We start from the raw sequence: 71,943 nt of genomic DNA, 5'->3' as shown, positions 1-71,943 counted from the left end.
ACCATAAAAAAAACCTCAGAACCCAAACTCACAAATATTGAACATATACTGCTGCTACAAACGATGGCTACATACAGCCTTCCTTATTATTGTTCATCTATCAAGCCCCAGCTTCAGGATAGGTTTCATCTTGATATAATAAAGCAATTTTTTACACTGAGAATAATAATTCACTGGAACAACCTCCCCAGGGATGTGGTGATGTCCCCATCACTAGAGGTTTATAAGATGTACCTGGACAGGGTGCTAGATAATGTCATCTAGGTTCCCTTTCCCACAGAAGTTTGGGCCAGATAATCTTTTGAGGTCTTTTCCAACCTGGGCTGTTTATCATTCTATGAAATTCTCACTCACATGCTTTTAATTAAATTGACTCTAGCACAGGTATGGTGTTGTCTGCTTAAAATTGTAATTATTCCCCAACTGTTCCTGACATTTCAAAGTTATATATTTATTTATATTTATATTTTAAAATAATATAAAATATAAAAAATAATATATTATATATAAAAAATATAAATAACAGCAACTTAAGAACACCCTACTTTTGAAACAGACACAAACTGACTATAGCATATTTAACCTCAACACCTGCCTTGTTATTAATTTCTCTCTCAGTCTGATTATACAGTTATAGTGTGCAGGAAATAGTCCAGAGACTCTCTATTCAAATGTGGTTGCTACCTCATTGAAAAGTAATTTCTTCAGAGGAATGTTGATAATGACTTCTGCTAGCCATGTGAGAACAAACTGACCTCAGAAAATGAGCAGGGCTTGCTTCTGATAGCTTGACAGTTGCCTTGGCCAACACATCAGCAAGACCACCCTCCCCATCCACTCCCTCCCTCCTTTCCCATCATTCGTAGTTCAGTCCAGAGCCAGGACAGGAGGTTGCCATACAGTAAGGGCAGAAACGGGCTGCCACTGCACTGAACACTGCAAACCCCCGTGGCCTCAGTGCTTGGCCATCTGCAGCAGTGCCAGGTGGTGGTGGTGGTTTCATAACTCCCCAGCTCTGCTGAGTGCTGCTGTTGCCTGGGTCCCAGCAGCAGGGCTGGGGGATGTCCTCAGTCCCAATAGGAGCATAAGTCCCCTATTTAGTGTGTGCAGGCACGCCTGTGGTGGAGAAAGCACATTGATAAGGAGTGAATTCAGTGTTAGCTTTACATCTGGGATGTCTTCCAAGAAAAATTACACAAGTACGAACATTGCTAATGGTTGTGTAAGATTTACTGAGGTTTTCTGAGTTACCTTTTCTCCCTGCTTGTCCCCCACTTCTCCAGGTGATTTGTCTTTAGGAGTACAGTGGTGTCCTATAGATTTGCCTGCTAATATCTGCATCTAAAGTCTTCTTCCAGTTACTGGTAGAGAATTGGAATGTTTTAACAGAGGATGTCCAGGAGCTTTTATAGCTACTAAGATTCTCTGTCTGCAAAATAAACGTTTAGACAGCATAATATAATCTGATCTGAGCCTTCCAGTTTCTACATGCAGGTAAACAAGATGCCATAATTGTTGTCATGTGAAATGTGACTTTCATCTTATACATGGGTGCAGTAGAAGCCAAGAGACTTGTCCTTTACCAACAGCTGGGCACACAATAAAAAAAAAGGCAAGGAAGCATTCCCTCCCCTTTACACCTAGACTTTCCCTTTCAGCTTCCTTAGCTGCACAGGGACCATCAAGACTGAGAAGGGATTCTGTTCAGATGCATTGATGACAACATTTCCTAGGTCCATGAGGAATGCTTGAGTAATTCTGCACTGAGGACATTATAATAGGAGAAGTGCCACCACAAGCATTACAAAGACGTTTTAATGCCATGATTTTAGAAACAAGATAATGTCTTTTTTTTTTTCTCAGAAACATTTGACTCTCTTTAGTCATATCCTCCTTCTGCAGCCTTGCAAAGTCACAGTATACAAGGTCTTGTAACATTTCTCCTCGTGGATTTTTAATGGAGCAATGGAAAGTATAGTATTGAGAACAATATTAAGGCAAGTTTGCAAAAGGTATATTTGACCTCTTTTTTATTGGTATTAAATCAGGTTCAGTGTTTAGGGCACAACTACAGAATTAGATAGTGCGATATCCTTTGCCCATTTCCTCAGTAATGCCACCCTCAAAACCGCACTATATAATTTAAAATTGCAGCTACGTTTGGAAGGTGGTGATTACACCATTGTCGTGGTTTAACCCCAGCCATCAACCAAGCAGCATGCAGCTGCTCGCTCACTCCCCCCAGAGTGGGATGGGGGAGAGGACTGGAAGAGTAAAAGTTAGAAAAGCTGTGGATTGTGATAAAGACAGTTTAATAGGTAAAGCAAAAGCCACGCACACAAGCAAAGCAAAGCAAGGAATTCATTCACCACTTCCCATCGGCAGGCAGGTGCTCAGCCGATCCAGGGATCCAGGGAAGCAGGGCTCCATCATGCATAACAGCTACTTGGGAAGACAAACACCATGATGCCAGATGTCCCCCAACTTCCTTCTTCATCCCCCAGCTTATATACCCAGCATGACATCATATGGTATGGAATATCCCTTTGGCTAGTTCGGGTCACCTGTCCTGGCTGTGTCCCCTCCCAATTTCCCATGCCCCTCCAGCCCTTTCACGGGCAGGGCTCAAGAAACTGCAAAGTCCTTGACTTAGAATAAACATTACCCAGCAACAACTAAAATCATCAGTGTGCTGTCAACATTGTTCTTATACCAAATCCAAAACACAGCACTGCACCAGCTACTAAGAAGAAAATTAACTCTATCCCAGCTGAAAGCAGGACAACCATCTTTTTCAAATTTGCTGACATCAGCCTCCCTGACACATGGCTGTCTGTGGCCATATGGAGAGAAGATGATGGATAGACTGTATTTCAAAAAGCGGCGATCAGTCCGGCAACAAGCTCCATGCATCATCCAAGTTATGCAAAAATGGCATAAATCTTTTTCTTCTCATTGTAATCAGACTGATTACTGTGTAATTACATTGTAATCTGACTGTGTCACAGCTCAAAGAAGGGGTACATCCAGGTAGTTTCACACTTCACAGTTTCCTGGAACATTTTGTTAATAATTTGGAACTGATAACTTCTGAAAGAAGAAAGAAGCAGGTTGGCATTTAAGCTTATTGTCTGATGATGCATTTCCATATGCTGCAAACTCTTGCCATAAAGAGAGGATCAGAACATCTGTCTAGCTGGTCTTCTCAGAAGCATCAGCATTTTCAGATCAGCATTTCAGAATTCTTGTTTCTTTTGATCAGTGTTGGCAACACTAAGACCAAAAGTGCTCTTCAGACTGAAGTTGGCAATTCCTTTCCAGGAAAACCCACATTTTTATCAAGTGTCCATTTGGCTCCTCCAGAACATTTTCCATCTCTGAGAACAAGTATGACTGTGCAGTTAATTCTGCAGTCCTAAAAGAGAGATGTCAGCATTTTGAGATGTCCGTGGCTGCAGAAAAGTTCTCAAGGAGTTGAGGTATGTTATAAACTCTTAAACAAACAAGGCTGTTCTGTCTTCCAGACACTGACCTGTCTTTCATAATCTGAACTGTGCCCTTGCCTACAGATTTCTGCGTTACCCTTAGAGCTGGTTGAGTGGGGATTGCTTAGTTTTTCTCTAACTTTTTCTGTAGACATGAGTTAGCAGTGCCATCATTATGTGTGGTTGTTCCTTTTTTTTCTTTTTTTTTAATCTGTTTGTGAGCAGACAATTATGATGCAGAAAGCTCGTCCCAACTAGTCAGTAGCAAGGTTCTGCATGTCCAAATCATCTTCTGAGAGCATACTGCAGCCTATCTTTTCAAGGGCAGAGCTACATTATCCACATTACCTCCATTACAGCACATACTCGGGAGAGGTCATAACAGTTTTCCCTGTTGGATGTGGCTGTGAGAGGGACTTGTGAATGCTCTGCCCTTGACAGAACAATTAAGGGCACACCCACGTGCAATAAAATGAGGTTAGGATGACCCTGAGCTGACATGTTTCCAATTCTTCAGCAGCCATCCTGCAAAGCTGAGGCATTTGGATTTACAAGCTCAGCTGCAATACAAGTTTAAAAATATTTAAGCACCAGCCTTAATGACAAAAGACATTTTCTGTTGGGTTTTCAGTGTATAAAAATATTCTAACAAGACTGGGTACAGAAATGTTGCCACCTTACCTCAAGGGTGCTGGTTTGGACTGAAATCCCAGCAGGGGCTATAAGGATCTTGCCTTCCCCAAGATCCCGGTATTACATACACTCTGTTTATCCCTCCCTTTGTCCAGATTGTTTGTTCTTTTACACTGGAAGGCTAGATAAGGAGCCTAGGACTGAGAGGCTCACACTTGAGCCCAGAAACGGCTGAAACAAAGACAGATAAATACCAGTACATCTGTGTCATTCCATGGTAATTCCTATATGGGTCTTCTAACACTCATGGTCTTGGACAAACTGCCCCTTTATAGTCCCAGAGAAAGGTCACAGAAAGCTGTAACTTTTGATTTTATCTAAATCATGTAATTATTCATGTCAAAACGTGAGCTTTGGGGTCTGGCTTTTTTTGTGGGTGGTTTTTGTTTGTTTGTTTGTTTGTTGGTTTGGTGAGGTTTTTTGTCTGCTTGTTTTTAAATAATATTAACAAGGTCATTCAAACAAATTTCAACTTATGTACCAAAGTGGAATATAGAAAGAACACTGGTACCAAGCTGTCCATTATTTTCATCTGTGATTTAGGAAAAACAGCAGATCCTACCTCATTTCAAATGTAATGCTTCCAACCACAGGAAGAGTATGAGACCTTTTGCAATGGTTTGTCTTGAGAATTTAGCAATCTGAATACATCTTAATAGGATCAGCTTTAGTGAAAATAAATCTCCTTCCACTCCTTCACCCATCTCTTTTTTGTTGTATGGAAAGGCTAAATTATTTGCTGTAGCAAGCTTTTTTAAAGTCTGCAGTAATTTGATAGCAGGGATAAGCTCCAGGCCCTCTTGCTCTACAGAGACCAAGTTCTTACAATCCGTTATCTGTCAAACAATTTCTAAGTGCTGCTAACCGACTGCTGTCTCCTTTTGTCTAGCCTACAGTCAGAAGTAGGCACCATGCACATCTGTTCCAAGCACTGCATAGAAGACATCATCAGCTTTTGTTTAGTTGTTACCATTACTAGGTGAATCATGCTATGTCACGTAATTTATTCAGGCCTTCAACATAAAAAATGGTATTTTATAGTTCTGTCTCGATAAATCAAATCTGTTGCATTGAAAATCCAGTAAGTGAATCGGTGGCATTGAAACCTAATGTCTTCCAAATGAAATGCTTCATTTTTCAAAGCCTCTAATGGGTCTAGTAATTTCTTATTTCACAGGCCGTAGCAGATTTATCACCTAAATTAAAAACACACATTGCTGGACTTTGAATGACAATAAAAATACTGGCACTGAAAGACTGAGGAAAGACATACTGCCTTCTAGACAGAGTCTGAACTTCACCTCTAAACAACTGAACTGATATTCTGGATTGTTCATGTATAACTGATCTGTGCAGGGGTGTAGGTCTAGTATGAACTTAAGAAAAAAAAGAAAGTAGCTTTGCATTAAAAATGAGAAGTCATTAAAGGGTATCCATTTGTTAAAGTATTTCTTTGTGGTGAACAATAAGAAAATGAGCATTCACATGCTTACCAAGGCTAGAGAAAGCACATGCAGTCTTCAGAGACAGCAGTTACAGATGGCCAGGGCTAGCCAGTACCATTAAGGACACTCTACAGATATACATACAGATTGCTTAGTTGAGTACATTCTAAAACTGAAATAAAAGAGCATTAACCAATGCTCAGAATCAACAGTGTAAATTAGTGATTGATTCTCAGTGATTTTGAAGGTGGCACAGCGCAGGACAGCATGCTCCTGCCCCCTCCTACAGCTTTCTTGCCCCAGTGGCAAAGGTTGGATTCCCATTGTTCAAATCAGCTCCAAATTCTCAAAAGTGCCTGTTCATGCTCATCTGTCAAGGTGTTGACCCAGGTTTTATGACTTTTTAGTTACTTCTGCCTTCACAGATGTGGCATGATTTTTGTAAGTGATCTGATCTCTTCCCTGTCAACCTGAAGTGGGTTCAGGCCCTCCTTAACAGCGTGCCTGCTCAGCTTTAAAAGATACATATCACTGAAAAAAAAAAGAAAGCTAAAAGCAGGATTAAAGCCATCTACGGTATCAGTAGTTGTATCAAAAAATGAAGGTAATACAATTAGAAACAAGTCATTGTTTTGCACATATATACATACATAGAAACATTGTAAAACTATTTATTCTTAACTTTATCAACACATACATTATCAGGCCTTGAAAGTTTATGTCGATAATTTCTCAATAGTAATGATTACATTGCTTAATAAATCAGATCTTTCACTTTCCCTTTGCACTCGCATGTAGAATTTATTTCAGTCTTGAATTGCAATCTAGAGGGATGTGAACTATCTAATTTTCCCAACTGGAGTTCAGATACAAGTGTCTGGCTCTGCTTTGGAGGTGTTTACTTGAATGGACAGCATAGTGCTGTTACAAGACTCACTCAAGCCCATAATGGGTACAGCACATACTGGAATCTTCTGCTTCAGCTAACACAAAAACTATACATTTACCCCCTGTGCATTGGTCAGGAGTCAGCAGCTTTCTATTTTCTAACAAAGCACTTAAAATGACTGTCTATTTTTTGTTGCTATACCTCACATTTTAACGCTGATGCTATCAGAAGATTATGTAAACAAATTTAAGCTTGCATGGGGAGAAATCAACCCCTGCTTGCCTCGTCTAGAAACAGAATTATTGAGCTGTACCACTATTTTTAGAAGTCTAGAGAACTAAAAAAAACCCCACACTTCAATACTGTGAATAAGAAAACCTCGTGTGTCACATAATACATGTGACAGAGAAACCAGGCCCATACATGTGTGATTGTCAAAATACTGGTATGGGACAGGACCATTTTTAGGATTTCACTCAAGCAGTATATGGGAGATTTTAACTTTCCATTTATACTGAAGCTATTCAGCAGCCATAGTGGGGGAAGGAAACCCATACAAGTAACCCTGGCAGTGTGATTTGGGACCCATTTGTTGCAGCTGTTTCCAAAATGAGTGAGCGGGGTACTGGAGAAGGCATCATAGCAGGCAGGGGCAATGCTGTCTCTCCAGCTGCTGATTCTCTGGCTGTTAAAACTAGAGCAGTGTGTGCCAGGTTAATTAGTCATTTTCTGATCACAATCCCTAAATAAGTTTGTGGGCGTTCATACCATGTAGCCCTGTCTGTGGATCCCACGAGGGTTTCAGCAGGAGCTAGAGGCCTACAGACTCAGGACAGCCCCAGCCTAATGCATTTTTAGGCCTACATTGAAGAAGCCTAGCACATTTAGGATTAGCCAGTTCCTGTGGATTGTTTGACTGACAGAAATTTTGAACATAGGGGGGAAAAAAAATCTCTTCTAGGTGCCACATCACATCACTATGTAAAGTACCAGGCAATAACAACTTTGCTGGTCTTTCCTAAGACAAAGATTTCTCTTTACATGTTTATTAAACAGTGACACACCTGTATGACAAATTTATTAAACTGTGTGACACACCATCCCCCTCGAATGATTCCTAATTAAAAGATAAATGCTTCAAATCCTATGGTTTGCCATTTGTTTTACATAGTCATTATGCCCTGATCTGTCACCTCTAATAAGACTTCTAGGCAGGTACTGTGAAGACAACTGAACCGATTTGTCCCTGACCATGAGTTTGTTAAGAGTGCTCTTCTCCTCCTCACATTTGTTGTTTTCTCTGGTTTATCCCTCTCATTTATCTCCCCACTGCCACCTTCACAGCCTCTTCGATTTCTATAAGCTCTGTAGTAGCAGCTTCTCTTTGGGTGACTAGGATGTGCATGCACATGTTTTAAAATAATCTGAGCCTGGCAGAAGAGGATACTGGACCAGAGCTCTGAATCACCCTCTGGGCTGTGTATCCACCCTCGTGCAAGCAGGTGCTGTCCTTCAGCCACAGCTGCTGCCAAGTCCCCTCTCCACCCCCCCACCCCCCCACCCCCCCACCCCCCCCCCCGCCCCTGTCACAGGCAGACAGGAGGTGGAAGAAGATGGGCAAAGAGCTGCTGCCCAAAGACTGACCCCAGGAGATAAGGCAGGGAGGCTCCATATCAGCCCTGCTCTTCTCAGCAGTAGGGAGGACAGCATCAGGATCACCACACTGTAGCTGCTCCTAGCAAACCGTCAGGCCTGGGCTCATGTCTATGTCCATGCATCACACCCTTATACCAGGATGTTGTGGTGAAAATTTATTAAATTGATTACTGCTTATTAAAAAGCCCTTGTCTTTAATTAGGGACTGCTTAACTTGGACAGTGAGCTCAAGGACAGCTTTAATGAGCAGGTGGTGTTTGTCTTGAGCCCCCGGAACAGGCAAGATATGAGCAGGAACATCCAGACAATGAATATTGTGCGCAGCTGTGTCATGATGGTAACTCACTCCACCCCGCCCAGGCGTCTGGCCAGTGTCCCTGGCTTGTGTGAACCTTACAAATCATGAAATAGCCCACGCCTGCACTTAGCCTAAACTTAAAAGTTTGTATACACTAGGTGCGTAAACTATTTTTGTTTTTCACTGAGTATAAAGGCGGGCAAGCTCCAGGACTGGGACAGAAGCCTCATCTATGGGTGGATGCACCGCATAGTAATTTTCGCAGTTACCGAGAGACTCCTGGCACAGGCTGCAACTGGGCTTCCCAGCTAAAGTGTGAGCCTGGATGATATTAAGGTGGTAATTGGTGATGTATCCTTTTCTTAGTCTCTGTAACATTTTGCAGTAACGATCTGATGCTTTGCTCCTATTGCTTTTTTATCATATTGTGCATAATAACTAGTACTGCTTCCTTTTATCATATTGCATGCTATTTTTCCTTTACAGTGTAATATAATAAACTGCATTTATTCTTATATTTGATTTGGAATTAATTTTTGCTTGGTATCCAGTCAGTCAGCAAAACAGATGTCACCACAGTTACCATGCCAGCCACACACATGAGGAGAAAAAGACCTATATACATTTCTCTGTTACTTCCTCAAGGCTGTTCCTTGCTCAGCAAAGTAGTGTGCGCCCTTCTTTGCTCAGAAGCATGTGAAAAATTTTATGGCATTTGTGATTTTCTTCCAAATCTGTCGTTCTTTTCTAAGGCCACCCCACAAAGTATAAGAGACTGGAAATGTCAAATTACTTCCTAAAACTACTATTGCAAGGACTTAGGGTGTCATCCCTATGGGAGCAGTGGGAGAAGCAAGACTGAGTAACCTGTCATTCTGAAAGTCATGAGAGGGAAACTGGATTGCTAGACAGCAAAGCAAGAGAGCATGCTGCAGTTCCCATGGGAAATGGGAGACTGAAAAAAAAGACATCTGTTTTCCAGTTTGTTCAGTGAGGCAAATTACATTGCACTAGAACATGCACAGGAAGAGATATGTGTTCAATGTTACACAGTACATAGATTTATCAGGTTTGCACGAGCAGCAAGCATACAGCTTCTTTTAAGTCTTCCTTATGCACCAGGACAAAAGCAGAACCTATCTCCCAATCACTGAAAACAGTACTGCCTCCTGTGAGAGATGGCCTGCAGCGGGGGTTATAAAGCAAGCTGTGTGACACCTAGCAGGTCGGAGTAGTGTTTCTGGCTTTGGGTGTCTGTGTATCTCTTTGGCACAATTTGTTGGGTTACACTACTTTCTCTAGACTCATTTCAAACTGTCCTAGTCCCACCTGTCTTAATCTAGCTCCAGACAATGTTATTCGGGGCTCTAGTTTCAAACCAGCACAGAATACTACAAGCAAATCCAGCTACTTCATGCCTACCTTTCCTTGGAGCTCCTTCCCATCAACCTAGTTACTTTACAAAGAACTAAAACTTTCCATCAGTATTTCCTCAAGGCAGATTCTCTTTTCATCACCAATACCTGTGGTTGTAGGATAATCTATTATTACAGTGCCTTTAGCCTCTTTTTCTCCCGCTTCTATAGAATTCAGATACATTTTGTTTGGGTTTTGTAGTTTGTTGGTTTTCTGCAGGACTGACACTTAGACACTTCCTATCAATTTGCAAATATCATTACTGGGGAGGAAAATCTGGTATACTTCTATAGTGAATCAAGAAAGTCTTAAGAAGCCTCTCTCCCAGTGTCATCCCTAAATCAGGGGTCTTCACTGAGTGCACAACAGCCGATCAATACACAGAGTCTGCACAGAGGTGGGTGCTAGGTGGTAAATCCACAAAATTAGCATATCTTTTCCTGGGTTTAGGAGTTTTATATACAGTTCAACAAACAGAGAAGTTAGTTGTCGTAAAACGTGATTGACTACAACTCTTTACATAACATTGTATACAATACACATGTTCCAGAGGGTGAGGGTGGGGGGTGCTACCTTTTCAAAGTTTCTGCTTCAATGGGAGTTACTTGTAATATTATAATTATATTGTAAGGAGGATGGGTTAGTTTTAAGTAGTTTCTCTCAGCAATTAGTGGGTCTGCAAATGTTTTCCTTACCCTGTTCCACATTGACTTTTCAGGGTCACTGTGTCTGAATTCTGTTAGCCTTATCAGGGTCAGTATGTCTGTGTTCTGCCTGTGTTCCATTAGCAGTAATAATCAATTCCTTGGATTATTTCACATTCTTCCTTCAGCCATTTGTCATCACCAGGACATGGTTACTTTCTTTTTATTTACATCTTTAACTGTGGTAAGCAAAGAATGCTTTTAAACTTTGCTGCATAAGTGAAGAGGCCATTTTAATGATTCAGTTTTTGATATTCTACTACAGTATGTACATTAAGCTACTGCACTGTTAAAAGCATAGTCTTGTGTCTTCGATGTATTAACTTTAAGAATTACTTCAAAATTTAGTCTAGGTAGAGAAAATGAAAATTCAATATTCAATGTTAAAAATTAATACAAAATGATAAAATGAAGACATTTATTTCAGGCAGTGTAATCCTGGGCATTTGCTGTCCCATACCCTTTGGCTGCACTTTATAAATGAATGCCCACAAGAACATCGTTATTTCAAAAGATGTAAAAAAGATAGAGCTGTTTTTCCTCCAGCACATGCTGTGTATTTTCCTCCTGCAGTCTTTCTCAATTGTCTGAGGAACTGAATGTCCGTACACACATAGAGTTGCTTCCCCTCTGCTTAGGAAATTTCAAGGGGCAGGTGCTTTAAACTAGTTTGGCTTGCAATGAAGAACAGCTATAATAACTCGAGTAACTTGTTAAAGTGTGAGAGCAATGGGCAAGTTTACCACAAATTAGTCTTTTAAGTACCTTGTTGACATGCCTTAAAACTGGAAATACAGGCTTTCCTTTAAACCATAGGTATTAAGAGTCAGGATGACTGCTCAATTTGAAAACTGCAACTGTAGGTCAAACAGCCTTTAGTAACTCAGGAACCTTGAAAAAGGAGGAGATAAGGCTGACCACAACCCAGTATTTCTCTCGAGGGTAATGCCTACACTAACACCTGCGCTTTTTTCTTTTTTTTTTTCCCTTTAATAATTCAAACTCCAAGAAAGAACAGACATCCCCTCCTTATACACCAAAGTGCTCCCCTATTGTTTTTTGAAGATACTTCTGTAAATGTCATTTCTGTCAGCTTAATGACATTCAGTTGATCTTTCTACAAACTGCCTTAAAAATAACTATCCATGCCTCTGTCTGTTTTACAGGCTTGGTGTCCCATCTTAGTGACCAAGTGGTACCACAATCAATTACCATTGGACCTTGTTTTAGAGAGAACTGGGATATGGACCACTGACACCTCCCCAGAGATAGTTTACCGTACCAAAGGAGGGAAGGACAGTAGATGAAGGGGCCCTGATGTGCGCTACTTTACAGAAGTTATTCCATCAGTGGAGCTTCCAGGTGTACCAACATGAGAGAAACCGCTGGGAAGTGGAGAAGGTGAGTATAGATCTCCTGAATAAATTTGGGAAGTGGGTGATGCAATTAAGCCCGGGAACAGGGAGCAGAAAAATAGGGATAGCAGGTGAAAGCAATGTGATATAATCCTGTCTGCCTTTAAAGTGTGGAGGACTGCAACAAGCTCAAGGCTCTTAACAGTATGAATTTGCAAGGTGAATTTGCTGGATGTCCAGTTCCTTTAGGAAAAGGGTGTTGCACTATTTCTACTGCTGGATTAGTGTAAAAGTGCTGATAAAAGGCACATTTCTCAGATCCAGAGATAACAGGAAAAGGTGTAGGAGCTTTCTGTAGCAACCATTTCTCTCTAGACCTGGTTTATCTCGATGCTTAACATATTCAAGGAGTTTAAATCATAGTGCAACTACACTGTATTTTTAGTGCAATAGTATCTACTTACTAAGTCTATCCAAATTATAACTGGTGGTTTCCGTGAAAGAGGTCTCTTATTGCCTGCACACAAGCCCATATTCCTCTCAGTTCTAAAAGACTGCAAGTGTGGCGTGATCAACCTGTCTTTCCTTGACAAGAAGTTACATTTCCAGTGACCCTCTTAGAATTACCTATTTTCAAGTATTGAAAGTTCGCTGTCTTGCTGATTTAAGACCCATCTCTGCAACATAACAGAACTGTTTTCTGAAGTAAAGACCTAACAAACATTTGTCTGAAGTCTTGCTTTTTAAGCACAATTTCCACACCAAAACTCAAGTGCCATGTTACTATTTTCTCAGCAGTAGACCCAGGGTAAGATCTTTCATCTCTATCACTCGTTCCTGATTTTGGTAGAAGATTTAGCATTTTTTACGGGAATGGTTCTGTGGCAGTACTGCTAATGAAATCTGTTTAAAGAGCCAGATAAAAGAAGTTGTGTGAGCCAGTAAGGAGTTCTGGGGTTTGGGTTTTCTTTTCTTTTTAAACTAATCATTTAGCAAACTGAGTACACCCAAACTGTTGAGACAGCCCCACTGAGGAGATTGATAACATCTCAAAAGTGAAAATGGAAAAGGTTTTGGAACTTCTTAAAGTTGGTCACCAAAAGAGTTGTAACATGGATCTACAGTTTCTTTCATGCTTTTGTAATACAGAAAGAAACTGTGCCTCAGACAAAAAACACGGATAAAACTGTAATTTATATTCATAGGTTTTTATTATGTCTCTGTAGATGTGTGTCAGTCATTCACTGATCCCTATAAATTACATTTCAAAAAGCAGTTGGGCATGTAAATAGGATCTCTAAGGGGCACTAGTAGCACACCTTACGGATGGTATTAGGTGAAGCAAGTAAGAAAGATATTACCAAGAAAATAATTACTTTTTAACTGTAATATTACCCCCCTTGACACACAAAGATAGTATGGTAGGTTTCTGTGCCTGAGAGCTGCACAGAATTAAAAAAGAAACTTCAATACTTGGTATTTTGAGATTTAAATCTATATATTCATGTAGCAGAATGATGGCTTTTTCCAAAAGTCTGTGAATATCTTCTATTTATTGTGCTGTGTATATCATGAGATTAACCTGAACTATCCCATAAAAAACACTAAAACACACTTATTTCCTGCTAAAGGTCAGCGTTAGCAACATATATTGGTGCAGAATTCCCACTTTGCACATCCCTTAATATAGGCAGCTACAGCTGGCTTGAAAATTCATCCCCTTACATCACTGCTACCCTGTTAGAACCTTCACCTAGCAGTGCTGGTTCTATCCAGTCATATATCACAATTCTGTCCTTCACCCATCATGTTGTGTTAACAGTTCCCATCCATCTTCATCCCTGACATCATTGTTTACAGGCCATTATCTCCAAGTGAGCCCAGATGACAGTTTGGCTACCAAAAGAGCTCAGAAAGCCAAGTTCTGGATGTGGCACAGCACTGCTCACCCTGTATTGTAAAAGCGTGAGCTTCACACAGCAAAAAACTTAAAAGATCTCAATGCATAGCAAGCTGCTCTGAAAAGGTCTTTCATAATGCAAAATATTTGTACGCAGTACTCTTCATCAGAATGTGATGAAACAACAGAGAAATACCTAACTGTGAGCTGAACTCAGGTGTCTGGCTTAGAAATGTACTTTGTACAAGTGCCAGAAGGTCCATGAAGTCTACAGAGGAAGAATCCCAGTAATTGTATGAATCATTTTGTACCGAAGCCTCAAACTAATATGCAATGGGATCTACAGTATGCTCTCTCCAGCAGGTGAGTCAGTTATAGAGGCCTGAGGTAAAGATTTAAATTGAATGACTGTGGGGAGAGGGATGAGTGTGTACAGTGCTTCTCAGCGCTAACTGAATTATAAATTAGTAAAAAGCATAGCTGAAGAGCAGGATGGGAAGGCATAACAGCAGCTATCCAACATTTTTCCTAGCATCTCACTTGTATGCAGTCCCCATAAGTAAAAAAAAAAATCATCAGATTTATCTCCTGACTTGATCACTTCATTCTCTTTCTCTGAAACTTTCTGAGGTCTTATCTTGCTACCCTTTCAATCCTTCTAAAATGCTGCTGTTATGTAGGTGCTGCACTGGGGCCTGACTTTCAAAGCTGTCCTAGTCCCATTTGTTTCTTTATATTCCTCCCGGGTTTTTTTCAAACCACCTTCCACATTATGTATTATTCCATTCTTCGGTTTTGCTCTCTCCCTGATGGGATACCTTCATCCTGCATGTTTCTAAATAACTAATATTTTGGTACAGGTAGTGATTTATAATATGTTTTTCATTCCTGCACCATTCGAGGAACTTCATGGTAGTATAGATGCATACTGAACCAGAATTTCATTTAGTGCAGTGCTCTCAGTTCCTATTGTAAGGTCACAATTGGATTTCATTAGAGACGAAGAGTAAAGCTGCTGGCATACACAGTCATTGTTTGGTTCTTATTTAAGCTTTTGAAAACAAAAATTAGTATTTAAAATGCTGAGAAAAGTAAATTACTAAGCCTCTAGGCACCAGAGATGTTCACCTAGCAGGAACAAAGGTAGGTCAAGTCCCTCACCTATACTGCTTTGCCATGGATTAGCTTGGTACCATGCAGTGGGATTCTTCCCACACACAACTTTTCGACAGCAGCAGCCAACTGGTGTGTGCTTTTGCACTAAATGGTGTGCTGATTGGATTGCCTCCAGCCAGAACCAGGGCTAGCACTGAATCACTACCACAGAGCGGCAGTTCAATCCTAAAGCCGTTCCTGAAGAAATCTCTGTTCAACACATCAGCACAACCTCATATCTGGAGGTGGTGCCGCACCAGTGCTGAATATTCCCCGGCCTCAGGAGCTTTGGATTTACTTTGGTTTTGTTTGTTTCTTTCAGGGCACTATTTCTATCTTGGTTGAAATACAATAAAAATAGTGCCCAAATAAAGATTTCTGGTTGTTAATTCAGATCACAGAATTAGGCTTTAACGTTGTTCAGTTACTTATCTAGTGCCATTGACTTATGGCAAGGTGACTGATAAAACTTCTCAACAGACTATAAGATGATGATGATGCTAGGTCATGATCAGGGAGTAACTCATTGACCTTTTAAACCGAAACAGGGATACAACTATTTTAAAGAAGTCCCCAACATGTTAGTGAATCTGGTTTTAGCCTTGGAACAACCCTGCAGCAGTGGGATGGTGGCACAAGAGTGAAGCCTTTCCTTCCTCTTCTGAGAAACTTCTGCTTCATGCCACATACTGCTAGACCCCAATGGGAACCACAACTGAGCTGTAGCTGTTGGATGAACGTACAGCCCCTGAAAAAGATGCCAGTGCCCCAGCCTACCTCAGTTCTTTCACTGGTTTCTTTATACAGACACGAGAGGCTCAAAAATGCACTTTTGGTGTGGGCATCTCATTGATCTTCAGGTAGCTCCACCTTGCTGATATGCCAAGTGCATGCTTCACCTTGCAGCACCATGATGAAAAGACAGTGTCAAATTGTTGTCAACAGTCTGCCACTGTCCAGCTATAGCCTCATTATCCACCATGGAAGTGGATATGCAGCTTCTGCCATGATACAGACTATCATGATGGCAACATGTATTGTCCTCTCATTCTGAATTCCAGAGCCAGTGCTCCCAACCCCCTGCACAGGCTAGCAGGTCTTGCCCACACTTTGCTGTTCACGTGAGACAAAGCAAGCTGTATGGCCTTACGTTCAAAACACAAGGAACTCTTGCTCCGAGACATATTTGCATGAAGTCATAGACTTACTCACAACATTTGATTGAAAACTCTTGTTAGTCTTCCAAAAACAGAATACTGAGTCTCAGGTATTAGGATCAGTCAGATCATCAATCTCTGTAACCAGAGAACCGTCCTGAGCACATGATGGCAATTAAATGTCTGCATAGTAAGATCAAAGAGGGGAAGACAAGCAAAGGGTGAGTTTTCCTAATTCTCAAGAGACTGAACAGACTGCAGAACAGACCAAAAGAAAAGAAAGCTTTCGCTAGAGAGACATGAGTCAGAGTACGGTACGCAGATGACTTCTTTGCATTGCCTGTTAGGTGGAAACACATGGCGTGCACCCAGGGCCAGCTGCTGGCATGAACTTCACTGCTAGAAAATGCATGAGGACAAAGTCCTCAGATCAAAACAGTTCTTATGAAATTGAGCACAGCCATTCCCTTCATTGCCTGCCATATAGGCACCCTCTATGACAGATACACTGTCAACTGTTCAATCGGTACGCTACTCTTACTTTAAATATTGGATTTTTGTATTAGTTTTCAACAGAAAGGACTCCAGTAGATGTACCAGCTGAAGTACACACAGCAGAAGGAACACGTTTCATCCAGTGCAACCTGCACGCATCCATCATCTCTAGGGCACAGAAGAGTTTATTCTTCAACTTCTTTATTTAGATAGGCAAGCTGAATGTAAAGGATTGGTAGATTTCTTGTAGGATCAACTAGTATATATTATGTATTTTTTGTCAATTATCAGTGATCTACCAATTTTGCATTTTAGAACAAATCCCTGGCCAGTTCTCCAGTACCTGCAGGTAATTTGCATTTTCAGTTTTTGATGATGATTTATTTCTAGTGATATATTAGAAATAAACATAATTTGCTTATTTCTAAATAGATCTCAAACTCATTTCAATGTGGTTTCTGTTAGCAAAGGATTTAACTAAATTGCAAAGGCTTTCATAAGAAACCTCAGCTGTCTCCCCTTCAGAGCAGCAGTTGATGAAAAGGCACTCTTTTATATATCCTTGTAGAAATAAAACATTTGTCCCATCTTTTCAGTACCCAATCATGATCATCTTCATCTTCACTGCTGGTGAAGTGGAAAGACCTGGAAATGGGTTCTACTTCCTTTCTGACAGTGCAGATGAGTGATTTTGTCTTATCTGAGCATCACCCATTAATTTCCCTAGCTTTGTAGCTATCCTGAATCATTTCCTTCTATTCTGTGCTATCACCAAAATTAGAGAAATTGAAATGCTTCGAAGGATCAAACTTAGAAGATACTTGCACTGATGCTTATAGTTACAAAGGTTAGGAAAACAACTGTGTTATCTATTTGGCACTCATGAAAAATTCTTTGTGTCGAGAAATGACAATAAGGTTTCTTTCCCTTCCTTCCCTTGTGCTCGGGCTTTTGTTGTCACTCTGACATATCTTTATTAACTCTTCAACAGTTTGAGAGAAAGAAAAAACATTGTGGTTTTTCATCACAAGGTCAAGAGCAGTACTTTTATTCTTTATAACAGATTGGCAAGTAACTTTTTGTGGCTGTAACTTTCTGTACTTTAACCATAACTCTCTTGCAGAAATGTTGAAAGAACCAGAATGGTTCTTTAAAAACCCCACAGAGGGGTGGGAGAGAGAACCATTTTAGTGCTGAGGCAGAAGTTACCTCCCTCTGAGATAGCCCATGCCCTTCCTTTCACTTCACACACAACTCCTTCTCAGGCATTACACTAAACCCTACATTCAAAGCTTGGATGTCCTACTTTCTTTTTACTACGATTTTGGAGCGGTTTCTGTCTCTATCCTGTCTTTGTTAGATGGGTCTCAGGCCCACTCAGAAAATTATACCAAACAGTTATTGAATAGAAAAGGTGAAACATGCTTAATATTCTCAACATGCAGCTAGCCCAAGAAACAGGAAAAGCATGCTGTTTTTCTTCTCTTACACAGAAGCAAGGACAAAAAAAATCTTACCATCAAGACTGAAAAACTGTGGGATGTTTTGTCTAGGGATGGGAGAACTGAGAGGAAACATCACAGCGGTCTTCAAAGAGAAGAAAGACTTCTGTGAGGACAAAAGGAATCCTTGATGTTACAAACTTTGCGTCAGGAGTAAACGTAATTGTATCAAATTACACAAAGTGCAGATTTAGGTTAGACATCAGAACAGATATTACAATAGCAAGGTTAATTGAGCACTGGAGGAGACTATGAAATAACCATCAGAGAAGGTCTTTAAAAACAGGCTAGACAAGAAACAGTCTGGAAAGATATGGCTACAACTGAAGTAAGGGACTAAACTTCTCTCAATGTCCCTCCCAGTTCAGTATTTTTTAATGACTTTGCGATTCCACATAGACTTATGCCCTGTTCATGCCCTGGATTATTTCCTGGAAGTAAAATTAAAACACCCAAAATTATATAATCTGTATGCTATAATGAAACAACACACGCTGCAATTTTTCCTCCTGATCAAAAACATGAGTGGGAAACCTTGATCTGTGTTTTGTACCTGGAGGTACCAGCAAGTACCTTTCCTCTTTTGGCTCACCTGCAGCAGCTACAGTGTGCTACAGTCAAGTGCATTTTTTGTTATGAAGACCTACTACCACATTTTCCAGAATGTCTCATTTATCCCCAAGTGTCCAGATTTGTTCCTGCTATGGAACATGAGGTAAGTGACAGAGACAGCAGCAGAACAGTCAACAATTTAGCCATTTTATTAATGACTATATGAGTCAAGTTTTATCTTGTATATTATGCAACTGCACTTAAAACTGCATAGCTTCAATGACACCAGAAGAGAAAGGACAGCACAATACAATGGCAAAAGAAGAAAAACAAGTGCTTCCTTGAAATATGATCAAAATATCTTGATTTCATGATTAGGTTGCTGTTGTCTGTGAAGGGATCCTTATCATACTGCAAGTTACATAAGCCAGCACTGGCAGCAGCAAACAGTGGACTAAAAAAAGTACTCTCAAAGAGAGTTGCATAGCTTTCATACACTGAGTTTGCACAAAAAAGTTCACATAAAACATTTGTAGTTAGAAAAAAACATTTTAGGAGACCACAGACCCCTACATTCACAAGAACAACCCAGAAAATCTCTGCTGTTCTCACCTCAGTTCTCAAGAACTACAGAGCACAGCTTTCCCATGTCTTGGTATTCATTTTCCGGCTGGAGTTGTTTGCAAGCCAGAAGGTCAGCATGCAGAAGCTAAATCTGCTAATGTCTGGTGGACACACATTTGTGCACCTTGCATTGCCAGTGGACTCTTTAGCACATACAGAAAAAGCCCAGCTGATCACTTTTGAGACTCACCACAAAGCAATTTTCTGTGATAAAAGAGCTATAATTTTACACAGCTGTAAAAAGGAGCACAGGATACTACTGAGAACTCATCCCAGATCATGCATGTTACTGGGAGACAGAGGGATTTGGGCAGAGCAAGTCAAATCTTGGTGAAACCCCTGAACTGCCTTGCACAGACCGCTTACTGGCTCAAGAGGTACTGCCCACAACAGCCTCTGTCATTTCCTTTGCAGAGATTTTGCCATTTTCCAAGGCAAAAATTTTAATTTATCAATTAAACAGCTTGTCTTGGAATTTCTGCTGCATCTCCAACACATAGCCAGAACCCACCAATATAAACTTGCCTGTAACTTCAAGGAGTCTCAGTAAGTTCCTTTAAGAAATAACCCTCCAGCAACAGAGTATCTGGAATGCTTTTGTCCTCCTACCTAAAATGCAGCAGCAACAGTGGTGTGTGGTCAAGTGACTGTTTTCACTGGACTGTGGCCTTCACAGCTAGAAGCACGTGGAAACACAGACAAAAGGCCCAAGCTTGCGTCAGTATGCTGATATCCTTGAATGACTATCATGTACCATGTGTATGGTATGTAACCGGGTCAAGAAGAAGTTCCTCATTTTCCAGTCTGTAGTTTCCACAGAAGTTCTCGGGTTCTGGCCATTTTTCTCTCCCACAGCTGTGAAAAAAAAACAAACTCCAAAAAAGCCACTCTTTACATTTTTAGATACCACACTTTTTAAAAAATCCTTTTTTTTTTTTTTTCCCCTTCAGAAATACCATCCTAGGATGATGTGTGCATCCCACTTTTAGCCAATGTCTGTGCCATAATAACATCTCTGTGATATAACATTTATTGAAAATGACAGCCTGACAGATGGCAGGGCAAACCCTTTAATCCTTGTTCTCAACAGCATAGTACATGGCACATTGATGCCAAATAATGTTTTCCTCATGTATGCAAAGCCATGTGCTCCCTGAAGCCTTCAAACTCCTAGAGCTGTGATGGAGGTGTCTCAGTTACTATAAAAAATACCTTGCACCCTCAGATGGTTAATAAAATGTTTTTGGTATGATATATATTGCACAATATAGCACATTACTAGCTGAAGAGCTAGACAGAAAGGAAGAGGGAAAGGGTGTAAGTGGAAGAGAAAGAAAATGACAGGTGTTGAGGAGGAATTTTCAGAAAGTTGCTTCCATGCAACTTCCAGGAAACTGCAGCTGACCACTGTCAGAGGCTGCAGGAGAGAAAATGGCCTTTCATGAAATATCTTTCAGGTCACCAACTGCCAGAATTAGGAAATCAGAAAAGTTAGATGTACAAGCAATTTCTGTAAATTATTCACTACAAAGAAAAATGCACATTTTTCCCAGATAAAAATAATTAGGCCGACATGGGAAAACAAAACAAAATGAAGCAAAAACCAGCAACAACAATTTCTCAGTTTTTCTGCTTATTTCCATATGAACAACATGGATAAATTCAAAATGTAGGCTAGGAAATGCAGATTACAAACAATTTGACAAGCCTTGCTCTGAAACAGAATTTTACTTTACAATTACTGTCCAAATTAAACTTTCACATTTAAATAGCACAGCGTAGCATTTCTTTGCAATCCTCTGCGCTGCAGGATCATCAAAGGAATTTCCAAGCCAAAAGTCTGGGGTCTCCCAACTTGGGAGACATGCAGGAAAGATGTACACTTCAGGCAAGTGTCGTGCCTTTCAGGACAACCTTGGGGACCATGTGATGCAATATGCAACTGCTCAGCTGCTGCTTGCCCTAAGTACATTGCTTTACCAGGGTGTCAGCAGCTGGAATGCAAGTGAGGGGTATCAGATTCAGAGGGTCTCTTGGCCAGCCTGTTACCTCTCACTGAAGTGAGGAACATACATAGCCTGTTGCGTACATCCTTTGCCCCACAATCCAATATGGTCATGCAGACCAGCTGCCCTATGAATTGGGGGAGAGGTGGAACTAGGAGGCACTGGAACTGGGAGTTGGGGAAGAAAAGGAAACCACCACATTTGATGGAAGGCTTTGATGAGGAAACAGAAGGGTGAAAAAGGTGGAAAAAGAGGAATTCAGGCCATCTCTCTTGGGGAAGTTCACTAGATAAAGTGGGGTAGTACAAGAAGCACAATTAAGCGTGTACAGGTAAAAGGCTTTGCAAATAAAATGCACGTCCATGACTGAAAACCTGTAAGGGGACACGCCGTAACTTAAACACTGACACAAACTTCTTTGTGGACCATTGTGCACAAGAGATGGCACCTAACCCATACATGACAGATTCTCCATTTTGAAGGCAGTCGGACCACTCTTCTCCATAGTGCCTCCTCTCTCCAGTGTTTCTTTCCCAAAAGCCCATCTTAACTTTCCTCTTAGAATTTCTCACTTTTTCTTTGTATTTCCAGCTTACACTGCTTTTCCACAGTGTTGACCACCAGCTTGTTCTTCTCAGCTGACTTCTGCTGCATAAGGAACGCTTCCCCTCTGTAGATAAGTTTGCAGGCCAGCAAATCTTGATTTCTTTTTTGTAATACAAGAACAGCTGAACTGGGTCAAACCAAAGGTCCATCTAACCCAGCAGAAGGTTTTGTGATGGGAAAAGGAATTTAGCATTGTGGGTGCCATTTGGTTTTGAATTGGAAGCAGCTGAAGGGATGGACGCAACTGTCTCTTAAAGACCCTTCAACATACCCCCAGAATGAATAGAGGTGATGTTTGTTAAAAAACGTCCGTGTGATTTGTTTTCAGTGCACTCCTACCATATACATCAGCGAACCAGTTAAGAGCTGACTCCTTCCAACCATTTGTGGCTTCTTGTTTGTGGATTCATGCCTTGCTTAAATTGAAATCAGCAGGAGCATCTACTCCTAGACATAATCTGGCTGTGTCAGTTGCCAACAGCAATTACAGAAAGTCATGGGGAACATTGGCTGCAGGTTACCGAAACAGATGTCAGTTGTAGCAACACAGGCATGAGGCTGAATTTCAGAGTGCAACCAGCCCAGTGTGCCACGTGTAAGTTCCAACAGCTCCAGCCACAAATCAGACTAACAGCTAAAAATCACAATTTGCAACCATCATTCACATTCAGAGCACCTCCTACTTTCATTTGCCTCATGGGATCACATATATATCACAGCATTCCAGTGCTTTTTTCCTAGTAAGTCCTTATAACCTTACCAGGGGTATGAAAAACAGAAAGGTAGAGATGTGACAACAAGCAATTGGAAACACAGGCTCATTTCTGTTAGAGGAGGACAGTCATTCTAGGAATAAGGCTAATAAAATTTAGAGATTATTCATACTGGCAGATTATTATTTTTTTTAATCTATTGAATTTTAAAGCAAATGTTAAGAAATGTTTCTGCGAGTTTTGTGCTGCCATCACTCACAAATGTGCCCCCTTTCTAATTCCCATCTCTGCTTCTACATAGGTGAAAAGAGGAAAACATTTTGAACATGCTGAATATGCTAATTCAGGTAATCAGTACAGGCAGGTCTACTTCATGTTAAAATCTAGCCTGAGCCCACCCCACCTCGTTTTCTATTCACAATCCTATTGTCACAAGCACAGCCTCCTGTCCTGCCGAAGTTTTTCCCCTCAGGTGAGAGCAGGATCAACACCGCAGAGTATTACCACAGCTTTATATGCAGCGCAAGCCAGGCCCGAGATCTACAAATTCTTCAAACACTTTACAAACCTGCAGGTCATCCCAGCTCCCACGGTATGTCCTGTACTCTCTCACAGTACCCCTTGCCCCTCAGAGAAAGCTACAGGAGGTAACAGCAGTCTGTTTTCTGCATTAGCTGTAACATCTGGGGGGAGTGCTAGAGCAGCCTGAAGAAAACAGCTCCCCACGTACTAGCTGTTGTCCCACTAAACACAGGCAGCAACCATCCTGAAACTTCTGAAAGGAGTTCAGCACAAAGCACAACTTTTCCACCAACAAGCAAAACATTCGTATCATCGATAACATACAAATTAACTGAAATGGGGCACTGTCACAAACATAGTCGAATGGAGTGAAAATAACCCGATGCCAACAGTCTGACAGCTCCAAAAGCCTGGGACTGTTTTTATACGGAGCTAGACAAATTACTCACCAAAAACTGTGTGTTTAGCAGTTGTCTACATAGTTCAAGGCAAGACTAGGAGAGGCCCTTCCTGCCAGAGGAAGATGTCAAGCATGGTAAAGCCTCAGCAGAGGAAGACTATGAGAGGAAGATGGAATGAGTATGATCTTTGCGGATGGCACACTGGAGAGGCAGACTTACATAAAGTCTTGTGTGCAAACTCTTAACTAAAGACTACTGACCACCATAATGCCCCGCTTGGGTGAGTCATTTGGCCATGCCTACAGCACCCTTACACCCATGCCCACAGGGAGAGAGGTTACCCTTTTAGTCAAATTGTCTGTAGGTGCAACTCCAGGTGTCAGAGCTCAGCAGACAGTAGCCGTCCCAAGCGTTTGCCCATGCTTTCCTGCTTTTCCTACTTGGCGACTGTGTGATTTGCCTCCCTGTGCTCCTAGAAGATGCAGGAGAAGCTGGAGTGGCAGGTCCTTTCTGACTGCTCTGCTAAGCCAGATCTTGGCACAGTTTCAGGCTTCCCTGAGTGCCTGCTAAAAGCATTTAAAGCCAAAGGTAATGTTGAACAGAAATTTATTTCCCTTTCCAAACTGCAGTAACCTTGAGGTGAATTAAGACATTTTTTTTTTCATATTCTGTCTTCTGTGCCAGTATTATCCTGCCTGTAGAATATGAATAGATTTTATAGGTTTTGAAGTAAATGGGTTGCATTCTATGTATTTTTAGACCTTCAAAAAAGAATATGTATCTGGAAAGCCTGGCTCTCCCAGGACTTTGTTAAAGAAATAAAGGATGCAGTGTTAAGAGAGTCAGGGATAATTCTGGCCTCAGGTCTTTCAACTTCTCTGCCTGCTGATCACCACCCCCTTAGTCTGAGAGGTGGCAACAGAAATCAGATGAGTCAAATAAAATAATGGGCTATTTCTGTTTGCTACAACAAAAGATACTTTCTGGAGGCTTTGCCATGTTCACATACCCTTTCTCATCCCATGTTTCATCACATGGCCACTCCAACCAACCAGACTCAGGTAGCTTTAGGACATATAGACACATTTCTAAAGGGAATATTTAACTTTATAACAATTTATATCTCTCAAAGTTCAAAATTATACTAAAAAGTTGATGAGAAATATCAGTACTTTCCAGTGCCACAGTCTGAGGGAAGCTTTGACTGGTCCCCGGGTGGGGGTAGGATGGGTGGGAACCAACCCCGCCATGCACCTGCATTCTCATAGGAGATCCCTGGGTCCCGATACGAGAACAAACATCACACCAAAAAAAGGTGCCAGCTATGCATTAAGAGAGAAAAGTGGTTTATAATCAGGGCACACCTGAAGATCTGCTGTTCACTCTGGAACAGCATGAAGCAGGTATGTACACAACCATACAAGGTACAGTCAGCTGAGCACAACCTACTGTCTGCGGGCAGACAGTCACTCCTGGGTTTAGGGATTAAAAAAGAATTCTCCTGGGAGAAGAATTTGTTTAAGCCTTCGATTTTCTCAGTTCATTTGTAACGTCCCAGGTCAGGCAAGAACCATTATCTTCCCTTTCAAGAAATAATGACCTAGGCAGGACCCAAGCTTCAGCAACTGCACTGCAGGATAACCATTTTCTAAGCTCTATTTGACAGCTTCAGGCAGCCAAGTACAAAGTAGGTTCAGAAAGCCTCTGGTTGAAACCGTCGCACAGTAAATACCAAGCGAGTCCAGATAAACATCCACCAGTAGTTTGCTGCACATTCTGCAAACTAAGCGCAAATATACTTCTGATCCGCTCAAGCCTTACCCGAGTCTATTCTGACTCGATGGGCGATATGGCAAAGGATACCATCAGAGTTTCCAAAAATAAGTTTATATATGTTGAAAGAAATTAGCTGGGAAAAATAATAGATTAATTCCATTTTAATGGAGTCTATTTTTTTGTAAAAATACAAATTTTAGGGTTTTGCTGGGGGGTTTGTTGGTTTTGCGTTATTTTTTTTGTAAAGGAGCAAAAAGTTCATTATTATCGTTTCCTGCCAGCTGTTGAAGCAAAGAAATAAGGCAGCAAGTAAGACTGCAAAGAACGCAAGGTATTTAACAGGGAGTATTTGTTCAATATAATTAAATACTCCCTGGTAAATACCTTGTGTTCTATACAGTCTTGCTGCCTTGTTTCCCAACAGACTAGGGAAGCGCAGGGCTGATGTGCGGTCAGGCGGGGCGCAGCGCTGCAGCGGGGCAGCGGCGGGGCAGGGGAGGGCAGCAGCCCGCGGAGCTGCCGCAGCCCCCGCGCCCCCCGCCCGCCGCGGCGCGGCACACTGCTGCCACCTGCCGGGAGACCGCGGCAGCGCCCCCCCGCCTGCTCCACCCACAGTCGGTCTGTTGAAATAATGACATTTTAAGGAAAAAAAAAAAATACCCCAAAGCCATGAATGATATTTGAAAGGTTTATTCAATACAAAGAGAATTAACAAGTACAAACTACACTTATTGAAGTTGTTTTACAATTCTGCCCTTTCCAAGCTTTTCTTAAAGAAGGCAAAGGCAGTTTCATAAAAAGAAGCAATATTAAGCAGGAGGCAGGTCCTTGTAAGTACTAATAAAAAACACTAAGCATGATTTTTCTGGTTGTCTCCCATCTTATCTTTCAAAGCCTAGCATGAAACTTTAAACCCTGGTTCAGTTTTGCACAAACACTGCCAAAGGAGAGCACTTTCACGAGCACTAGTTTCTCAATACTCATCAATTTACATATACCCCAGAACGTGCCCAAGCACTGAGATGCCCGGCACAGGATGGCCCGTGGATAAGCTAGTAGAGGGTTTACTAGCTGCAAAACCAGGGAACCTATTTCCCATGTGTGTAGCTTGAATAGGATGGAGCATTAAACATATCCTGCATATTTTGGTGCCCAGTGTCACAAATGTAAACACCTACTACCTCTGCTGCTTTGTCACTGGCTTGGTGCAGCACATGACAATATGCCATTCCAGATGCAGCAGTCAACATCAGGGCCAGTCCCTCCTCTTCCTCTGTGCTTTACTGTGGCCTCTCTAACCCCTCAAAACCAAAACGTGATGGTAGAGGAGGCAGAGAAGGGCAAGCAGCTGCCTATTTGCCTGACCGTATATTGTGACACAAGACTACAGATACACTATGTGCCTTCATTGTGACTTCCTGAGAAATGATAATCAGAATATTGTTTTACTTTCATATAAGAATCTGCAATGACCGATGCTAGCTACATTTTGAAACACTGCCACCTGGGCTGCAATTCATCTTACTCCATCTTTGCATATTCACTCCACATAAACCTCCATGTTCAGGCTAGTTACACTTTTCTGTAGGAGATGCTTAAGATTAGCTAGAATTCAACCACACAGGACATAAATTTTATTGTCTTATTTCCCCCATCACTCAGCAGATGACATTCTGGCAACGGTCTTGCAGATGGTGTGAATCAGCCCACCCATGCTTTAATCAGGCTGCCTAACTGGGCAGACAAGACTCAGCACGCTGAGCAAATAAATACCCATACTCAAAGCCCTTGTCATTCACTCTTGCTCCTTAAGAGCTATCACAGCACCCCATGCAGAAAGACCTCAAAACCAATCAGTCTTCTACACTGATAAAACTTCCATGAAGCACTGGACCAAACAGAGATTCCCTGTAGAGAAGGGGGAGGGGAAAAAAAAAAAAAAAAAAAAAAAAGGAGAGGAAAAAAAAGCAGCTCCTTATCACACAATGTTTCGTGTAGGGGCACAACTTTTGTCGTAAGCCTGCAAATGATCCTGTGCTTGGTACCCTTTATTTCTACCTTTAGAAATAGCTTCACTTTACAAAAGACAACAGATGAGTCAAGTGGACTACCTGTTGTACATATTTCAGCCCAGTCATGTTCCTGGAAGGGCTAGAAAGGCTTACTTATTCAGCCTAGGTGAGGAGAGGATTAGGAGAGGGGAGAGAGATAAGGAAGGACAGGAATGGTGAACACGTAATCTGTGCACTCTGAAAGGAACAGGCTTAACCAGCAGCTGAGAGCACTGTCAGAAATTTCTCTCAACAACCCTGCACACATCAAGAATGTTCCACAGTGCAGGGACACAGCCAGCCACGGACTGATGCACTCATACCTACGAGGCAGCTGACGCTGACTCCATTAACAGTGGAAAGGTCTGATGTGGAGGGGATGTAGGAGGCAGCTGTGCCTGCTGGCACAGGCAGAAATGCTTGCAGAGAAATATCCTGGCAGTCCACACATGGGAAAACGATCAGCATCAGCTCTTGCTACATGTCAAAATTAAGTAGTAGTGAGTAGCAACCTCCAGCACTGGACCCCTACTATCAGGAACTGAAGAGTTCACCAGCAATAAGGTGAGAGGGTGGTGGTTCAATGCTTAAGTCACATGCCTCTCTCCTCATCACTTTTACTACTTACTCCATAGTGATCGACACTTATGTTCAGAACCAGCTGGTACTGGGTAACTGTCTGTTTTGGTACAGATTCTACCAGAATCGATGTAGAAAGCACCAACACATGGTATGCAAGAACACACATGGAAAACAAAACCATAGGGTGCTTATCCATTACTGTGTATAGCTTCACAAACTGACTCAAAGCCTTGCCTGTGAGAATTAAGATGGTGCTAAATACTGGCTAGATGCTTCATTTGTGTCTCTGCTGGTATACTCCTAGCATCACAGAATCTGCCGCTGCCTATGTTGCTGGAAAATGATTCCAATGGAATTGTTGGATAAAACATAAAATCAAGATGTGACATGCCATGTACTTCTCAGCTTGTAGAAGTGCAGCAAGGTCTAACCAAGGAAGCTTTGAAGAAAGCTGTGACATGTACAGGGATGCATGAGCATGTGAAACTATCTTCAGTCTTTGTTGATGCCAAAACAGCACAGAGTAACTACTCAGAGATTAATTTTGTCTTTAAGCAGCAAAGGTATTTATTTTGTGCAAATTTGGGGAGCTAGCCAATTTGCACCGGACAAACTGGTTCCGAAGCTTTCAGTGAAAAATTAGGTATTTTATACAGTTTTCCTTAGAGGTTACACAACGTTTTTACATACATATTCATTTGATTTTGACACCCAATCATTCCATTCATAATAGGTGGGATCTAGGTGGAATAGACCTTTCAATTTTCTTTGTTCAACGATTTCCTGACTTGATGGTCTCCTTATGTCCTTCAGGTGCCCACCTTCTCTTTTCTAATTATTCAGAGTACATTCCTTTCTCAACATAAACAGAGCATCAACCAAAGCATTGTACCAAACTCATCCTGACCCATCTTTTTAAGACCTTGTTCTGTTTCATTGTGAGCAGTAAGCAAAGCTGCCAAGTAGATTCAGCCCCCTCAGGCTTATGCCCAGAAGACAAATGAAGTTAACCAGAAATTCCATATGCTTTAGTCCCAGGAAAACAGAAGGCTGTTGACCCTGTGGCATTAAACAGAGTACCAGGAGTAACTACCACTGTCTTCACATTCTTTCAGAGCTCTGAAAATTAAAAAAACCCCAAACCCCAAAAACAACTCCACTGCGTTTTTCCTCCTTCTCTCCTTACAGTTATCACATTCTGCAAGGTTTCAGCTTCTATGTTATTTTCTATCCTTATTCTTGATTTGCACACCTGTTACACAGCAGAGCTGTGTTGACTGTGGCTGGATGCCAGGAGCCCACCAAGCTGCTCTATCACTCCCCTCCTCAGCAGAACAGGGCGGGTGAGAAAAAAAAATGGAAAAAGCCTTCCTAGATAAAGGCAGTTTAATAAAGCAAGAGCAAAGGCCATGTGTGGTAGCAAAGGAGAACAAAAGAAGTTATTTTCTACTTCCCATCAGCAAGCAATATTCAGCTACTTCCTGAGAAGCAGGACTTCAGTACACGTAGCAGTTGCTCTGGGAGACAAATGTCATAATAAGGAATGCCCCCTGCTTCTTCCTTCTCTTAGCTTTTATTGCTGAGCAGACATTACATGGTATGGAATATCCCTTTTGTCAGTTTGGATCAGGTGTCCTGGCTATGTCCCCCCACAAGATCTTGCCCACCCCCAGCCCACTGGTGAGGGGGGATGCTGGAGAGCCAGCCTTGGTGCTGTGGAGCACGGCTCAGCGGTAGCCAAACCACTGTGTGTTACCAGCACCCTTCTAGCTGCCAATACAGAGCACAGCACTGCGAGGGCTGTCGTGGGGAAAATTAAACACACCTCAGCTAGAACCGATACAAGAGTTTAATTCAGCAAGGTGATGAGAGGTAGGGTTCTTTTTTTGTTTGTTTGTTTGTTTGGGCTTTAGTTTAATTTTTTTTTGCTAAGTCTGTTCATCAATTATTTTTTCAACCTCTATGTTTAATGCCCTGGCAAATATCTTCATTGCAACTTTTTTGGCTTTTTCTCAGAGTCTTTCCTGCATGTCAACTGTGCATGTTCTGCATGTCCAGTTGAGTAATTTTTCTTCATAGGTCCCAACTTTGGGCAGGATGCTTTGTTTTTCAAATTAAAAAAAGAGGGAATCTGAAGGAATAGCTACCTTGATAAAAGAGTGGATTCAGCCAAAGTTCAGGTGGCCCTCCTTAGGTAAAACTCAATGCCATTTGGTTACTGCTGAAGTACATCCAGTTTAAATTCATAGTCACTTAAACACAGGTTTAAAAGAAGCAGCTTAAAAGCCCCCCTATCATAACAGATATATAAAAATCCAATCACCATGACTAGAATAAATGAACTAATACTTAACAGAAGAGGCCATTAAGAAAGAAAAGAAAAAAAATATCACAGAAAGACTGTTTCCAAAAGCAACAGAAGGACCCTGGGGTTTAAAATACTATGACTGTGAGATTTTAAGAAATTTCGAGTCATGCTACTCAGTGAAACCTAATAAGGAATTAGGAATGTGGCCTAATTGCTAGCAACAACAATCAGTGCATATAGAGCGTTTTGCATCTGCTATTAGATGCAAATTAACAATAAATAAATAAATAAATAATAATTAGAAAGCAAAATTCAAAGAATTACTTTGGAAAAATCATACCCTAGGCATTAGCATACTAACAAGAGGCAGAACTGAATATGCCCACAAAAGACAGGGAATTTGTCTGAGAGTGTGTCTAATAGAAGCAGTTGTTAATATCAAGAAGTTTGCTAAAAGGCAACAGACACAAAAGGTTGTTCAGAATTGAGGCAGCAGGGAAAAGTGCAACAAGTTCCACTGAGCATAGAACAGTGCATAGCATATTCTTTGACCTCCTGGAGAATCTGAAATGTGGGGGAGCCTACTATCTGAATTTTAGGAGTTTTTCATTAGTGATGAATAAAGCATATGTTAAGGTTTTGGAAACCAACAGAACTTGCATGAAAGATCTCATTATAATAACTTCACATGCAGAGTGATGAGCAACGCCGATCAACTATGGTAGGATAGGGAATATATAGTAGCGTCATACCTACAGGGCAGAGGAAGGAACGGGATCTGAGAAGGGAAGCCTAAAAGTTGAGCAACGCTGTTTTGCCAAGGGAAGAGGAGATAATGCAAACAGCTAATCTTGCTGTACCATCCATTCTGGCATGCTCCACTCCCACCTCATCAAGGCAGCAGGTAGCAAGTATACATCACAGTAAAAATCTGTTGGAAGAAGGGTTCGCCGGAGTCAAGAAGATGCTCAATATGAGTTATGCATCTTGCTCAACTTTATTAGTTTCAAACACTACTTATATAGAACCGATACACATGCATATTCGTAAAGCAGAAATGTAATTGGTTAGTAGTCTCTGAACACGCGTGGTTCTCACACCCCTAATTATCATGACTAAAATAAACATTCTATCCATGTAGCTAATTGTGTTGCTATGCTTCAGCCTTATAGTTTGTTACTCCCTATATTCCCATACCGCTCCCTATCTTTCTTGGCCCTGCACCTGCTTTCCCAGCAGCTGTATCCTGTTAGAGCCACGGCCTGTTGGCACAACATAATTACTCAGTCTCAGGATTCAAGAATAGCTCAAGGCTACCTTTCTTGTTATCTTCAGCACAGCAACTTCAGTACAATTCTGATTACAGGCCTATTCTAATACCAGGCCTGGATTGTGCAGATCTTCAGAGATTCTAAGGCCATGCTTCTGCAGCCATTCTTCTGCAAAAATCCTCAGAAAAATTTGACCATCTTGAGATCAAGGTGGCTAGTAAAATTTTTGGGAGGTAGAGAAGCCTGTTGTTGCTACCTTCAGGGGCACTGTAAAGCAAGTGCCACATAAAAGCTGGCAACATTAAGGTTGCAAAGAAAGTGAATAGACAATCCAAGCAGGATTGCAAGGAGCTGATGATGAGAGAAACACAGATGGATACCTGACCATGAGAAAATAATTAAGTAATCTCTTACACTGAGCTTACATTTTAGAGAACAAGGCTCACCAAGGGAAGGGAAGGATCAGCCCTACAATTCTGGGGGTGATTTCAGGCCTGTAGGTACCTAGGTATGTAGTACAACCAAAGAAATGTGTTAACTAGTCTGCTATATGCAGAAGTGGTTTACCACTGAAGTGTTAACATGGTCCATAACCGGAATGGAAGTCTAGGGGCAAAACTTATATTGTTACATAGTAGCTGAAAATCACAACCTCCGCTGCAAACATACTCTGAAACAAGGAGAGCAGCAGAGATTCAGAGCATGACTTAAGAAATGGTGCAAGAAAACCCAATATTCTTTAGGACCTGGTCAAATTTCTAAGATAAACACCTTATTGGAAGAACAGGCATGAGCTAAATCAAGTTGCTAATATTAGAAAGCTACATTCAAGTAAAGGGCAGATATTGAAACAAAGGGTATTTTTATTGGTTGCCTGCTAAGCCCAGGGACTCCAGTAAGATATTTTTCCTCACAAGTTTGCAGATGCACCTTTCATGCCCTTGGCAAAGCATTACACAGTCTTTCTAAACTACCTTGCAGTAGTTCTAGTCAAGTTACCAGAGAGCATATAATTATGTTCATGTATGACTCCAGGTATTTTTTTTTACCACTTTATTAGCTGTCTTCCCTTTAGCCTTCAGTCATGAGATTTATCCTCAGCCAGCTATGCTCCTGCCTAGTAAACAGATTTATTCTGGTCTTCTAGTGTAGTAAAGCCTTGGTGAAGCCTGCAGCATGAGCTTACACATGTATTCAGAATGATATAGTTTGCTCTTTTACATTCCCCACCCTCCCCAGTTTCCTTACCAAGTTCTGAAGAAGCCCCCTTTAAGACTTAGTCCTTTCCCAACTAGCAGGACCTACCACACCATAGCTGTTTAGATTATAGTTTAGCTATGTCTATAAAATTACTTCACTACTTTTAAAGCAAAAAGAAAAGCAAGTTGATGCTTTAGCTATTATTTTTGTAGTAACTATGAACAGCCTCTTTTGTAACTGGTTTAGGCAAATCCTTAGGTTAAAGAGGCACTTTTCTCATTAAGACCTTAGTGTGCCACCTGCTTCACAAAACAGGGGCTCCAAGAGAAGGCCTCGTGCAAAGGCCCCGCTCTAGTCAGTGGAGCACGTTAGTACTGTCGCAGCCGTCCGTCCCTACCCTCCCCAACCCAGCAGCAGCAGCAGCGGCCTGGCCCTCCTCCGGGGGCAGACACCTCCTCTGCTCATACCCCACCCCTACAATCCACACCAGAAGAGGCGGAACAACCCGACCCGCCGCATCCCAAACTCCCGCCTTGCCAGGCCGCCGCCCCGCGCACGCGCGGCACCGCCCACCCGCGCAGCTATTTCCGGCCGCCGCCGGGCGCTTCCGGTTTGCGCGCGAGGCCCGGCCGGAGGCGGAGGGGCGAGCGCTGCGGCGGGTCCCGGCCACCCTCCTGTGCCGCTGGGTGCCGGCCCTGCGCCGCTTGTGCTCGCTGCTGGATCCCCCGAGGGTGAGCGGGGCCGGGCGGGGCCGTGCCCCCTGGCGGGGCGGGGCTGGGCTGGGCAGCGCTGCCGGCCGCGGGGGCTGCAGCCCCGGGCGGTGGGCGGGCAGGGGGAGGCCGTGGCGGGGAGCGCGGCGGGCCGCAGGGGGTCTCTTCTAGCAGCGCAGATTCGCCGCCCCCCCAAAAAGTGCCCTCAGCCGAAACAACCGCGGTCGTGCTGGTGCTGTTGGCCGGTTGCTCCTCTTGGAGACCATCGCTGTGTTTTCGGGGTAAAATGGTTAAAGCTTTACAAGGCCGCCCTGAAGCCGCGGGGTCTCTTTCTGGCGTCCCGGTTTTCCTCCTCGAGGAAACGTGTTTGCCGGTAGCTGCCGGGTAGCGCTTCCTCTGTAAGAGCCGGTTCGGCTTGGCAGGGCCCGGCTGCCCGGGGGAGGGGGCGGTGGGCGCGCAGGGGTTACCCCGCAACGCTGCTGTAGCGCAATTCGTATTTCTAAACGTGGCCCTCGCTTTGGGTCAGCTAAAAGTAGCATGTGCTCGTGGTTTGGCGCCTAGTTAACCTGAGGCTTCTGACAGCTGTGGTGTTCTCTGGCTAATGCCTCGTGCGCTCGGACCTGCAAAGAGAGGAGCAATACATTGCAAACTGGCTAAAGAACCTCAGCCTTCCTGATAATTACCTGACTTTGAGCAGGATCTCACGGAAAAATTTTGCTTAAATGCAAGAGATGCTTATGTACTTTTTACAGTCAAGCTTGTTTTCTAGATATCCATCTTAATAGCTGATGTAGTTGTACTCAAAATCAGAGCCTATAAGGAATGACTGTCTTCTGTTTAAAGTTATGTTGGGGGAAAAAAGTGACCTCATAGATAATTTTCCTGTAAATTGTAAAGATTTCAAGTATCTGTAATACACTTTAACTGTTTTTTTTTGCAGATTAGTAAGTTTACTGAAGCATTGTTACGGAGCTAGAATGGGAGTGAAAGGAGTTTTAATTGTTTACTTCCAGTTATGCATTTTGAATATAGATACATAGGGTTGTTCTGGGCATTGTTTCTGAAATATTAGATGTTCAGCTAGTCACAAGAAAAAGGGGTTAATGTTTATTTATCTGTTTACTTTCATTTCAAGCAGAGTAGTTCCTCTTTTCTAAGAGTAGCAACTAATTAAATGACTGAAGTTCAGAGTGACTTGTTCTCGTTTTAGCTTTTTCCTACATGTTAGTTTGTGACACTTAATATTTTGGCGGTAACCTATCCACTTGGATTCTGTAGCTTTTCTTTTCACTGTCCAGTAGTCCGGCTTGAGCTAAGACTGCAAGAGTACAATATGCTCATGCAAGTAAACTTCCTTTATATAGCACTATAAGTCATCAGTATAAAAGGTCATTTTTTTGTCTTTTCTGTAGTCTGAGTTTTGCAGCTATTCATGTGGTGTTTAGTTTTAAACTTTTGACATTTTTTCCAGGTTTAAGTCTGTTTTATTATACAAGATCCTCACTGTCGTAATGAGGCTGGTAATTCTTGAAGATTATGATCAGGCTAGTGAATGGGCAGCAAAATACATCTGTAATCGTATTATCCAATTCAAGCCAAGCCAAGGAAGATATTTCACGCTTGGTCTACCAACAGGCAAGTTTCATTCAAAGCCTATATAACTGACTAAATATAGAACTATGTTTGTATTGTTGCTAACAGATACAGTACTTAAAAGAACATAAATACACTTTTGGTAATGCTCCCAATATATTTCTTTTAAAATACGAATTTAATTTGTGTAAAAAGTTGTGATAGTATTTCTCAGCTTCTCAAACTAAATGAGAAATAATAGGTTTATTTTATGTTGAAAAGCTTTGTAGCAAAATCTGACTATAAAGACACTTAAATAAACTGAAAGTGTTGTGTGGATACATAGAACAGTAGAAAAACTTTATTTAACAGGGAGTACACCGTTGGGATGCTACAAAAAGCTGATAGAATATCACAAGAATGGAGATCTTTCTTTCAAATATGTGAAGACTTTTAACATGGATGAATATGTAGGTAAGGTGCTAATTTTTTCCTTTTTTAAAACTATTAAATACTTTGTCAAAGCACGATGTCAGTATAGTATCTTTGTATCTCTGTTAGACTTCTGTCATAAGATGACCCCATAGGGTCATCTTAAGCATTATTCTCTATTCCTTTATCCACAAAAATGCAAATAAGAAACAGGTGGATCCTGGGCTAAATTAAATGCTTCCGAATAATTCTGTAGACAGTATGTTATGTAATATTTGTGACTTCATTTCTTCTGAGGACTTTACATTTATCACTGATAAATGTAATCTGACAGGAATGTAAACCAATTACTCTGTGGATGCCAGCAGGAAATATTTCTTCTCAATATAATTTCAAATAGTGCTTTATCTGACTGATTTGCCTTGCATGCCCTACGTTGGTTACACACAGAGTAGAATTAAGGCTGCTTGGTTAAATCTTGCAATATGTTAATTTCACTCTAAATTATTTCAGGACTTCCCAGAAATCATCCAGAGAGTTATCATTCCTATATGTGGAATAACTTCTTCAAACATATTGACATAGATCCAAATAATGCTCATATCCTTGATGGGAATGCTCCAGACTTACAGGCAGAATGCGATGCATTTGAAAAGAAAATTGAAGAAGCAGGGGGAATTGATCTGTTTGTTGGAGGTATGAGGAAATGCTCTGTGGTTAGTTATGATTCAAGTATACTGACTTTAATCATTATTTTCATAATGTAGCTAAACCCATTTTTTTCAAAGATGGTATAAGAAAGTTCTGTGACTAACAGTCAGTATGAATACCAAAACAAAGTTGGTGTCCAGGTTTCTAATAACTTAATTTCAAGTATGTTCTGAATGTTTTTTTATTGGAAATGGGGAACCAAAAGGAAAGAATAAGTCCTAAAACTTTTTTATGAATTTACAATGTTTAAGGATATTTGTTGACTCACAGGTGTGGAATGATTTACTTTTTTTTTAACTTTGAAAAGGCATTGGTCCAGATGGCCACATTGCATTCAATGAACCCGGATCAAGTTTGTCTTCAAGAACAAGATTAAAGACTTTAGCAATGGACACCATTTTGGCAAATGCTAAATACTTTGATGGAGACTTATCTAAAGTACCAACTATGGCGCTTACAGTTGGTGTGGGTACAGTGATGGATGCTAGAGAAGTAAGAACTCATTTAGTTTTAGTTGCATGTATCTGTTTTCAAGACTAGTGGGTATTGATACTGGGATTAAAAGTAAAGAAACCTTTGTTTTGCAGGTGATGATTCTTATAACAGGTGCACATAAGGCTTTTGCATTGTACAAAGCAATTGAAGAAGGAGTTAATCACATGTGGACAGTTTCTGCTTTCCAGCAACACCCTCGTACTATCTTCGTGTGTGATGAAGATGCTACTTTAGAACTAAGAGTTAAAACTGTGAAGTACTTTAAAGGTGAGCACTGAACCAGAGGTTACATGTACTTAAAAAAAAATATATTAAATTGACTTAAGTCTGAGCCTTCCAACACTTTAGCTAGTGTATAATGCTATATATTCAAAATGCTAAATGTTAACTTATTTCTTGTATTACTTACATTCCTGAAAAATTTACTTTGGAAAAATATTTCCATTGCTTCCAATTTTAAAATGATAGTTTAGTAATATTCAGTATGTAGAACAGCAGCGGTCTCGTGTTCCAGAATACTGGTCTTAAATATACTGGAAAGTTTCACTTAAAGAAAACTTGTGTATTTATTAATCCTGGTATTTTTTATGCTGCTTTTGCTACGTACTGTAACGTGTTATCTAGTAAACTTGAAATGTGTGATAACAGACTTTGAAGCCACTTGAGGATGTTTTTTCATGCAGTGCAATTAACATAACAATCTATACTGACTGGATACGCTGCACCCTTTTACTGACCTTTTCATATTTGTAGTAAGTATAATGAGGGAAACTTGAGATTTTTGGTAGTCATTGAGACTTCCTAGATGTGAATTCTGTTTCACTGAGACTGCCGAGAAAAGCTTTTTCCTAACTATATTAGCACAGCAAATGCAATTGTGTATGTCAGTCTTCTTTCTTACTAGCATGGATACCTGTAGTAGTTGAGGCATCTGAGATCAAGACTGTATTTTAGGAAATTATTTTTTTAGAGCATTATATCACCAATGTCTATATATTAGATTGCAGTTCTGGTATTAATGTGATTTTTATTTTTTTTTTATCCTGATATCACTTGTGGCCAGCTTGTTAATTTTGGGGTTTTCCAGTATGCTGTCCTCCCCTATGTATGAGGTGTGGGGTGTGTTAGTCTTTACCTGTATCACACTGCTAGGTAGTACTTGGTGTTGTTTTCAAAGATAAACTTCTTTAAGTGCTCGGATAAACTTTAAACATTATCTTGTGTTTCATAGCTTTCCCAAACAAAGCTTTTGTATATATAAATCTGATAGAGAATTAGTAGGTATGAATGAAACTGAACATTGCTTTAAAAAGTCAAGGGCTACATTATATGAATGTGTGCTTTTATCACAATGTCTTTGATTACCCTGTAATACAAAGCAATAGAATTCTTAAAGATTGTTTACTTTAAACTTGCTTTATTATTAGTGAGATTTTCCCCTTTTAAGATGGAAGAGAAATCAATGTGGGTCAAACCTGGAATTATTTTTGAGTCTTGATCTTGGTTAGACTTATTAGGAAGCTGAGTAGTTCTTAATACTGCTAATTATGGTAGTTATTTACTCTAATTTTTCACTACTTAAAAAAAAAAAATCCTCAAGGTACTATTTGAAACTTGACATTTTTTTCATAACAAAGTGCCACACTGGCTGGTAACTAGAATAACTCTTACTCCACTTTATTTCTAAACTTTCTGAAAACTGGCTGGTTAGAAGCTAGAATTACCAAGTGTACTTCAGTGTTCTTACTGGAAAAGGGAAAGGTAACTTCCTTGCAGAATGAAGCAGAAAGTGAACTTTGAATTTACTAACTACTGCAGATAAGTCAGTTCAGTATAGCTTTTCCTGTATTTGTGCATGCTGCTCTTAACTGTATGCAGAAATCTGTTTATTCAAAGCATACTTGAATATACAGTGAGACTTTCCTTTGAAATAATTTTGGCATCTATCAAGTAAGGACTCTGGTGCATACGTTTTTTATAAAACCCTTTTCTTTATGACTTTTTCCTGAATCATTCACTAACAGGATTTAAATATATTGACAGCAGCAATACTTTAAACATTTCTCATGCATCTAGGAAGTGGGTAATTATCTCCATTTCCTTTTTTTAGAAGAGAAAAACACTAGCAGGAAGTGAAATGCTTTAAAGTTTAAAACATGGTTCTAGTTTGAGTAGTGTGTGCAGCTGTTAACTCTTTCAGTACAAATGGCTTTTGTACCAAATGTATACTTAATATTTTGTCACTGCTAAACTCCTGAAAAATACTAGACATGACCGTGTACATCAATCCAATAGTTACCCTTCACGAAATCTAAGAAACTGTTTTCTTATGTTGCCTTCTAATGTTTGGTGGTTTTGCACAAATATTTGAAGCGAAGTCATTAGCTAGAGAGACCAATTGAGCTGGGTTCTTGGGTTGGTTATAGGAGTGTTGCCTGAATGTGTGATTAAGTGGAGAAGGAAACAGTAACATCTGGATTTTAGGATAAATAATCACACGTTGATTAGAAATAGATGCTGCATAAGACTCCTTTTGTTGTGGTCACCTACAGTAAATGACCCAAGACTGTAAAGTTGTTCAAGTCTCATGTTGCTGCAGTGATCCTAAGTTTGCCACCAGATGCATCATGTAGCAAAGGTATTTAAATATTCTTTGCCATAGGTCATCACTAAAATATGCACTACTGTTGGAGTTCTTTCATGGTTTTTTGTTTGGTTTTTTTTTTGTTTTAATGTTGCACATCACGTAAACTTGTAATTTTAGAAGTTAATCTTTAGTTTGATGCTAAAATGGTCTTTTACTTTGCAGATATTAGTCCTTAAGGTGAAATGAGGTTAAAAACATATCTGTGACTGAATGTCATACCAACTAGATGTAGGTAACATTTTTACTAAGTCGTAACACAGTAAAGAAAGAAGCACTTTTTTTATTGCTCTTCTCTTCAGCACTTTCCAAAATTAAAATACCTGAATAGGAAAACAAATGCTCCCCTAACCACAGCTATGGATGACTTGTATAGGACCAAAAAAAAAGCCTGGCTAGACTAGAAAACGGCTGCACTACTGAAGTTCTGAATCTGTATTAACAGTCCGGGTACTTTTAGCTTGTTTTCCTGTCTAGGACCAGAAGGTATATTACTAATTAGAAGGTAATACTGCAATGCTAGAACACTGGAATTCAAACTGACTTTTATGACAAGTTGTGGTATGAGGGGAATTTTTATGTTGTTATGCAGTTTTTATTACAAAAGAAAGATGGGTGGATCTCATGTATTGAAGTCACCTGGAAGTATTCCAGATCTACTTTTTAATAGGTCTGTTACCAGACAACTGTCTCATCCCTGTTCACTTTATGCTGAAGATGTTGTTGGTATAAGTGATACAGGAATATATGCTGTCTTTAACTTCTGATTTTAAACTCCTTTTAAATAGCCATTGTTGTTTTCTTTAGGGAACTATTTAAGATGTATACTTTGAAGCAAACTCCAAGTAAAAATGTGGATAGAAGGGACATGTTGAAAAAGTATAACTAATGTAAAGCTGGCATTGTTGCTTTCCCCCCAAGGTTTAATGCATGTGCACAATAAGCTTGTGGACCCACTGTACAGTATGAAAGAAAACTGAAAGAAGAATTCAAGAGGAACTCCATGTGGGTCAACAGCAACAGTTTTAGGTAGCAGATGAGTTCACTGCTATGCAATATGCTGAAAACTGTTTAAAATGGGGAATCCTAGGTACTGTATTTTTTTAAAAGGTCCAATATCTGTACATTAACATTCCATATCTGTTGTGCATTTTGCTTTAAGATTTGGAGCTCTGTTGTAGGCTGGTGGTACATAATTAAATGGAATAGAATAGAACAAACCTGGGGGAGACTGCATGTTATGGGCAGGGGGGAGGGGGGAAGCAGAGCACTTATTCTAGCACAGCAATGTAACGCATCTGCCTTGTGTTAGAGAAGATGATATTTTATTTCCAGGAATTTGTAACTTTTGGCTTGATTAGTGTAACTACCTTTTGCGTTTGTGTCTCTAGGCAGAATGGTTTTGGCCTTTGTCAATACTATGGACTTGTAATAGTTGTAAAATTTCTACTATGAAATGTTCTGTTTACATATATCTAATGTACACTGAGCTTTTGCACTTGGTTGCCTTAAATTTATCTTAAAACAGTTTTTGGGCATCTCAAGTCCTGCTGTACAATTCAGGCAAATAAAAATATAAAAACAGTGCCTAAAAATGCACCAAATTCTTGAGAGTTGTAACTTCACAGATAAAATATTAAACTTCTGCCATAGCACTTTTTCCTCTCATGTATTTCAAATTACTTTAGGATTTTTATATTTTTGGTAATTGGAGCTTTATACATAAGAAATTTAGATGTTCCTTTCTGGAGGTACCTATTTAATCATACTATTGATGTTACTATTAAATGCCTGAAATAAGGTTAATTTACAGGAATATGTCTGCAGGTTTAATATATAAGCATTTAAAGTCAACTGTTAATCACTTTGCAATAGTTACCTCTCGTTGTATCATTATAAACATTGAGCTGTTATAAGGAATGTTATTTCCTACTTTGAATATAAGTAAAACTTCATATATCTACAATTTCAAAATTGTTTTCTTTCTACTATAAATTCTGACATGAATAAATACTTCAGGGTTTCATGGAGGGGTTAGGAATTTTGTGCCTTCTTCCACCTAAAGAGGAAGTTAAGAGTTTGATTAATACTTTTTTTTTGGGGGGGTGGGGAGGGGCCATGGGGAGCATGCCCTTGTGTAAAATACTCACTGGGAGAAAGTGCAATAAAGCAAACTTTTTTTTTTTACCCATATGAGTGGTAGGTAACCCTTCTTGCAGATCACATTACCTTCCCAGGGATGTGGAAGAGTCCCCCCTTGCTGCTGGAGGTTTTTCAAGATGCGATTGGGCAGGTTGCTAGATAATCTTATCTAGGTCACCTCTCCCAGAAAGGGTTGGACCAGGTGGTTTTTCAAGGTCCCTTTCAAACCTGGACTGTTCTATGATTCTGTGAAATTAGAAAAGGAGGAAAGAGTCTGCCTTAGAGCAGTGTAGGAAGCCAGGGCTAGTGTTTCAGTTCCTAAGAGTAGATTGAACAAGCGCAGGTTTAAAATAGGCTTTCAGGTTAAGGTTCAACTTTCACGCTTGTAATTTTTAAGTATAATGCAATACTGGGGGGAAAAGTTTAACTGTGCTTCAGGAGAAAGCTGTTACATGTAGCATATAACCCACGATTTGCATTGTGAGGCTTGCCATTCTTGGCGTTTACAGCTAAGTAAAGACTTTGTATTTGAAATTCTGTTGAGGACACTAGAATTCAGGTATGAGTGGAAATGCATGGCTTTTATATCTTTCTACTTAAAAAGCTTTTTCTTCCTTGCAACTCCTTATTTTTGTTTTTACTCCAGAGTACCTTTCAGTCATCTGCCTTGGCAGCCTTACCAACTAGAGCCCTTTTTGGTGTTATCTTAAAACATTGTGAGGCCACAGTATTGGTACCTCTTTTCCCTTCACAACTACTGAAACTTCTGTGAAACACAGGCCGGTTTAAGTACTGGTACAGCAGTACCCATGCTTGTCTGAGGGGGTCTAAGGCTTCCTGCCTCTTTTTGTGAAGTTTCCAGTAGTTCTCCAGTTTGTTTCTGTTAAACTTTTTCTAAGTTATGAATTCTATGGGGGGGAGAGACTTCTACTCTAGCCCCTGTAAATTCATGACTTCATTTTTTTTTTTTAATACTGCTGCACTGTTTCTATCATTTCAGTCCTTAAGATGCTTCCAATTACTTTCTTAGTAAATACCAGTTCTTTATTGATGGTACCTCCCAAACTTGTTTAGCTATAAGTCAGCCCTGTAAATTGTTCTACCTGTTACCCTGCAGTATTTTCAAACATTTTCAAATTCACGAAGTCTTAGGTTATTGGTCCTTGGGTAAGTGAGTAAATCCTAATGTAGCCTGGCACATCTACTTTAGTGTTTTATTCCCCTTTTTCTCAGTAAGATTTTGAAGTATGTTTCAAAGGCGGGGAAGGGGGAATATGTGACCAGATTGACACAAAATGACCTGATTCTAAAACTAATACTTCATTTACTTTAAGAGTACTAACCAGCTCTCTTAAAGTCCTTGCTTTCAAAACTGACATCATGTACAAGTCCTCTCAGAATTAGACTGAATTTGTATTTTTTTCTGTTTCAGATGGCTGTAAGGCTAAAAGACTGAGTTCTAGTCTCATGCTCAAAGCAACTTTATACATGCATGTAACTTCGTTTAATTAGGTAATATATATTTGATATACTCAGCAACTTTATGAAATATTTACTGTTTGCATAATCTGTCTTACCTTTAGTTTCTGCTTTATTCCTCATTACGGAGCCAGTACCTACTTTCTTTTAGGTCTACTTAAAGGGAGGGTTGGGAGAAATCTTGCTGTAGTTACTTTGCTCTTAGCACATATTACTGTACCTGCACTTTCTTAAAAGATGTATCTGTACTTTCTTAAATGCTGTCTTTTAAGATAGCATTCCTGCTAGCTTTTTTTAGGGGAGGAATAATAATTATGTTAATGATAGAGCCTTTATTTGCATGTCCTTTCTTCAGCATCAGTAGTAGCAGCAACTTACTTACGTTTATTAGAGATGTGGGATAACTTGTTTGCACACAGATCTTTGGTTTTTCAGTATACTTGAAACAGCTTCAAATAAAAAACCCAAACAACAACAAACTAGCTAGCCATTAAAGTATCAGAGTTCCCCCCTCTTTCTGTAGCCTTTGAGAGCAGTGTAGTTGAAGGGGATGTCTGAAGGGGTCCAGTTCAATTCCATCCCTCCAAGGATTTTTCCCAATTCATCCTTGTACTCAGGCTGTAATAAAAGATCCACCTTGTGATTAATCAATCTCAGATTGTAGTCACAATCCTAAATTTAAAAGCAGCCTTTTCTGGGGTTGGTACTTCAGTAGGTATTAGTAGCAATCAGTTCTCCAAAATAAATATATTTAGTAACAAGAAATGAAGACTTGTGAAGACCCAGATTAGTCACCAAATAATAAAATAAAAGCAGCTTAAAAGTTTGGGAAGGAGGGGGGGCAAGCAGTTGTTAATGCAGTATAGAGCATGGTTATTAACTTGTGTTTATGATTGCTTTGTTTATACTTCCAAAAGCAACAGGTTATATTAAGCATGCTTAACTACAGCTTTCAATTGTGAACTTGGCGATCAGACTTTAGTATGTGAACAATACAGATGTTCAACAAGTACACCAGGATGTGCTCTAAGAGGAGGAATGAGAGCTATGTGTGGTGGCAGGGCCACGATCTCGTTGCAGTTACAGAGCCATGGTGGGACTGCTCCCGCAACTGGGATGCTCTCGCAGAAGGCTGTGTAGAAAGACAGGCCAGCAAGGAGAGGCAGTGGAGTTGCTCTTTGTGTGAGGGAGCAACTGCAATGTAGCGAGCTCTGCCGGGGTGGATGCTGAATGAGTCAAGAACTTACAGGTAAAGATTAAGGGGCTTGCTCACATGGGGGACACTGTTGCAGGTGTTTGCTCCAGGCCACCTGATCAGGAAGAGGAGGTCCATGAGGCCTTTTAGAGACAATGGGAGGTGGCCTCATGATTGCAGGACATGGTTCTTACAGGGGCCTTCAGCCACCCTGCTACCTGCTGGAAAGACAATCCAGCTAGGCTCAGAGTCCAGGATGTTCCTGCAGAGCACTGATTGTGCCAGAGCTGATGAGGTGAGGTGTGCTCATAGACCTCGTACTCACAAAGGACCCATGTGGGATGCAGCCTTGGGTGCAGTGACCGCAGGATGGTAGAGTTCAGGATCCTGCATGGAGGATCAATGTCTACAAGTAACTTAAGGGCAAGTGTCAGGAGGACAGGGCCAGGTTCTTCTGTAATGCCAAGCAACAGGACAAGGGGCAATGGGCACGAACTGAGACACCAGAAGTTCCATCTGAATAGGAGGAAGAAACTTTACCTTGAGGGTGGCAGAGCACTAGCACAGGCTGCCCAGGGAGGGTGTGGAGTCTCCTTCTCTGGAGACATTCAACACCCACCTGGGTGGGATACTGCCCAGCCTGCTGTAGGGGACCCTGCCTTAGCAGGGGGTTAGACTAGATGATCTCCATAGGCCCTGACCATTCTGTGAGTCTGTAACCAAACTTTCATTCCAAAGGAATTCTTTAAGGCTTGAAGCAGTCTTATTGAGTATAGCAGTTCTGTATCTTGTGTTGTAATATATTAAAATTCCCAGCATCTTCATGATTTCCTAACAACCGCAATTTGAGGAAGTAAAACAGGAAATAGCTTGATATTTTTGTGGCCACAAACTTTTAGGTAAAACAAACCAAAAAGCCAAACAAAACCAGCATTGTTTGACTATACATATTTTCAATTATTTTTATGAACTGCCACATGGTTCCTGTTCTCTCATACAGACTTGCAATGCTAAACAAAACCTAATTATGTTACATTTTAAGTGTTAGAAAAATGTTAGAAAACAATGAAATACACTGAAAAACAATACAATTAGAATTGGCATTGTCAAGTCTAATTAATTTCATAATAATCTACAAGTATCTGTATATTTTAAGTACATAGTCCTTTCAATTTATGTCCCCACATATTTGACTTTAAGTGGTGTAAATTAGATATATTCCTTCTCACAGTGATAAATTCTACATTAGCTCCTTATTACAAAAAGTTGAGAGAATTATCAGCTGCATGCCACTGATCTCTATTTGTCAGTTTGTCTCTTTAAAACACGTATAAAGGCATCTCTTGGTACTTCCACATTGCCAATTTTCCTCATCAACTTCTTCCCTTCTGCTTGCCTCTTTAAAAGCTTCATTCTTCTTGTAATGTCTCCACCATACTATGAAAAGGAAAAATATTTTGGTAAGCTTAAATGCAACTACAGTATATTTCAGCAACACTAAACTGAAGGGCTTAAAAGTCAGAAAGGCTAGCTATATTATGACAAAAGATTATTTTATACTCCAAACAGTTAAGCCAAAAGGCCACTAGTTAAAAAGAACAACGGAGCAAACAAGCATGCTCATTTAGACAACTGAGGGTTGAATTTGGTTACCTAGATTTATGCATTCGCATAAGCCCGGCTGACAGTAGACACACCCTGTAGGACATCCAAATAACCCTCCTGGAACAGCAGGAGGATGCCCCAGCCCAGACACACTAGGTGAACCCTTATACTATGTTGAACAACAGCATCCCACATATGTGCCTAGCAAAACAGTTCTACAGTAGTTGTGAGAAAGGGACACTGGTTTAATTTTTTCTGACATGTTCACTTCAGAGAGCTAAATACAAAGTAAGTAAGGGGCAATGTTTTTCCCTGAAGCAACTCTCTAGACAGGCTGAGAGAGCTGGAGTTGTTGAGCCTAGAGAAGGCTCCAGGGAGACCTTATAGCAGCTTTTTGATACTTAAAGGGGTCTTACGAGAAGGACAGGGACAGACTTTTTAGTGGTGCCTATATCAACAGGACAAGGGGTAATGGTTTTAAACTAAAAGAGTGTAAATTTAGTTTAGATATTAGGAAGAAATTCTTTAAAGGTCAGGTTGGATGAGGCTTTGAGCAACTGGGTCTAGTGGAAGGTGTCCCTGCCCTTGGCAGGGGGGTTGGAACTAGATGATCTTTAAGGTCTCTTCCAGCCCAAACCATTCTATGATTCCTATAATGTTGTTGAGCCTTGCTGATAGTCAGCTATTGCATATTTAAGACCTTATCTTGATGTATTTCTGAAAACCCAAGTAAGTGTCTAACCATAATCAAGTTAACAAAAAAGCACTTTTATAGTTTCTTAAATCACCTGAAAAAAACAATTTAGGAAATATGTGAAGTTACACATATGTGTGTGTACACACACATTTACCCTATGTCTACAACTATTAGAAAATGGTGAGACAGGAGTGAACACAGATACGCTGTTGAGTTCACTCTAATGTGTATAATTTTGAAAAAGCCATTACTTTTTCTGATCTGCTTTTACAGCAAGCTGAAACCAGAGGTTACACAAATTGAGTTTCAAAATACAAGCTTAAAAGTACATGTTAATATTCCCCTGACACTTGGTAGAATGCATAAACAGAACATGTCTTTGCTGGGTGTTTAGGAAGAGATAAGCCCAAGTTAACAGGACTCTTAGGTTTACAAATTTAAAAAAAATACCTACACATTTTGCCACAACATTTTTTCTGTAAGCTTTCAGCCTGTAAAATGAAACATACATAAACATATTAGAACATCTCCTATGTGTGAAGCTAAATACTGAGCTGTCAAAATGCTAAGCATTTTTTTCTATTAGTTTAGTAAGATGCATCAGAATTATGACATTTTCATATTTTGTATACAGAAGATAGTTCTAAACAGAAAACTTGATTCACATTTCTCAGTTCTAGAAATAACCTTTAGGTCGTGCAATATGTACATAATGTACATATGTACATGCCTTTTTATCTACAGTTTCTGCTATGATTCAGTGTTACATACATGTGTGTATATAGATATGTACATACAAATCCTTAGAGCACCTCTGCTTGGATCCCTACCTTTAATTATTTTACCACATTCCAAATTCTATTTAAACAGCAACAGCAAAAATGTGACAAGAAACAAAGTGTCAAGGAAACTATTTGCTCTAAAAGAAGTGACTGCTGCTGAGAAATAGCTATGTGTTTAGCTTGCAACACGTTTCCTTTGGAACAGCACAGTTCAGTTCTTTTTTCTGCTGACTCTCCCAGAGATTAAACTCTTCCAGTAGTAAGAAACTTCTTCCACTGCGCCAAAGAGGAAGTGGACACATGGGTATTGCAAGTTACTAAGAGCAATGCTGACCGCAAGCAATTATAAATAAAATATACATTTCCCAATCAAATTTATACAAAGACCTTAGTCATAGTCACAGCTCAAATGTTTGGATTCGGTCAGCCTGTGTCCCCCGTGAGATTCGGTAGCATACACAAGAAAATTACAAATTTACAGTAAAATCAAAGTACCGTAATATATAAAACTATTTAGGTTAAGGCATTCAAAGTCCATTTTTAAAGCAGCTTAAAATAAGGGAAAAAAAAAAAGTAAACAAAAGAAGGGAAACAGAAGAAGCTTTACTTACGTTTCTCTTGCAATGATTTTCTTGCCAATAGCAGCCTGAATGGCTATTTCAAACAATTGTCTAGGTATAGCATCTTTTAAACGTTCACACAGGAATTTACCAGTCACATGTGCCTTATCACTGAAAAATGAAGTCACCAGTGTCTTCAGAAAGAGTAATACAACCCCCAAAATATATCCTGTTTGATAAAAGGATTTTAGTAGAGGTTTTCCTCTTTTTAACTCAAAAGATAAGCTGATCAGATCATAATTTTATATCTAATGAGTGGTCCCTGTATGTCACCTGCTTCATAGGAAAAGGTGATAACATTGTATTCACAGAAAGTCTTCAAATAAATTTAAAATATTTATAAGCAGCACCCTGATCATTTATCACACTGAAGCCTGAGTACCATTACATTTTCAAATGCAATTTTAAACTAGGTGGTCAAGGAGGATTTTCATTGATTATAAGTCCAGAAGGTCAAAATATCTATGTATTACAGAAATATTTTTCAAACATCTGTTTTTATATAATAAGAAAACAAACTGAACAAAAACATTTTAACATACTCCTGATATCTGCTAATAAAAATTATCCAACTATATTCTGCATCTGCTTCAAATTTTGGAAAAAGAATATGACAAATGATCTAAAGAAGCTACTAAACAGGTACTTCCATAAGCCACTGGAAACAAATGGGTCTCTTCTCTCTAAAAACATATTTAGCAAAATACAGCTGAAAACAGTTTTACATGTTTTTATGTAGCAACAATGCGACTCCTTGCTGCCTGTACAAAGCAAACAGTTTAAGCATGAAATACTTAAGTAATGACCATTAAGCATTACATTTTAGAGGATACAGATATTTGTGTAATTAGGACAAATAATAATGGCTATCTTAATACTGAGGTTACAGTAATCTCTAATTCTTCCTCTACAAACGTAATTCAGCATAACTCCTTTATACGGACAGGTGTAGTCCATTTAGAGAGGACTGTGAGAGTAACTAAAGCAGGAGCAGAACTCATTGTGACAACAAGTTAAATCATTTGTACTCTAAAGCTACAAAAAGGCTAAAATTAATTTTAGTGAGTAAACAGTTCAGGAGTGCAAACTAAACTGATCAAGAAACACATCTTAAAGCAATAATTAACTTTTGCAAGGTTGGCCACTTCATTTTGCATCTTTTCAGAGTAAGAGATGCAGGTAAATTGCTAAACACTGTATATTTATGAAAAATATGTTAAGTAGCAATTATATATGAGAAAGTTATTCCATTCCAGCTCCCATGACCTTTTGGAGCAAGGTAAAGGTTTTGTTTTCCTATGTCACGCTTCTTCAGTTAAAGAATTCCAAGAATTTCAGGACTGACTTATGTAAAAAATATGAAAATATGCAAATATTTAGCAACTACAAGTTAGTATTTCAAGAAAGGAAAAAAAGTAAAAAGAACCACAGAAAAAGTTGATCTCAGGATTACTGGTAAGGGATGCTGAAGTTACAAAAGGGAGCCTTATAAAGACTTTGTGAGAAGAAAGCATGGGGAGAGACTGGAAACAGGAAGGCATTATTCTCACCAGCAAACCAGTAATTCTTCAGAAATTTACAGAAACTGAATCACTTTAGCAAAAAAACATTTCTGAGGAAATTACATCCAGTAAATATTTACATTATCCTGGTACTCTAGCTGTAGACAAGATAACAACAAACTTCAACAGAACAGGAATTACTGGGAGTATAAACCCAATTTTTATTTTTTTTTCCCGTACTGAGTAGCAAGTGCCAAAACAATCTGGCATCTCCTGTATTCAAGTTTTTCCAGCCCCTTAGAAGACTGGCATTTTGGATTTCCTTCTCCCCCCCTGCCCTACATTACCACAAAAATATACCTAGCACATAAATTGAGAAAGGGAAGTAGAAAATTGTTTTTAATTATAGTATGCATTTCCTAATTTTCCTATTACAACATGCTTCTCTTTTTTTAGATCATCTCCAAAAGTGAAATCCTCAATGCTGTTTTCATACGTATTTGTCAGATATTAGTAACACATATATATAGAATCATTTAAATTGGAAAAGACCTTTAAGATCAAGTCCCATTACTATACAATGAAATGAAAAAATTGTATATTAATAGGAAGTCTATTTCTTCAGAATAGAGAATCCAGTCAACCTACTTGTGTATGATAGTTGCCAGTTCTTCTACTGGATTTCCGTTTAGAAGAATATCCATTTTGATAAGATCTGCTGCCTGGTATCCTGCATCTTCATAATCAAAACTAAACAAAAACAGTTTAGTAGTGATGATCTTGTAAAATTTATATCCTGCATTCTTTATTTTGTAAATTTTAAGTTATAGACACATTTCTTAATAAAACACTTGAACCTTTTAATACAATAGGAGCAGAGTTTTTAGTAGTCTCAGTATGTCTCCCTTACACAAGGCTGGGCTAGAAATTCACTGCAGATAAATCTCATCTCCAATGCAGCAGAAGACATCATCATATCTTGCAGCTACTGAACAAGGTAAATCAATCAAAAATCTACATGCTTAATGCAATCTCTTATAAAGTTTATGCAAACCCTTATCTCCTATCAGCTGGAACTGGAAGTTCCTCCAAGCTCCAGGCAACAGAATCCTTCAATACAGCTTTTGAACTGTAAACATCCTTGATGCCACAGGAATCAAACAGTAACCCTGGATAGTTTTCTTTTCATCCTCTCATTTGACAGATGGTTTTTTTTATATATGACCCCTGTTACCATTCTCTCTGACAACTAAGTTGTCCTCTTCATTTCCAAACCCTGTTTCTCCTTTGGTAGGTATGGGTCTTGCTGTCTGTGTATTGGTTTGCAAAAATTCTTACAATGCAGGAGATGCAGGGATATACGTATGCAAGATCTTATATAGATATGTATCTTTATATAAGTATAAATATGGAGAATATCAGTATCACTAATTTGGTCAGATCTGATATTTATTAGAACAGATGGGGGAAAAAATCCTTTGAGAGCATCTGAAAGTGCTTTATCTTAATTGGCTTAATAAACCATAATTTTGTAAATAGATTCATACAACAAAAGTACGATTGAGAGCATTAGATACACAAGCAACATTAGGAAGTCAATTAGGAAACAAAAAAATAATCAAGAAATGAGACAATGCAACGTAGTTTGCAATCACATCCAAATCAAAGAAAACCCAGCATAGTTCTGCTAATGAAATAGCTTCTTTATAAACAGGTTGGTTTTTACCTAGTTGGATAACTAGAACTTCACAGAAAATTCAAAGTCTTCATCCCCCAGCTTCTTCTACCTGTCCTTGCCTCTCCACTTTTGATTATGCTTTTACTGCAAATATATACAAACCTGGGCAAAACACATCTCACCTTATGTTTATAAGGCATATTTAAGAAAACACAAACTCAAACTAAATTCAGTCCTTTAATTGAATTTGTTTTTATGCTTATAAAATTAATAATGTAGTTGGGTATACCAGCTCCTGTCAAAATGTAATATATGTTACTAACAACGTCTCTTCATACCAGATTTGTAAGAACTATTGAGCCTCCTGTGGCATAAGCCCATCTGCCAGGCAACATTTTCCCTTCCATTAAACTCACAGAGGCTCTTCACAAACAGCTGAGCTTTGTTACAGCCTCCAAATTTAGAGAATCCACACACAACAGAACATTTTGCCTCAAAATATGGATGATTTACTTTACTCCCATAATAAAGCATGTAATTAAAGTAAGTGTTGTTTGTTTAAAATATAGTATGTTGATTGTTTTTACTAGCTTTAAAGAATCAATACTTGGTTATTTCCACCAAGAGACAATTAATTCATTTAAGTACAGTTTCAATGATTCCTTTAATAGAAAATGCCCATTGTAGATTGTTCTTACTGGTCTGAAGTGACATCTTACTTATCTAGATGAGTGAGTGCCACTCTAGAGGTCACACTTGAAAAATACGTGCAGAGAAAATTATTATTAGTTAGTGATACACTTTTAGTGTTTTTCAGACTCATTTCCATCCATTTTCAGAGTGAATCTAATTCATTAAAGGTGAAACGAGACTAGATTTGCAGCACCACAATAGAATATTCTTCACTTTTACCCTTCCACATTTTCTTCTCACATCTTTTTTCATTCCCACTCTTCAGGATCCAGGGTGGGGGACAACAGGAAGGGGGAACAGAAGAGGTAGTTACCTTGCATAACCTGAAGACAGAGACTTAAGAGCATCATAAAAATCCACCACAATTTCATTCAGTGGAAAAAGGTATTTTAGCATAACTCTGCGTTCATCAATGTACAACATATCCTTCTGGACTGCCCTACGATCCTAGACAAATAAAAACTGTTTCAGTTCGCCTTGACAGAAATTTTCAACAAATAAATACAAAGCAAATTAAAATAAATAGCCATCTCCAGTTATGCAAGAGAGCTCCCAGTAACTTTCTTATCTGTAGCTCACTAAAGTCCCAGAACAAATTGCAGCACCGTAAAAAACAAAGTGGTTGTAACTTAACTGGACATATGATTCAAGTCTATCCTCTCTAAAAACTTAATTTCTGAAAGCTAAATTTCTGAAATCCTTAACAGCTTCTGCTTACTGCTGCCTTTTAAATGTAGAATTATTTATCCACGAAGTCTCACTGAAATTAGATTTTCACACACACCGGAGTATTACACAGTAGGACTTGCAGGCTCATCTCCTTTCCTGCCAGGAGGGTGTTCTTAAAGTTATTTTAGGAATTTTTTTAAATAGATCTTATACTTCACTGTACTGACATGCAAGTACTGTACTGTTTTGTATTAAGCATTTCAAAGTCTTAAAAGCTAAGAAAAATATTGTGAAGAAATTATATAAAGACAATACGCATGGCAGTTAAAACATTTTTAGTATTCCAAATACACTTGGGGAAACAAGCTTGGCCATCACTATTATAAATCTACTCTAGTAAAGTACTGAAAATATATATAAAGCCTCAGAAAAGTGTTGACAGAAGTTTGATTTCCATCAACATACTTCCAAAAAATAACAGATCTTATTCCCCTGCAATAGATTCCATTCTTTCAGGAAAACAGAACTAGCTACTAATTTGTCTAGTACAGGATGCTTGACAAAGTCCTTTGTTGTCACTGAGCTTCATCACTAACTTTCAGTATAAACATTTTGTAGTTCAGAGGTTTTACACATAAAAAGTTCAACATATTTCTTTCAAAAGTATCTAATAATTACTGTCAAAGATACTCTTTAAGTACTAATATCTAGTATCGTACTATTAGTGTCTTCACTTTAAGTATGACACAAAGAGCTTAGAAATACAAATGACAAAACTAAAACTATATACCAACCTGACACAAAGCAATTATTTTCCCAATATATTCTTGAGGTGTTACAATAGTACCAAGTACAGTTGGCTCCAAATACTCTGATACTGAAAGTCTATCAGGAAACTGAGCAGGGTTGATAATAGTGATCTCTGCTTTACCATACTCCTGAAAATAAACAAATAAAGCAGATATTTGTAAAATTACAGTAAGCAGAATGAATAGCGAGACAAATATAGCACTGAAAAAATGTTTCAATTGCTTGGAAACACTTGTGAATTATGCAACCCAAATTTATACCAAGCACAATTTTAAGAGAGATTACTACATCACATATAGAAGTCTCTGATCAGTGTATCTTTAAAAATTATTATACAGGCAGGAAGATTACAGGATTTACTTTTTCACTTGAAAGATGGGGGTTTGGGGATTTTTTCCAGTGAATTTTAAATGGAAGAGGTGCTTAGGACTGGGACTACTACCTAGGGTTATCCATCAAAATAGAAGTGCCTTTCTGTCCGTCTTCCCAGCTCTGTCTTGCCTGTAAAGCAAGGATCTTCCTTCTTACTCCATCTCTATAAAGTATAAGGCACAGCTTCAACAAAAGACATGCTCCAAGTATCCTGGAGTTTGGGGATGGGGACATTGTTCTCTAAGTAGAACTTCGGGTTCAGGCTCCCTTACAGGCTGAAGCAGGCTTAGAAATTAAGTTTTCAATTTCTGTGCAAATGCTTTCATTACCTATTTTTTCCAGTCCAACACTGCAATAGGAGCTGGAGTGAGAAATAAAGTAAGAATAAAAGGAAAGTTGTGCTTCTTACATAAAACACCGCCCTGCCACCACACCGAAGCAAGTTGATTGTCACTTCCACTGACAAGGACCCAACTTCCAGCACCGTTTGAAAACAATTCCACATCAGCAATCTAGAATCACTTATGTAGCAAAGGTGTCAACTATTTCATTCATAGCTGTGACACTGCCTAAGCAAGAAACCAAAATAACTGGAGAGAAAAAGGGTCTATGCCTTATACCTTGCAAGTACTGCAACCTTTCTTATACAAGCTCTTAGTAAATTACATATTTTATGTCATGTTTAAAGGTACATGTTGGATTGTGAGTCAGTCTATTTGCAGTCTCCTGTCAGCAGGTGCTTGTAAGTCCATATCTGTCTCTCTAAAAATCCAACACAGTGATTTTATTTGCATCCAGTTCAATGAAGTTTACGCATACCTGTTTCACTGTGATCAAAGGAAAAAAAAATTCACTCGTTTTCACCAGCCCCTGCCAGTCTACAAGCTATTCCTAAAAACATTAGTGTTCTGACTGATAAAGCCTGGAAGAATATTTCACCTGCTTTAAACTCAGTCCAGTCAGTATGCACTTAAGAATACAGCAAGATATGTGTCCTATATTCCCATTTGCAAGGACAGGTAAGACATAAAAAGAGGGTGCTTGAAGTGGAAGTGGGAAGAAAAGTTAACATCCTTAAGAAAAGAAATCCATTAAAAAAGTTTCAAGTTAAATATTTTATAGTAAACATTAGAAACACCAGTAAAGTACTAGCCTACATAAAAAGTGTAGATGTTTATTACAGGAGGCTTTTAAGCTGCTATTTACATAAAGCTGTACTAAATTTAACATACCTTTATCAACTTTGCTGAAGAAAGAATAGCTTTATATGGAACCGTAGGTGCAGTCAAAATAACAGACATGTTATACTCTTGCTCCAAACGTTGATTAAAAACTTCCATGTGTAAAAGACCAAGGAAACCCAACCTGGAAAAAAAAAAATCCTGTTGGTGCAAGTATCAGTACATTCCCTGGAATTTCACAGTGGGTTTGTTGTTTTTTTTACCTTCCAGCATGTTTACACTGCTAGGCTGGCAGTACCAGGCAAGCAAACAACCTCCAAAGGACCAAATGATCCTACAGTTGAATAGTACGAGTCTTGGAGAACAAAAACTATCAATCACAACAAATTGCACACTCTGCTCAAACACAGAATGTAAGAACATCAAATGCTTTTGACCTTTACCTATCACTAATTTGAACTGAAGCTTCTAATCCTGAATTCATTTTAGCTCTACCTTCAGTTGCCTTAAATCTGCATTCTCAATTTATGAACAGTTCCAGAAAGGAAAGCAATATAAAAGCCTCACCTCCATCCAGCTCCTAAGGCAAGACTATTGTCACGATGAACAGTTACACTGGAGTCATTCAATGTCAGCCTCTCCAAAGCACTTCTGAGATTATTATATTCTGTTTGATCTACAGGATACATGCCTGTCGAAACATATTAGAAATGATGTGATAGAGAGCTTTATCTAGTGCATACGTAACTTTCAAATATGCCTCTTACAGGGAACACCATAATGAAATCAGAAATAGCTTACTTTCTGTTCCAACTGCTTTTAGATGTGGAAAACTTTACAAGGATTTTTTTTTCTTTAAAATCAGTCCAAATGTAATAAAAGTTTTAGATTACCTCTGAATTAACACTCAGATCATAATGGTAGGGGCACTGTGCTCATCTAGTCCTTCACAGTTGTGGAAGATGCACTATTAAGTATAACCATTGTTTTGCAGGGCTGCAGCGTAGACATATAGCTTAAGCATAAATGAATACACAGACAGGTTTCACTGAGACATTCCTTCAAATGTAAGAGTGAATGGGGAAAAAAAGGTGCCATTTCAAAGTTGCAAGGGTTTCTATGTTTTTTTGAAATTCATAAAAACAGCTGTTTGTATAACTACTGCCTGAAATAGGTTCTACTGTATCACTTTTCACATCACCGTGTTCAGAAAAATGTAGATTACACCAAGAAGCAACCTACATGCACACAAAACCCCCATTATTTACAGGATTACACTTTTCTACATTCACTGTCAGACTGTCTGATTTCCATGATACCAAGTTTTATCTCAAGTGAGTTTTACACGTTCCTTCACAACAAGTCTAGAAAGTGATGTATGGAATTTATTTCTTTCTAAAGCCACCTTCCATAGCATTTGTAGTAGTTACTGAAGCTGGTGGCAACAGCTCAACAAAACTATTAAAACTTAAGAAGCCAAATATTTTACAGAATCATGCCAAGTATTACCTTTGGCAGTTTACCATGTTTAACAAAAACAAAACAGCTGCTAATTTTCAAAAGAAAAAAGATCACAATTATTATGGAAACCCGATTATCAAGATAAAGAATTCCCAAAATTGACTTCTTTTTTTTTTTGGTCTCAACCTTTCTTTTCCAGCTATCAAGAGTTTACTGGCATTAGAAGCAAAAATAATGGCTAAAAATACATATTATTCTTGTATCATATAAAACCAGTCTGCAACTATTATTAATCCTATCTGTTGCCACAGGGAAAATTACACAAAACTATATAAATGATGCGCCTCTGTAGCTTAACTTCGCTAAAATTCTAATTCTCACAACTCTTAATATATACATCTATTATTTTAAAAGCTCTAACAGTTCTCTTACTCTTGTTAATGGAAAAAAAGTAATTCCACTTTATACCAGTTTAGTCCTCACCTGCAAAAACCATTGGCTTTGCTGTCTTAAAGCCAGGCAAAGGCTCCACTGGCTGTTTATACAAAAACAGTGTGTCTCCTATTTGGGCTTCTGTTACTTCTTTCATTCCAGCAATGAGGTAGCCCACCTGTCCAGCATATCTAAATAAAATTGGTGTTATGCAGACATGGTTCTTGGCATTATCAGTATTTCCACTATTTTTCTTACTCAACTTAGCCAGGCAGAAATTCAAATAAATCACCCCCCTAAAAGCCAATACACAGTCCAGAAGACAGATTTGTTTCTCCCCTGATTTGTGAGCTCTCTCAAGTAGCTCTACTTCTGTTAAACAGTACATCTACAGCACTGAATTTTGAATTCTCTGCTACTCCCAGTTTAAAAGCTGGAGCTAGAAGGAGCTTCTCAAGGATGTAAGACACAGAAGCCAGAACAGTTACCAGCTGCCACCACAGCAAGTTTCTGAGGGACAAACAAGAGGCAAATACCTTCCATCAGGACATAATGCTGTTAGGAGAGGAACCCATAGCAGACAAACAGTAAAACACAGTGTACTGGTTTTGGCTAGGATGGAGTTAATTTTCTTCACAGAAGCCCTATATGATGCTGTGTTTTGCATTTGTGACTAAACCAGTATTGATAATATACAATGTTTTTGTTGTTGCTGAATAGTGCTTACACAGCTGAGGGTTTCCTCTGTTTGTCATTGCACCCCCAACAAATAAGCTGGTGGTGGGCAAAAGACTGGGAGGTGACACAGGCAGGACAGCAGACCCAAACTGACCAAAGACAATAAAAAAAAATGGAGTGTGGTCTTTCCAAGGTGGCTATTACTTGTAGACTAGCAAGACATTGGTCTGCCTGTGGGAGGTGGTAAGTTATTGATTACCTTTGCATCACTATTTCTTTTCCTTTTCCTTCACTTATTAAACTCTCTTTATCTCAGCCCACAAGTCCCTCCTCACTTTTGCTCCTCCAGTTGTCTCCCCCATCTCACTAGGGTTGGGGGAGTAAGCAAGGGGCTGGCTGGGTGCTCAGTTGCTGGCTGGGCTCAAACCCACCAGACACAGTAAGGCAGTCTCACTGAGAATCTCGCAAGAAAGTCATTAACTCATACTTGGATGTAAACTGATAAAACTTCTCCACTAATTCTAAGTACCTGATTTTCTTCCCACTGCTGCCATGAGAAGCCAGTTTCTGGAAGTGGTTGTATTCACGGATTTTAAGTTTTCCACCCTCAAAATATGCTGCAGCAATAACTAAGATGAAGCCCCATTCCCTTCCATTCTCAAAGAAGGTAGTTCCTAGAAATAAATCGGACAGCTGAATAAGAATATCAAATGCTAGTCTTAAAAAAAAAGCTGTCCAGATGTTCTGCATACATAATGATTTCCTCCCCTACCAGTGCCCCAAAAGCAGTCCCCACAAGCTTCTGCCTCAGCATGCCCAAAATGAAAGACACTGAGCATTAAATTACAAATAATAATCATTAGAAAACCACCACCAAAGATCAAGAACAAAACCCCCAGACATTTCCCAGACTTTACCACTCAAGCAAAAATGAAACAGAAATCAGGATTTTTGTATGTTACATAGATTTATGGCTTGTCCCAATGCAAGAAGTTTTTACTTACAGCTTATGTGTTGGCTGTTCGTTTGGTGTCAGAATTCCAACTTCATTAACTTCGTATCTTTTCTTCGTGTGTGCAGACACAATTTTATACCCTTTCTGAATCTCACCACCAAAGAGTGCAATGTTAGCTATGACACCTCGGTAGTGGTCAAAGGTGGAGTCAAATACTAAGGCTTTCAATGGATCAGCAGTATGACACTGGGGTCTGCCACAAAAAAATGAAAACAATATATTACACAGTGTGTTTATCATGCAATACTGAATGAGCAAGCACCCTAACCAGCTCCAAAAACTTTCATAGAATCCTAGAATACCAGGTTGGAAGGGATCATCTGGTCCAGCCTTTCTTGGCAAAAGTAGAATCTAGATCATTTTGCCCAGTTTTTTGGATCATCTTTGTGGCCCTTCTCTGGACCCCCTCCAGCCTGCCCACATCTTCTTTGTATAGCAGGGACCAGAACCAAACACGGTATTCCAGGTGTGGCCTGACAAGCACTCAGTAGAGTGGGATGACTACTTCATCTCTGCTGGTGATGCCCCTGTTGATGCAACCCAGCATCCTCTTGGCTTAATTTGCTGCAGCAGCACACTATTCACTCATATTGAGCTGCTTGTCCACCAGGACTCCCAGGTCCCTTTCCACAAAGCTGCTCCCAAACCAGGTACATCCCAGTCTGTGCTGCCCTCCTGGATTATGTTTTTCCAGGTACAAGACTCTTCCTTCACTGACAGTGGGTCTTGTCTTTGCATTGACGTGGATTTTTGTTCCTAAGGCTTGGGGCACAACAGCGGTGGTAATGATGGAGGTGAAGAAAGTGTTGAGAACTTCTGCCTTTTCAGTGTTGTTGGCGACTAATTCACCTCTCCTGTTTAACCATGAGCCAGTATTTTCCCTTTGTTTTGGCTTGTTAATACACATACCTGAAGAACCCTTTCTTGTAGTTTTTGTCATCTATGGACAATTTCAATTTGAGATGAGCTTTTCCTTTTCTAATTGCATCTCTGCACACCCTGGAAATGCCCTTGTAGTTCTCAATGGGTATTAATCTGCTTTCCATATCTGGTATGATTCTCCTTTAATTTTGAGCAGACTAAGAAGCTCGCAGTTAAGCTAAAGGGATCTCTTGCTTCACCTACTTCCCTTACCTTTAAAGGGAATGGATGTTTTTTGTGCTTCCAGGAGAGCATTCCTGAAAAACTCCCAGCACTTGCTAGCTCCTTTATCCTCCATGGAAGCTTCCCACAGAATCCCTCCCAACTGAGCTCTGAGCAAGCTGAAGTTTGGTCTTCTAAAATCTAAAACCTTTGTCTAGCACTAACCTTCAGCATGCTCAGCAGGATCCCAAACTCCACAATATTGTGATCACTGCAGTCAAGGCTATCCCTAACTGAGATATTACAAAGCAGCTTTTCTTGGTTTGTGAGTAGCAAGTCCAGCACTGCCTCATTCCTGATTGGCACATCTAACATTCGTATGAGGAAGCAGTCTTCTACACATTCCAGGAACTTAATGGATGACATGTGAGCTGCTGTATTGTTCTTCCAACAAATGTCTGGATAGTTGAAGTCACCCATAAGAACCAGGCCCTGTTGACCTAAAGCTTGCTTAAGTGATCCAAATATTGCTTCATTAGCTGTATCATTTTGGTTTGGAGGTCGGTAGCAGACACCTACTGTAAGATCACCCTTGGAGACAACCCCTCTGATCTTGACCTAGAGGCATTTAATAGGGCTTCCATAATCGCCATAGCTGACATATACATTCAAGGTTCTCCACATAGAGCATGACTCCTCTTCCTCTTCTTCCCTGCCTGTCTTTACAAAACAGCTTATAGCCATCCATCGTGATCCTCCAATTATGTGGGTTATCCCACCATGTTTTAGTTATTTCTATAATATCGTGACTTTCTGACTGGGTGTGAAGCTCCAGTTCCTCCTGTTTGTTCCCCAGGCTGCGTACATTGATATACATACATATGAGGTGATTGGTCTTCTGATTCTCATTTTGGGAGGCAGCTAAGGTTCTTGCTGCTCTGTTTGGCCTGGCTTATTCCCCAGTTTGTTGCAATGGTGTGAGCATTGCCACTTCGGACCCTCCAAGTCCTTCAGTTTAAAGCCTGCCTCATGAAGTTGGCCATATTCATATTAATACAGAAAAACCGACATTAATTTTCAGTAAATACATATCAGATGTTATTTCAGTGTTTCACGATGTATTATGTAGCGTATTTGTGTTTTATTTCCCCCATATGCAACAGCAGTACAATTAGAACAAAATCAAATGCATACCTATCACACCCAGCAACAGGTGAAAACCAATGCTTAAAATATCATACTTGAGGAAAACAAAAATTCAACAGTTACATTCCTGTAGAGGAATGAAGCTGGGTTAATTAACATTGATAATATACAGCTGTGGGCTGGCTTCAGGGGCAGCAGGTTGGCTGATGTAGGTAAGGTGCAGCTGTGGCTGGTTCTGTTAAGTGGTTGAGAGCCGATGAAAAGAGAGGAGGAAAAAGCAGAGAGAAGAGAGAGACAGAGAGCGCACCCTGGATGAGGAGAGACTAGGAGAAGGCAGCAGAGAGACTGGCATAAAGAGTATGCTGGTATGAGATGGTAAATGACTTTGTTGCAGCTGGCTAGTTTGGAGAGTGCTGCGACACATTCCAACATCTGAGTTTAAAAAGTCCACTGATATTTTGGTTTTGCCATCTTTCATGGAAACCTAACCTTGGATTTTCGTTGTGGCTTCTTTTAACTTTAATTATTAACTAATATGAGGACTAAAATTATTGGCTAATAGTAGGAAACAAGAATAAAGAGCAATATGCTGATTGAAACTGAATTTAGCAGCTGTGTCATCAAGTTCTTAGGTAAATCTATCTTGAAGGTTGAGTTCAGGATATGAAACTAAACACAGCAGATTTCCATTACTTTTACCATTTTAACAATGCAAAGTTCAAAACAAGTTATAGCACACATCCTCAAACACTGAGTTTCATGGAAGCTATATAAACAGTCATGAAGTACCACCTTTAGCGACTCACTTCTCATCTTTCATTTCAGAATGAATTAATTTTTCCTCTCCCACTTCTTAAGAATAAAGAAGCCTTCTCTGCTGATATTCACACATTCATTTCTTAAAAGGCATCTCAAATCCAAAGTGTCATTTCCCTCTGATTTGCAATTTTAAACTGACTTAACCAGCTCCAACATCAGATTTCTCCCATATCTCTTTATAAAGTATTGACTTTAAATCAGAAGAATATTAAGTGCAAAACTACTGCCAATACTGTATAAATGCAACTCATGGTTTCCTAATTAACCTTACAAGGTTTCATAGTTAAATACAGACTTACGGTGGAATCTTCTCAATAACCTTTTGAAGAACTTTTTCAACATTTGTTCCTTGTTTAGCAGAAATCTAGAACAAGTCCAACAACAATTTTATGAGATATGTCTTACACCCATTCAGTAAGATCTATTAACTAGTGTCACATTAGCTTAGACAGTTTTGGTGGCCACAGATAATACTATCCATAAAAACACTCTGAAACACACTTTAAAATGCTATTACTATGAACACTTTTTAAATTTTTTTTATTATAAAAAAAAGTTTAGAATAATTTCTCTCCTGAATGACAATTATTATTATGGTAAAAATGAAAACAATATATAGACTCACAGTGAGAAATAATTTAAAAATCTATTTGATGCCATTCATCAAGACATACTAGAATTTTTAACAGAGAAGTATGTTCCGCAGTCGTCTTTTCCAGGAGACTGGAAATCTCCTTTAAAGAACTTTAAAGAAATTCATGTATGGCATACAAATAGCACTCTGTTGATTTACTAGGTGTACACATCTGTATATCTGCTTTGCAGCTAATGAAAATTTGCCACGTTATAAAACTTCAAGAGACCTTACCCTTACACATTCATCTATAGGGATATCAAACAGCTTCTCAATTTGTTTTTCAACTCTTTCAGGGTCTGCATTCTTCAAGTCAATCTGAAAAACAACAAACTGTTAAATATACAGGCAATTACATCTTCCATTATGATCCAGCAATGTAGTTTCCAAATATACAAGTCAAGGAACCTTTCTGTATTTATGAGTTAATACCAGGTGTCTTCAGGAAAACGCCTTTATCAAGATTCGTTTTAGAAAACATCTCCCTTGCTTGACTTCAGGAACTAGAAGTAACCCTCTGTAACTAGACTATTTTTTGCCCATTTCATTAGGCAAAACACTTCTGTCCAAGAGCTGGTAAAAATCTTCATTTTACAAAGTAATTTGAAAGCATTAAGTGCTACCTATACTGTTTATATGTTTAAACATTAAGTACAATATACATCTAAAAAAAGCAATTAACTTAAGCTAAGCAATAATTAAAACTTGTGATCCCAATCACACAGTCTGCAAACCTTGTATAAACCACAGCACTTGGATTTCATTTAAAACCAAGACTGAACTGCTACTCATGTAATCTCCTCCGTGTATCACCATTAACAAAAAAAAAACCCAAAAAAACACCACACTAAAGCATGAAGGAATATACGTGTTATCATAGCAAGAACAGTTTAAGTTATTTCCATAAAAAGCCACTTGAAGATTCACCAGAAAAAAGTATTTCAAATGGAAAGAATTCCAGTGTTCATGAACCAGTGAATTTAAATTATGATTGGCTACAGGACAGTTACATATACCCCAAATTATCTAAGTCCTTCCTATGCACAGATAAGAGTCTTAAGTGTTCTCAGGTTAAAGGGTCAACTAAGAAGTGGCACAAAAATTATCGCTAAGTCTAAAGCATATACATATAAGACTACCTAAGCCCACACTGACAGCCTTCTAAATCATTCACATCTGTAAGTTTCAATTTGAAAACCACAGGTGTTAGAAATCTGGTATTTCAAAAAGCGGGATTAGTACTGTCCAAAAAGCCACATCACAACCAGCCTGCATGGAGCTCGGCAAAGCACCTGTAGATTAATCTACACCTTTCCAGCCATTCACACCCAAATCACAGCAACCCTGTGCAATACTACAGGCTTGGGGAAAAGCCACTAGAAAGCTGCCTGAAGGAAAAGGACATTGACAGCCAGCTGAGCATGAGCCAGCAGTGTGCCCAGGTGGCCAAGAAGGCCAAAAGAATCCTGGCTTGTATCAGAAATGGTGTGGCCAGCAGGGCAAGGGAAGTGATCATCCCCCTGTGCTCAGCACTGGTGAGGCCGCACCTCGAATCCTGCGTTCAGTGTTGGGCCCCTCACTACAAGACAGACACTGAGGTGCTGGAGCGTGTCCAGAGAAGGGCAACAGAGCTGGTGATGGGTCTGGAGCACAAGTCCTATGAGGAGCGTCTGAGGGAACTGGTGTCATTGAGCCTGGAGAAAAGGAGACCAAGGGGAGACCTTATCGCTCTCTACAGCTACCTGAAAAGGGGTCACAGCGAGGTGTGTGTCAGTCTCTTCCCTGAGTAACATGTGACAGGACAAGGGGAAATGGCCTCAGGTTGCACCAGGGGAGGTTTATATTTCCTATTAGGAAAAATTTCTTTACCGAAAGTGTTGTCAAGCACTGGCACAGGCTGCCCAGAGAAGTGATGGCAGTCACCATCCCTGAAAGTAATTGAAAGACACGTTGATGTGGCACTTAGGGACATGGCTTAGTGATAGACTTGGCAGTGTTAGGTTTACAGTTCAACCCAGTGATCTTAAAAGGTCTTTCCCAACCTAAATGATTTTGATTCCATGAAATGTCCATACCATCTAAACATTTTCACCTCTGTTTAACATGGAGTCAACCTGAAACCCTGAAATGCCAGAGCTTCAGCTTGTTCTCATTAGGATAAAACACACATTAATAATTTTTCAGTGCTGCTTGTAAAATGCTTCTACACGTATTTTATGAAACAAAAACTGAAGTACCCAGCAGCTACTGTAAAATATTAAACAGAAAGCAAATACACGAAGTTCTTACTACATTCTAGTTATTGGTTACATACTTCTATTTGAGGATACATTTTTTATCAATCTTCTACACATTTAAACACCAGAACTATTGAATATAAAACTCTAAAACTTTTATTACCTTGTTTATGACAGGAATTATTGCAAGCTGTGCTTCAAAAGCAAGATAGAAGTTTGCCACTGTCTGAGCCTGAATACCCTAGAAAATAAGCATTATAAAAGTTTAACATGGAAACTTCCTGAGTTGGCGGTTGGGTTTTGTTTGTTTGTTGGGGTTTTTTCAGGCAGACTATACAATGTAAGGTTACTCTGCTATTCTATCCACTCCATTTGGGGGATGGAAAATAAGTAAAGGTTATTGATTAAACATATTGCTGAGAAACAACATTCCTAATTATCATTTCTCATAATCTGATTATCAGTAGACAAACTAATAATGCTGTATGTGTGACGACTTACATGGAATTATTTATAGATAACACAGTATTACACCTACACTATGCACCAAGTACATATTTTTGTGTATGTTATTTATTTCTGAATAGCCAAGACCATAACAGGTATATCTAAAAATCAGATTCTTTGTTCACAACAAACTATTAACAAATGTACTAAGACAAAGAAAATGGGTTGCTTATCATGGTAATAAGACTGTAGTTACTCCAGAGGGCAGGAACACGTCTTCAACTTACCTTAGTTATTTTCAAAAAAGAAAACATTATAAGGTCTGCACGTCACATTTCTTTCAAAAGCATGACAAAACAATAGCTCTGATTAGGAAAAAAGGAAGATTACCTTCCAGATCCAAATACCAGACAAGGGAAAACAAAGAGACAGAGATGCTAAGGAGTAAGAGCATAAAGCCTAATATCACAACTGGACCAGAGACGAGACAAGTGAGGATAGAGGGGAAGAGAAGGAGGAAAATAAGCTACATGTTGTATTCCCCTTTGTTTGAAACAGATCAATGGGAAAATTACTTATATGGGGATATTCACTATGGATATATAGGCCTAACTTTTCAGGTAATGTAAATAAGCAGTAACGAAAATTTATGTAAAAAAATAAAATGAAAAAAAATCTGCAAGACCTAAATCTTGAACGTTATCTCCAGAATTCAGGCTGCAGGAGATACATTAGCAGTTATAACGAAAAAAGTTGAGTTTGTAAGCATTCTGACTGAATGGCAAATACAGAATACCAAGTAATCACGTATCTAAATGCGACATTAAAAAAATATATATACACATTAAATAGAAAAACATAAATACATTTTTTCTAAATGTACTTATTACCAAATTTTACGTAAGTCTACTTTCCCACCAAGCTAGGAAGGAGCAAGTGTTCATAATCATTGAAAGTTAGCTGGTTTGGGGTTTGTTGTTTTTTTTTTTCATGAGGAGGAAAAATGTAGCATTCATTTGACCCTTACACAGTCCAATTATAAATATGCCATAGAGAAAATTCTTACAATTCTTAAAAGAAAAAAGTATTCTTAAGGTACTGTCCACATGTAAAATCATGATCCCATAATGCTCACATTCTGGTCCGTTAACTGACTCTTTAAAAACGTTTCTAGCCCTGTACAAATAAAAGTGCAACTAAGAGCTCTAATTTCATTTCCCTCTTAGTACAGGCTTTGTAAACTTATGAGAGTATCACCTTACAAACATTTTACTCCCTCACTCTCCTGCTTCTCCTGAAAGATCAATCAAGAACTTATTGGTCTTGCAGATGCAGAACTTCTCACTTCCAGAATACATTTATTCACATTCGGCCTATAGTGACCTTCAGCTTTATGTTGCCAGTATTGGTTTGTATTACAAATGATCAAAACCACAATGGCAATTAGTTACAACTAACAGTGTTGCTCGTTGAACAAATTATCTAGCTTTCCCACTACGAACTGAAGGTACTCAAATAGGTATTAGTACAATAACTAAAAGTTCTCCAGATGGCCATCTGCAAAGGTCACACTCTAAAAAGTAGGATCTGATTCTGCATTAATCATGTGCTTTTATTGCTATGCCAAGGAATTGCAGTATCTATTAACACACAAGTATTTGTCCCTAGTAGTTGGGTATTTTTCAAAACTCCCATAACTCTCTTTTTCTGCAACATAATACTTTTATGGAGATAGACCAGGAGCAAACACACAGATGGAAAAAACAAAACAAACAAACAAGCTAATCTTCTCTCTTGCTTGCTTCAAGAAATTACTGAAATTCTAAGTAGAAAACAAGAACTTCACCTCATTTGCATCCACTACAAGTATGACACCTTGACAGGCAGACAGTGACCGTGATACTTCATAGCTGAAATCTACGTGGCCCTGTAGAGAAAATAAGTGTTTACAATTTCAGGTATTTCTAAAGTCTTTTGCAAAGATTTCTATATTGTGATGTTTCCATTTGTATATATGTTCACAAGTCTTAAAAAAAAAAATAATTCAATAAATACAAGAAGCCAGAAACCTCCTACTTTTAAATAAAAAGACACTCAGTTTTGAGTGATTCAAACACTGCTTATACTTAACTTACTGGCGTGTCAATAAGATTTAAGAGGTAGTTTACTCCTTCATGATTGTAGAAGAGAGATGCAGACTGTGCTTTAACTGTAATTCCTCTTTCGCGTTCCACTTGCAGTTTATCCAGTACTTGTTTATTACGGCCAGTTTTAGCAATTGTTCCTAAGAATAAAAAAACCCAAACAACCAGTAGTATTACCTCATACAGTACATTAACTCTCAAAACAAATCATTCTTGAAAATGCCATTAACCAGGAAAATATGGGACTTGCTGCTGCAAATGAAGCTTTTTAATCTCATTAAGCTAAACTTAGATTTTCATTTTAAAATAAAATTATGGTTTAACTCTTAACATTTGTTAAATATATTTTTACATAGAAAGTTACATATAATACTTTCCTGAACAAGCACAATACAAAGTATCACATGAACCTAAATCAGAGATTAAGAAGCAACAAAGCTTCCATTTGGTTCTAAATAATTTTGATGTTTAAAGAAACTTCACTTTCTATCACTGGAAAGCAGCTTCATGGCCCACAGCTCCAACCTGTGCCAATCTCAAGTGCAAAAAGAGCATTAGCGCACAGCTTGACAGATCTGAATTCAAAACTCCATTCTATCACAGACATATAGGTAAATCTGCCCATAGTGACACACGACGTAATCATAAAGAATTACTTTGATCAAAGGCTTCTCTCTCAGGTTTTATTTTGTTCACTCCTTAAATAAGAAAAGTAAGATTCTTTCAAAGCTCTATTCTGAAATTAGTCTTGGGAGATAGAGCAATTGCTTTACAGCTTACCTTAGAGAACTTTCTGAGGCATCTTCTCCCCCCCGCCCCCCCCAGGAAAGCCTAGTTTCAGAGTCACAGTTATGAAGATCCCTTAGCACTTCTGTTTCTCACTTTAATTTTAAAGGGGGGTAATTTTCCTTCTTCTTAATAACAACACAGGAATAAAAACACTGAAGTGCAAGAAGCACTTTGGTGAGGACAAAATAAATACCTCTGAATATAAAAGTAACACAATTTCACCAACACTTAAGAGTGAAGGAAAAAGCAAGTCTTTATAGCAGCTGAGAATCCATGGAATTTACACTTAATTACTGGCAGTTATTCTACACACTAAATCTAAATCAACATAGGTCTGTACATTTCTAAAACTTACAATGCAGCACCATGTCAGCTTCAGTACCAGTAAGCTCTGCCACGATGAAAGGCAGTTTATGGTTTGCTCACAAGAGGACATACCACTACTTTCATTTAAGTACAAGCAGCTGAAGTTCCTCTCTTTCATCAACACTTTTGAAAACTACTCTGTCCAGAATTCCTAGGTCATGACAGTCCCTCCCTTCTGTCCAACCCAAACCCTGGCAGTAAACGTCATAAACTTGCTGTATACTTGTCTAATGGATGATTGGTCGGGAATGGAAGGAACATCTTGAACAAGGTAGTCAATTCCTTTTCAGTTACTTTCTAAACTATACACTTCTTCACCCCCTCCTTGTAGGCAGATCTCAACCAGAAATAAGTTCCATCATATTCACATCTGTAACACTACACAACTGGCAGCCTAGAGCACAAGCAACCCGGCACTAGAAGAGCAAAGATATTAGAAATTTTAGTAATAATCAAAGCTACAGGAACTTACACATCCCCTTACATGTCAAGAAAAGGTAGCATAAAATGAGGAAACTTACCTGTGATTTCCAATAATCTGTCTGCTAGTGTACTTTTGCCATGATCTACGTGAGCTATAATACTGAAGTTTCTAATGCTTTCAACAGGATACATCGACATATCCAACTTTTCCTGAAAAACAGAAATTTTCATAAACCGTAGTTATAGCCTCTACATACAATACAAGCCTTTAAAAAAATAATTAACTCTTTTCTCTAGAACAGGCATAGGTTGAATAGTAAGAGAAAAAAACCTAAATTGTCATCAATTTTTAAAATGCTGGTGTTTCACTTTAGTCATGCATACATATATATTTATTTGTTACCCTGTAAAATCAGTATGTTGGAAAGTGTCGTGAAAAGTACAATGTTCTTATGAATACAGGAAGTTGTAAAACTTAAAAACAGTTTCAAGTTCGTTCAACTACAAAACTTAAGGATTAAGAAAAACTGATTCAGGGGACCATTAAGGACATGGTTCTTCACAAACACGTTAAGAATACAGCTACAATACCTAGCAGCTCAGATAGCAGTGAACTTATAAGGAGCAAGCAGACTTTGTGGAAGAGAAAGCTACAGGTAACATCTTAGCTAAATTAAAAAAAAAAAAAAAAAAGGCAGGAAGTCAGCTTGACTTTCTTGGTTCATACACAGAAAGGTCCAACACTTAAAAAAAAAAAAAAAGGATGTTGTTTTTTTAAAAAAATTCCTGCACGTTCCAGGTAATACAACATTCTGAAGATAAGTGGCTTCTTTGCTTTTCAAAGTTTTCAGCATCAGGAACCAGAAGACCCCCCAACAGCCATCAGTAACACTTCATCGAAAAACTGTGGTGGCAAATTTTATAGAGATTCACAAAGCTCATCTCTCTTACAGGGGCTATGTACGCAGCTCCGGGCCAGGCAGCGAAGCAAGCCCGCAGTTCCCTGCTAGCACCAGCACAGAGCATTAACCAGCATTTGCGGGGTGCCGCAGCTCGCCTGGCACGGCAAGCCCTATCGCCACGGGGACACAAACGCCCTTGCAGCGGCAAGTACCTACTGGAGGGCAGCATCGCCTGCCTGGGAAGGCCGCCTTCGGGGCCTCGCTGCAGGCCAATTTCGGGCAGGCGAAGCGACCCGCACCCCCGGGCAGCCCGCGGACTCACCGTGCGGCGGGAGCCGTACCGCCGCCGGCAGGCCGCGGGCCCGGCGGGCAGGCAGGGCGGCAGGCAGCGCGGGGCGGCAGCGGGGCAGCGGCTCCGCAGCCGGGCCCACCACTCGGCCACCCTGCCGGCGAGGGCCATGGCGCTCAGGGCTGGGCTCGCCCCCTCACAGCGCGGAGGAGCGCTCGGCAGCCTCAGCCCCCATGGCAGCGCGCCCCGCAGCGCTCCCCTCACCGCCGGCCCGGCCCCGGCGGCTGCCCAGCCACCCCTCCCCTCCCCGCTCCGCTTCCCGCGCTCAGCGCCGGAGGAGGGCCGTTGCCACGGCGCGAGGCCGCCCCCAAGCTCAGCGCCCCGCCGCACGCCTCGCGCGCCGGAAGTCCTCCCCGCTGGCGGCGGAAGTGACGAGCGCTCCGCCTGCTCCGTGCCCCTCCCGCCGGGTGGGGCCGGGCGGCCGCGGGCGCCGCTGGGCTTCGTAGTGTCCCGCGCCGGCGGGCGGCTCGGGTAGGCGTTGCTGTCGGGCTGCACCGGGAGCTCGTTTCAGTCTCGCCTCGATAGGCTGCGGGCGCTCGCCCCGCTCGCTGTGGCTGTCGGGGGCGGCGGACGCGGCTGAGGACCCAGCCCGGCGGGGTGCTTGTCTGAGCCCTAGCTGTGCCTGGAGCCTCCTGCAGCGGCCCCATAAAGCTGCTTCAGCAGTGCAGCAGTCTCAGGGGAGAGCCTCCCCAGGGCCCTCCATCTGGCTGGCTGTAAAAAACACCTCAAAACTGCAGCATTTGGTCCAGTTCCTGCTATCAGATGGCCTAGCAACTGCTGCTAGGTGCCTGTGTATTTTTCCTAGAGCCCATTGACTATTTACAGAGAGCACAAATGGTATTTTTTCCAAGTTTTGCCAGGAGCATTTCCTTTTTTTGGTATGAAATAACTTGCAAGAGCAGCTTTGTTTCCCATCTCAACATCTCAGTGCTGCTGCAAGGCATAGAATGCTGCTGTTTTGAAATACTTGCTGGTGTTACAGAGGCCTTGCATGTCTGCTGCTTTACCAGCATACAGCTGTTCTGGCCTTCACATTTGTGCTTTGTAAAATCCTAGAAGCGGTAGAATGTTGTCGCCTTCTGAGAAATATTTTCTGTGTGTCTCTTTTACCAAAATCTTTGAGGGCTGACATCTTCCCAGATATTTTTCTAGCTTATGTTTTTTCCTACTTTAGCTTTCATTACTGCTTGCGTGTTCCTTTAGTTTTTTATAACTTGAAAAAATTGCATTAAGGTTTCACAGACCTGGGAAAACATGAAGGCCTAGGATCGCTGCTCAGTTTACTTTTATTGGCTTTATCTTTCTCATTTTCTCAATGTAATCAGGATTTTAGCTGTAGCTACATAAAATATTTCAGAAATGCCAACAGACCACTTAGACATTTGCAGTTTTATTATCTATCAGATTCACAATCTAGAGATGTGCCAAATAAAGTCTTGGAGTATATTTTGAGGGTAAAACCAATTAAAGGAGGTTTAGTTTCCAGATATCAATATAAAATCCATATTCTTTTAAGTTACAAGGAATTGGTTTCAATAGGCTGCGTAAAAGTATATGATATGTAGTGCAGAGGGCATATACTGGCGCGGGAGCATGTGGCAGTAAATTTGCTAGCAGAGTTTACTGTGCTGATCACATTGAATTTGGATAGTAATGGGCAAAGAGGGTCCTTGAACAAATTCATGAGAACACATAGGGAAAGGAAGCATGTCCTCGAATGGAAAATTACTGTGATTGGAGCCATGAATCCTAAGTTGCAATCAGAGCATACATATGAGTATAGCAGGCACATTTGAAGGAAAACATTGTTCCTGCTATACACAATTACATTTGATGCACTATAGGTATTGGCTTACTCGTATGCAATAACAGAGAACATAAATAAATACAATGCAATCCTATAATTCATAAATGGATATTGTCTTCACTGTCCTAAGAGACAAAAATACCAACAAATCTGAGGCGGCACTGTATTAGCAGGAATTAAATTAACATGCTTTACAGAATATCCTCACGTATCACCACCACTGAGCAACGTACATTTCAGCAATTCGAAAAAGCAACTGCAGAGGTAGCTAAATCACACATCTGCTCTAGCAACACACATTGTTCATTATGTGTAACGACATAACAAATTCACATAGTCACAGAAATACCTACAAAAGCAAAAGTTACTACAAACCAAAGAGTGTGACTAAAGGTTGCACTTGCATTCTGTATCTACTCTGTAGAGAATCAAGACTTGTATTTGCACCACCTGCACAGCA

At 39.8% G+C, this 71,943-nt stretch overlaps 2 protein-coding genes across 7 annotated transcripts; one reads left to right on the top strand and one right to left on the bottom strand.

The window, feature by feature from the left end:
* Positions 1-33,335: 33,335 nt before the first annotated feature.
* On the top strand, positions 33,336-42,980 carry GNPDA2 (glucosamine-6-phosphate deaminase 2). 4 transcript variants are annotated; one of them, XM_055794649.1, is made up of 7 exons: positions 33,336-33,493; positions 34,944-35,107; positions 35,417-35,518; positions 35,990-36,172; positions 36,495-36,679; positions 36,775-36,949; positions 42,901-42,980. In XM_055794649.1, the coding sequence occupies exons 2-7, from the start codon at positions 34,984-34,986 to the stop codon at positions 42,978-42,980; spliced, it is 849 nt and encodes a 282-aa protein (XP_055650624.1). In that variant the 5' UTR covers positions 33,336-33,493; positions 34,944-34,983. The 4 variants fall into 4 exon arrangements, with proteins under 4 accessions (XP_055650624.1, XP_055650626.1, XP_055650625.1 ...); XM_055794651.1 differs by lacking the exon at positions 42,901-42,980 and adding an exon at positions 40,248-41,356; XM_055794650.1 differs by lacking the exon at positions 42,901-42,980 and adding an exon at positions 40,248-41,356 and having other exon boundaries at positions 34,944-35,111; positions 35,421-35,518.
* A 1,948-nt stretch (positions 42,981-44,928) lies between these two features.
* On the bottom strand, positions 44,929-69,976 carry GUF1 (GTP binding elongation factor GUF1). Of its 3 annotated transcripts, none has more exons than XM_027779345.2 (17): positions 69,650-69,976; positions 68,524-68,635; positions 66,839-66,987; positions 66,550-66,630; positions 64,420-64,497; positions 62,254-62,337; positions 61,685-61,749; positions 58,327-58,530; positions 56,696-56,835; positions 55,319-55,442; positions 54,803-54,935; positions 53,183-53,326; positions 52,033-52,166; positions 49,997-50,098; positions 47,838-47,957; positions 46,899-46,935; positions 44,929-45,579 (listed from the first exon to the last, which is right to left on the bottom strand). In XM_027779345.2, the coding sequence occupies exons 1-17, from the start codon at positions 69,785-69,787 to the stop codon at positions 45,442-45,444; spliced, it is 1,983 nt and encodes a 660-aa protein (XP_027635146.2). In that variant the 5' UTR covers positions 69,788-69,976; the 3' UTR covers positions 44,929-45,441. The 3 variants fall into 3 exon arrangements, with proteins under 3 accessions (XP_027635146.2, XP_005232171.3, XP_055650623.1); XM_005232114.4 differs by lacking the exon at positions 69,650-69,976 and adding an exon at positions 69,377-69,642; XM_055794648.1 differs by lacking the exons at positions 58,327-58,530; positions 61,685-61,749; positions 62,254-62,337; ... (3 more) ...; positions 68,524-68,635; positions 69,650-69,976 and adding an exon at positions 57,852-57,981.
* Between the last annotated feature and the right edge of the window lie 1,967 nt (positions 69,977-71,943).

The sequence above is a fragment of the Falco peregrinus genome, chromosome 2 (genome assembly GCF_023634155.1).
Source record: "Falco peregrinus isolate bFalPer1 chromosome 2, bFalPer1.pri, whole genome shotgun sequence".
NCBI classification, from domain to species: domain Eukaryota; kingdom Metazoa; phylum Chordata; class Aves; order Falconiformes; family Falconidae; genus Falco; species Falco peregrinus.
This window is presented reverse-complemented; position numbering and strand designations above follow the sequence as displayed.

Excerpts from the sequence above, each read along its gene's own strand:
- GUF1 (XM_005232114.4), bottom strand. The coding sequence starts at position 69,556 with ATGCTGCCCTCCAGTAGGTACTTGCCGCTGCAAGGGCGTTTGTGTCCC. Across the intron at positions 54,936-55,318 it reads GCCTTAGGAGCTGGATGGAG|GTTGGGTTTCCTTGGTCTTT; the intron begins GTGAGGCTTTTA and ends TTTTTTTTCCAG. Across the intron at positions 46,936-47,837 it reads AAAATCATTGCAAGAGAAAC|GCTGAAAGCTTACAGAAAAA; the intron begins GTAAGTAAAGCT and ends TTCATTTTACAG.
- GNPDA2 (XM_055794649.1), top strand. The coding sequence starts at position 34,984 with ATGAGGCTGGTAATTCTTGAAGATTATGATCAGGCTAGTGAATGGGCA. Across the intron at positions 36,173-36,494 it reads AATTGATCTGTTTGTTGGAG|GCATTGGTCCAGATGGCCAC; the intron begins GTATGAGGAAAT and ends AACTTTGAAAAG. Across the intron at positions 36,680-36,774 it reads CAGTGATGGATGCTAGAGAA|GTGATGATTCTTATAACAGG; the intron begins GTAAGAACTCAT and ends TTTGTTTTGCAG.